The sequence below is a fragment of the Lactuca saligna genome, chromosome 8, assembly GCF_052625555.1.
Source record: "Lactuca saligna cultivar CGN05327 chromosome 8, ASM5262555v1, whole genome shotgun sequence".
In the NCBI taxonomy this organism is placed as follows: Eukaryota; Viridiplantae; Streptophyta; class Magnoliopsida; order Asterales; family Asteraceae; genus Lactuca; species Lactuca saligna.
In genome coordinates, this window is record NC_136424.1 from 212855719 (window position 1) to 212927807 (window position 72089).

General features: G+C 36.5%; 3 protein-coding genes, 1 long non-coding RNA gene and 1 pseudogene across 6 annotated transcripts in view; all 5 read right to left on the bottom strand.

Moving 5' to 3' along the window:
• Positions 1 to 21856: 21856 nt before the first annotated feature.
• Positions 21857 to 25357, bottom strand: LOC145011793 (uncharacterized). Its single transcript, XM_078970529.1, has one exon. The coding sequence runs from the start codon at positions 25308 to 25310 to the stop codon at positions 22011 to 22013; it is 3300 nt and encodes a 1099-aa protein (XP_078826655.1). The 5' UTR covers positions 25311 to 25357; the 3' UTR covers positions 21857 to 22010.
• Positions 25358 to 28019: 2662 nt separating this feature from the next.
• LOC145010475 (receptor-like protein EIX2) lies at positions 28020 to 36228 on the bottom strand (annotated as a pseudogene).
• A 10151-nt stretch (positions 36229 to 46379) lies between these two features.
• LOC145008735 (uncharacterized) lies at positions 46380 to 50293 on the bottom strand. The gene has a single exon (XM_078967339.1). It carries the CDS (start codon positions 50287 to 50289, stop codon positions 46489 to 46491), a length of 3801 nt encoding a protein of 1266 aa, XP_078823465.1. The 5' UTR covers positions 50290 to 50293; the 3' UTR covers positions 46380 to 46488.
• Positions 50294 to 51492: 1199 nt separating this feature from the next.
• LOC145008376 (uncharacterized) lies at positions 51493 to 54473 on the bottom strand. Of its 3 annotated transcripts, none has more exons than XR_013663384.1 (3): positions 54360 to 54473; positions 51941 to 52155; positions 51493 to 51860 (listed from the first exon to the last, which is right to left on the bottom strand). It is a non-coding gene; the product is annotated as an uncharacterized LOC145008376 (long non-coding RNA). The 3 variants fall into 3 exon arrangements; XR_013663383.1 differs by having other exon boundaries at positions 51941 to 52299; positions 54360 to 54426; XR_013663382.1 differs by lacking the exon at positions 54360 to 54473 and having other exon boundaries at positions 51941 to 52932.
• A 14983-nt stretch (positions 54474 to 69456) lies between these two features.
• The window catches only part of LOC145013252 (uncharacterized), a 3808-nt gene continuing 1175 nt past the window's right edge, over positions 69457 to 72089 (bottom strand). The window contains exon 1 of the mRNA XM_078972059.1: positions 69457 to 72089. This exon is cut by the window's right edge and continues 1175 nt beyond it. Within this exon, the coding sequence (XP_078828185.1) occupies positions 69685 to 72089 (2405 nt within the window). The 3' untranslated portion in view covers positions 69457 to 69684.

Consider the following 72089-nt stretch of genomic DNA (forward strand, 5'->3'; position numbering starts at 1 on the left):
GTACACATCCTCTTGTTATGATCTATCTTTTTTAGAAAACTATGATGTTGGAAATGTTTTGATAACTATTTTGTAAACAGTTGATGGTTTTGGATTATATTTGAAAAGTTTAAATTTATCATGATTTTTATGAGTGTTACAAGTTGGTATCAGAACCTTGGTTTGAGTGAATTAGAGGAACACTCGTGTGAATCCAGTCTCAAACTAAGGAATAAGATATATATATATATATATATATATATATATATATATATATATATATATATATATATATATATATATAATTTTCAAAATTGTTTTCAAAATAATGGAAGAGGATGTGATGTGTACGATCAGTTGGAGCTAGTAAATAAACCCGAAATTACCACATTGTTAATTGATCTTGTGATATGTTAAAACAACATGTTAGTGATAGGCTAGGGATCTCTAGGAATTTCATGATAGAATTGTCTGATTATATGATGTCTGATAACCTAGGTTTTTCCTTATGTGAAATTGACATCATTACTGTAGTTGCTTAGTGTATGAATCATAGTTGTACATAACTAATATTCTATAGCATGAGAATGTTTGGTCTAGCCGTATTTCCTATTCTTGTTTGATGAAGGGCTTAGGGTATAATCAGCTTAGGGTATAATCAAGTATTCGACTGTCTATATGTTCCAATGTTATGTATGATTAGCATACACAAGTGCTGCAAGGTTGGTGGAAGTTTCATGCATGCGTGTGCGGGGTTAGTCAGCTATCTTCGTAATGTTTAGCCTTCCTCTAGGAAGTGAGGATTGAGTGTATGTATGCATCTTAGTGTCTATTGTTATAGCTGATGTGATGATCCTGTGGGGCAAATACGGTTAGATGTGGAAGGTAGTATGGGCTCGTACTACTGGAAGCACAAGACCTGTACGCGTAGCAGGGAAGTCACAACCCCTAGGGATTTGTTGGGAGTTGGTTCCCCTGATATAATTTACGCGTTATCTTATATCTCCCTGGTTTATTTTCAATATGGTGATTACGCGACGTTTTGAGGAAGGATCCGGATTAGGGACAGGTGGCCAGAATAGGCCAGCTCTGTCCAAGGATAGGATTAAGGGGATCCTTCAGGAGGAGGTTGTTGCTCATTTTTGGGCACAGTTGATAGAGATGTTTGGGTTTATTAAGGCCACCATGATGGAGTACTTTGATGAGCGATACGCTTGTAACATCCCATGTATTAAATAAATAAATAAGATAAGGGTTAATGTGAATAATAATCCTAAAGTAAATAATATTTAGCGGGGTGTTGGTGTTCGGAACTAATTGATATAATTTTTGGATTTTTACGGTTAAAAGAGTAAGTTCTAGATTTAAATTGAGAAGGGTTTAAGAAGTCAGGGTGTATATGGTAAGTTTTGGACCTCAATTGAAAGGAATTTATAAAATCAGGGGCTAACGGGTAACTTTTGGATTTGCATTGAAAATAATCATGTGGACTAGAATACTTAGATGGGCTTTAGGGTAAGGCCCATATGAGGGTTTGGGCTCAATTTGGAAAATTGGGCCATAGTTGAGCCATTAGAGGACTTTTTGTGGACCCATTTGGTATTGGGCCTTGGTGGGCCCATTAGGCTTGGATTATTTATGGATCGGATTAGTGGACCATATTTAGACCTAATAATGTGAAGGTTGGTCTTAGATCCAAATAGGGCTATTTGTGGGTTTGGCTTAGTGATAAAAGACGGAGTGTAGCAGCAACATTTATAGGATCTTTTCGCCATTTGAGGTGAGTCTTCTCACAATACTTACCTGTGAGGTAATTTATGTGTGACCGGAGGGTCTTATTTACACTATTGACCGGAGGGTCTTAGTACATTCTTGACCGGAGAATCTTAGTACATTGTAGACCGGAGGGTCTTAGTACATTCTTGACCGGAGGGTCTTAGTACATTGTAGACCGGAGGGTCTTAGTACATTATTGACCAGAGGGTCTTATTTGTTTATATTGTGATATATCTTATTGTGCATACTGTCTTTGTGACTTATGTTGTTATAGTACTCTATGTATATGTTAATCTTATGTGCTTACTTGAGTTGTGCAATTGTATGTGTGATATATATATATATATATATATATATATATATATATATATATATATATATATATATATATGCTATATTATGTGATACTAAGACCGGACCGGAGGGTCCAATGAGCTGTGAGACCGGAGGGTCCTCACTAGGACCGGACCAGAGGGTCCAACGAGCTACCTGACTGGAGGGTCCCATTGAGACACATAGACTGATGGGTCTTACCAAGTTATAGCCTTGAGTGACTATTGTGCTGTATGTGGTATTTTGGGGAACTCACTAAGCTTCGTGCTTACCGTGTTATGTGTTATGTGTTATGTGTTTCAGGTATTTCTTAGGATCATGGGAAGGCGCCGACTTGATTGTACACATGAGATGGAGTTGTGTTTCGAGGATCCTGGATTTTATTCAAATAATTATGAACACGTGTTTTGATAATTGATATATTGAGATTTTGTGAAATGTGTTGATGTCATTTATGTTATTTTAAAAATGAAAATTTTGTGCGAAAATTTACGGTGTTACAATGCTGCCCTCTCTAAGACTACCATTGTTGCAGCCGCCATAGCAGTTGCTGCTGTTAGGGTTGGTGTTGGGAAGCTCTTCCAATATCGGTACTTAGAGAATACGAAGCCCACGACTTTCGATGGAGTTTAGGATTTGATCATAGCCATGAGGTGGATGTCTGATATTGACGAGTGTTTCTTCACTTGCTATTGCCCAGTTGACCAGAAGGTCAGGTGCGCTCTGAACCTTATGTGTTCTGGAGGGAAGGATTGGTGGAGACTTGTTACCAGCTTGTATTCTCCTGAGCAGAGGACTGCAGTGACTTGGGATCAGTTCTCGGAGATGTTTCGATCTAGATATGTTCTGCTAGTGGAACATCAGAGGTTGGATCAGGAGTACTTGGACTTGAGACAAGGGACAGAGTCGGGGACGGAGATCACAAAGATGTTCATGGAGAGAGCCATGTTTTGTCCTGAGTTTGTTTCTTCTGACCAACCTCAGATGACCCATTACTTGAACATGCTCAAGATGGACATCAGGAAGTTTATATCCACTTAACGATATGGTTCATTATTGGAGTTACAAGAGATCGCTTGGCGGCACGAGATTGAGATGGAGCTCCAGACGAGGGAGCAGAGACCAGCCCCGATGCAGTCGCATCTTGCACCGAAGCGGTTCAAGGTCACTGATGTTAGAACTGGGGGTTAGAAAGGTCGCACTTGTGGGAAGTGCAACAAAGTTCATGAGGGTTCTTTCCGATCATCTTCTGGGTGCCACAATTGTGGCCGATAGGGCCATATGGCGAGGAATTGGCACTAGCAGGCCCCAACACTAAGCTCTAGGATTTGTAACCACTGCAACCAGGTTGGCCATGTGAAGGCTAACTGTTCATCGCTTCCTACTAGGTCGGTGCAAGCCCCAACGTCGGCTACTGTGAGGATCATGGATGGGAGTCAGGGCAGGACGGAGCCCCCGAGGGCTCGAGGTTGTGCTTTCCAGCTCACGGTAGCGAAGGCCAGGTCGGTACCATACTTTGTGACTAATATGTTTCTATTTACTATTCTGTTGATTATGTTTTATGTTATTCTCATGTATATGCTCTTAATAAGTACGTTCTTAGTGAACTCTTTGCCTGCTCTTGTGTTATTTGACTCGGGCGCTATTCAGTCCTTTCTATCTCGATATTTCTTTAGGGATTTTGATATGCCTATTTGGGAGTTATACTGTCCGTTGCGAGTTTCCATCGCCAATGCGTCTATTGTATTTGTGGATCACATGAATCGGGTATGCAAGCCGATGCTAGACAAATTAGTTATTGTGTTTATTGATGATATTTTGGTGTATTCCAAGACCAGAGAACAACAAGAGGAGCACCTTTCAAAGCTTTAGGGGTTTTTAGGCGAGAATGACTTTATGCCAAGTTCTCGAAGTGCGAGTTTTGGTTACGAGAGGTCCAATTCTTTGGGCACCTCGTTAACCGGGATGGAGTTTTTGTCGATCCGGCCAAGATCGAGGCTGTGATGCACTGGGAGGTTCCAAAATCTCTCTTAGAGATCAGGAGTTTCTTGGTTTTGGCAAGGTACTATCGGAGATTTATTCAGGACTTCTCCAAGATTGCGGTACCCCTCACTCGTCTGACGAGGAAGGGGTGGATTCCGATGGGACCCTGAGCAGCAGTCGGCATTTGAGACCCTTTGGAAGAGGTTATGTGAGGCCTCGGTATTGACCCTCTCATAGGGAGTCGAGGATTTTGTGGTATTCTTTGATGCATCCATCACCGGTTTAGGGGTGGTCCTCATGCAGAGAGGACGAGTGATTGCTTATGCTTCACGGCAGCTGAAGCCACATGAGATGCGATATCCCACTCATGAACTGGAGTTGGGGGCAATGGTTTTTCCTTAAAATTTGGAGACATTAACTTTATGGGGTCCGTTGTATGGTTTACACGGATCATAAGAGTTTGAGGCATCTTATGGATCAGCCGAACCTGAACAAACGGTAGTGCAGGTGGCTAGATGTGGTTAAGGATTATGAATACGAGATGATTTGAGCCGCAAGTCGGTTGGGTCTTTAGTCGGGGAGATGTATATGAGGATATCCGTGGATTCCCTGCATTTGGGATTGATTAGAGAAGCTTAGGTAGAGGGAGTTTGACAAGAGAACTGGAAACATGAAATGATCAGTGGTGAGATTGATAGATTTGTCACGGATAGTCGAGGGTTGTTGACCTGGTGTGGTTAGGTCTGGGTTCCAGTTTCTTGTGGGGTCAGGAAGATTATGTTAGAGAAGCCTCATAAGCATCACTTCTCTATACACTGGGGAGCCACCATGATGTACCGGGATTTGAGATTGACTTATTGGTTGTCGTTTATAAAGAGGGAGATGGCCTGCTATGTTGAGAGATACTTGACCTGTAGGACGGTCAAGGCTGAGCATCAAAGGCCGCATGGCAAGCTACAACTTCTGGAGGTTCCCATGTGGAAGTGGGAGCAGATCACCATGGATTTCATCACCAAGTTGCCGAAGACGGCAAAGGTTTTTGATGCTATATGGGTCATCGTGGATCGCCTGACCAAGAGTGCTTACTTTTTGGCCATCCGATAGAGCTCTTCGACTGAAAAGTTGGTCGATGTTTATGTCTGGGAGATTGTTTCTCACCATGGGGTCCTAGTATCTATTGTTTCTGACCGAGATGTTCAGTTCACTTCCCGTTTCTGGCAGAAGTTCCACAAGGAACTGGTCACGAGGTTGCATTTCAGCACTGCTTGTCATCCGCAGACCGGTAGGCAAAGTAAGTTGACGATACAGACCCTTGAGAATATGTTGTAGGCATGTGTTACTGATTTTGGTGGGATTTAGGATTCCTACCTACCTCTTGCAGAGTTGTCCTACAACAATAGTTATCACTCCAGCATTGGTGCTCCGCCTTTTAAGCTCTTGTATAGTCGTAGATGTCGTACGTCGGTTTGTTGGGGGGAGGTTGGTCATAGGGTTATGGGAAGAACCGAAGTAGTCCTTTAGACCACAAAGCTTTTTAAAATGATCAGGCAGAGATTGCAGACCGCTCAGAGTCAGAAGAAAAGCTATGTCGACCAACGCCTTTCTGAGTTGGACTTTTAGGTCAGTGATATGGTATTACTGAAGGTCTCACCTTGGAAATGTATGATACGCTTCAGGAAGAGGGAGAAGTTAGGTCCCCAATATATTAGGCTTTTTTGAGTGATTGCTAGGGTTGGCAAGGTTGCTTACTAGTTGGATCTACCTGGAGGAGCTTAGTTAGATTCACATTACTTTCCATGTTTTACAGTTGTGAAAGTTTGTATTATATGATGAGGCAGTGGTCTCCTAGGACGATATTCAGGTCGATGAGTGCCTGAACTATGATGAGAGGCTGATAGCTATTTTGGAGAGAAAGATGAAGGTCTTGCGTAACAAGGAGATACCTTTGGTAAAGGTACAATAGCAGCATCAGACAGGCTCCAAGTGGACCTGGGAGCCGGAGGGTGAGATGCAGGAGCATTATCCCGAGTTATTCGCTGCAGAAGACTTCGACGACGAATTGTTGAGGTACTTCTAAATTAAACCCGTTAATTAATTTATGTTGCATTTTGGTCCCAAAGTTCATGAAATGTATGCAAAAGGGACTTAATGGCATTGTTATAGTTTTTGTCCTTCGGAGTACGCCATGCGTACGTGGTTTATGTTGAGCATACTAAGGCATGCCCTAGTACCCTGTGCATACTTTCCATATAAGGAAACCCTAATTTTTAGCGTTTGGCTGGTACTTAAGCACTCTTATGGCCTCATTTCCTTCACCTTATCAGCCTCCACCCTCTCATATGTGTTTGTAACCTTAATATCCTCTTGAGGAGCCATTTCTAAGCTTGTGTGTGTTTTGGTGCTTTTGAAGAAGAAGGAAGGAAGAGAAGACCACCTTGAAGGAATGAAGCTTTCAAGATTCAGGATAAGACCACCTTTTGGCACCATTTTGAGGTATCTAGTTTTGAACATGGTGTAGTTTCTTGTAGATCTTGTTTTGGGTTACTTTTAGGTTCTTTTTGTCCCAAATGTGGTGTTTCATGAACTAAGCATGTTCTTGACTCATTAAGCTTCCTTTCAGACCCTTGGGAGGGTCTTGAGTCATAAAAATGGGTTTTAAATGGTTAGTTTTGCTCCATGCATCTTGTAGAATGTCTTAATGGATTAAGAAGTTGAGATAAGTACTTAATGGTCATGTAAAGTCATAAAGTTGTGAACTTTATGACTCTAGAGAGTATTTTAGCCTTGGATCTAAAAGATGGACGTAAGTGCTTAAGCCATTAAGCACTTAATGAGTTTTGAAGTTGGTGAGTGTACGCCCCGTACTCAGAGTACGCCCTACGTACGAGGTTAACCACCCTGATGGTGGTTAATGTGCGAGGATGGAGTACACCCAGCGTAACTTCGGAGTATGCCTCGCGTACTCGAACTGGGTTATTTTGGTTGAGTTCACTCGGTTGGGTTGACTTGGCTGGGTTGACTCAGTTGACTTAGTCGATTTGACCTGTTGACTTAGACTTTGATAAAGTTGTTGGATTAGTGTCTAAGTCCATAACTATTTTGGTATGTACTTGACCCGATGGTGCATGGTCCTTTTGGGTTGCCTTCACCAAAGCAACTTGATTGGAGAAATAAATAAAGAGAGAGAGGTTATTATGATTTATTAATATGTTATAAGAATAATATATTAAAGGAGAAATCATATTTGCTTAATTAATATTGGTCAATAATTAATTAGGAATTAATTTTGTGATCAAGTGTAATTAATTAAACTAGAGGGGCTGAATTGTAATTATGTGATAGTTACAAAATATGGTAATGGTTATCCTAAATATGGGTTGAACGAATTCAAGGAGATAAGGATCCTTGAAATCATCCAAATGATAAAGGATAAGGGTTTTCAACGCTTATCTTATGGTTGCTTTGTGGATAAGCAACTAGATAAGGATAATGACTGAAACCCTATCTCTACACCTATATAAAGACCCTAAGGCCTTAGAATTCGTGTACTTGTTCCCAAGGAGTCCTAAGGACGAATTCTAACCTCTCTCCTCTCTCTTTATACCTTCTCCATTTGCTCTTGGTGTTTGTAAGCCATTAGAGGAGTGACACTTGTGACTCTAAGCATTCCAAAGTCAATTCAAGGTGGAATTAGGATTGTTATTGCTATATAACAATCAAGGTATGTTCTTGAACCCATTCATATGTTAATATCGATTTCATATACTAGAATTAGGGTTTATAGTCTTGGATTCAAAGCATGTACAATAGAGAACCTAGATCCAAGCATTAGGGTTTGTATGAGCACATAGGATGTCTTATGACCAAAACCCATCAGTGGTATCAGAGGACAGGATGGTTTCAATTGTATTGATGCATTGTATATCTAAGAAATTCATTTTTTTGGTGTTCTAAAGGCTGGACTCGCCGAGTCCATAGTTGAACTCGCCGAGTCCAGGCTTGACTCGACGAGTTAACTCGTCAGATAGTGCTTATCTCGGGATTTCTTGCTGTTTTTGCATATGGATAGTTACCTTATCATGTTAGATCAATATTAATCTGATTATATGATATATTTGACTATATTTTTGATCTAAATGAAGATATTTATCAATTAATAAGATAATTGTTTCCTTATAATATAATTGATTAATTATTTTGAGTAAATTGATAAATTGTTTTGCAAGAAATCATTAAATAAATAAAATATGGATAATTATGTGATTAAATGTTAATTTAAAATTATTTGTTATTTGATCCTTGTTGTTATGAAAAGTTTCATATTTTCCCCTTTAGGTTTTATAGTTTAAATTTGAACTCAAAAGTTTTGTTGTTTTGAAATTTAAATAGTTAAAACCCTAATGTTTTGAAAAGGGTTTCAAAACTTGCCCTCAAGTTTTGGAATTTAAATTTTGATTAAATAGTTTAATTTTGATGTATATTTAAATTCTAAACCCTAATGTTTTGAAATGTTTCAAAACTTGCCCTCAAGTTTTGGAATTTAAAAGTTGATTAAAAAGTTTAATTAGGAATGTTAAATTCTAAAACCCTAGTTTTGAAAAGTTCAAATACACCCTTATGGTTTTATTAATTAATTAAGGTGTATAGTTAAAAGAGATTTAATAAATCCTTAAAAGTTTAGGTTAACCAATTAATTGAATTAAAAGTGTAATTGTTAAAGTTAACCACATAGTATTTTAAAAGTTATAAAATACACCCTATACTATATATAACATTAAAAGTCTAACATTATATATGTATAACTAAAAGTCAGTCTTACCGTTAGTAGGCCTCATTCACGAAGCTGGTCTATAAGGGGTGTTTAAGGAAATTGCCTATAAAATGACGATTGAATGGGTATCCACTCTTACCCACCGCACTCTTGACTAGTGGAGAGTCGTTAGCCGAACGGGTAGGATAGGACGAAACCTTCCATTATAAGTATAATGAATTACTAAAGTAACTAAATGTTTTTCAAAATTCCCAATCTTAGTTACTTAGGAAAAGTGAATTGATGCAATTCCATGAAATTACACTTTGTGCCCTTGCGAAGACGTTAGTGGAGCATGTGTGGTTAACCGGCACACTAAATGGTTCTAAGCAAATGTAGCAAAGGGTGACTTAATGCTTGTCATAGTTCGGTGGAGCGTGTGTGGTTTACCGGCACATCGAATAGGTGACTGTAACATGTGAGGGCACCATGTAAGTTTGCATGGTTATTCACACCCGCTTTGTGATCCTCGGCATCCCAGTCACAAACAAGAGGGGCATATCGAGATTTAAATATGCCATTGAAAGTTCAATGAATCTCAAAGGATCTAGGAGTTTTCATAGATTTAAAACTTAAATTTCTTTTTCGTTTTTCGTGGTGGAAATTAGTGAATCGTCATTCACTTACCTTCAAATATTCTGCAATTAGGGTTACGACATCCCTCTCCCGAGTTGTAGAATATTGTGTTGGGTCCTAGCCTTAGTATCTCATATGGGTGATTTACTAAGGACTCAATCGATCAACTAACTTGAATTTGTTTCTCCCGTTTTGTAGATGTCAAAGTTCGACAACTATGGTCTTCTCAAATCCCGTGGAACACGCATTCCACATGAAGATGATATTCCATGATTCGATCGAGGAACAAGAAATCATGCTTCACTTCCTCCTCCTCCTCTAATTATTCTCCCTAACCCACAAGATTGTAAAATTGAAAGGTTCAATATCACTCAAGCCCTTTTGGCAAGTAAACATAAAGAAGGAAAGTCGGTGTGTGCACACGTCTTAGGGATGAAGTCACACATTGATAGGTTAAGAATGATGGGATCCGTTGTCGGTGAAGAGATGGCTTTTGATTGGGTTCTTAAGTCACTTCCTAACTCGTATAGTGAGTTCGTAAGAGAGTACTATATGATAAACTGCGACGTAACCCTTATAGATCTCACCTATATGCTTATTGCTGCTGAATCAGCAATGGTTTGGCGCAATAGAAAAGCAAAGTTGATTGGTGAATCTGCCTTCGAGACCTCTATGGATATAGACAATGGCAACGAAAGACATGCTATGATTGAAAAGATTGATCATAAGAGAAAGGCGATGTCTGAAGTAGTTCCATGTCCTATTCCAAAAAGAGTCAATTTGCTTTTATTGCCACGAGAAGGGGCATTGGAGACGAAGCTGCCCTATTTACCTAAGAGATCTAAGAGATGGGAGAGTCGAAACATATGGCTCTAATATAGGTAAAATCCATTAACTAACTCTTTTAAGCTTCTATTCTAGATTCTTAATACATAATGTGATAAGATTACAATTGATGTCTTGTAAGATCGAAGAAAAGAAAGGAAGCTTAAGGGAAGAAGTGAGCAGAATCTAACCGTGAAGGAATGGATTTCGATCGCGTTTCTCGAAGATTAGATTCTTGAGCTACTACTTAGAGTTAGAATTAGATTGCTAAGAAAGATGTATTAGCATAAGTTTTTCAATGAGTTGCATTGTAAGGACAATTTTTTCCGCAATAAAATAAATTTTGATTTTAAATTTGATTTATTTATCCTAACAATGGCGTGTATGAAAAAATTGATGTTAAAATTATTAGCAATAATGGATTTGTTTCTTATTGTGTTATGGAAAGTCGAGAATTTACCAAATAAGGAGAGTTTCTCATCGCCCCAGTTTCAATTGGACAGAAACTTGGAATCATGCAACTTGGTTGCACGATGAATGAGAAATTTCATATTTTGGAAATTAGACTAATTCATTGACAAAGTGTCAAGTGAAGGACTAGGAGATCAAGTACACAAATTTGCGTATTGATCAAAGTCCACCATAAGAGTAACAAAGACATTCGTCATGATTTACTAAAGGTTTAGTAAATATGATTAAGTGTAATTCTGAATTAATTGAAAATGATTTAAATCAATAGCCGAACGAATAAGAAGAGTCAAGTAGGCAGAAAGATAAAAGTTTCTCCATTCTAAGAAGAAGGGAGAGTACCTTTTATGCTTTATGATAGGTCTTAATGATTAAGAACCATATCTCAATTGATCCTCTAAGTAAGTCTTAGTACAATTGTATGTTTAAGAAGAGGAATCAAGAATTGAAGAAATGGTTAAATCAAAAGTCAATCATAATTCATTCCAATAACAAGTCTTAAAGTTAAGATTGTGACAATGAGTGAAAAGTATTAAAGGTTTATAACATTCATCAAATGTGGAAAGTTGTGATGTCTTGAATAAGACAAAGACCGACTAGGACCAATTTATGAAGTGTTTTGATAAAAGCTACACTAACTCTTGAATATTTGTTTGTCAAGAAATGGTTATATGACAAGAGAATCTTATATGTCAAGGAGTCAGTGGGAGTCTTAATGGTCTTGAAAGGTTTCAAGAACAAATCAAATAAACCTTGTCGATCATCACTAGCACACGAGTTGAGGTTTACAACCTATCGTGTTGACAATATTTTGATTATGTGCTATTCCAATTGAGTTAATTATGCATGTGAGTCCTATGAGTTCTCATCTTAAACGCATAAAAGGCAAGGCACCTTAATCAATGAAAGGTACATTGATAGGAAAAGGTGAGCTGCTTAACTACTTGGAAGACGTGGTGGGCAGCTGTGCTACCATAAGGCAAGAAATCAAGATTAAAAAAGGCTCGGTCCATATGAGTTTGAATTTGTCGTAAACTTTGGTTTTAACAAATTCACATGGATAGGAACAAATACACCATTTAAATCTAAGTGTCATAAGATTTCCTCCTTCATGAAAATGATTGTGAGGAAATGCTTTCACTAAGAAAGATTTTAAGAAGATAGTGATTGTAAAATTGCATTCTCGAATTCGATCATGGTTATGGTATCCCTTTCCATAATTTGAATTGTGAGGTTTGGCAATTAGTCTTAATTGTTAAGACACACATATGAACTATCTAAGGCAAAGGTGTATAAGTTCAAGAAGCCTTGATAAAAGATTATCAAAGCACTAAGTATTAGAAACATGGACTTCAGAAATTCAATAGGTATTGTCTTTCTGAAAGTTAAGATGTTTATGAATACATGTCGAAGCTAGTGGGAGCATAAGTGTTATGTTTTATAGTAATCATCATGATAGTGGGAGCATAAAAGTTATGATTGTATGATTATTATGGAAAGTATTGCAAGTTGGCAATATTAATTATAGAAAAACAAGTGTTATACCTTGCAAAGTCGTAAGGGTTGTAAAGTTGTTTTGCTATAATTAAGGGAGAGAATATTATGCTTCATTTCAAATCTAAAGGCTTAGGTTGAGAAATTTTAATAAATTTAGTCAAAGGTACATAGTGTGTTCTTAAAATTTCGATTATGATTACGAAATTCCTTTTCACAATTTGAATTTTGAGAACATAGAAAATCAAACGTTGTGCATCGTGTCCCATACGCTTCGGGTATAGGATCGATTGCAAATGTTTTAATGTTTGACCATTCTAAAATTTTCCAAATGTCTAGCGCATTTAGAGGGAAAAGGGACTAGAATTGGTTTTGACCAAAATAATTAAACAACTATCAAAGGACGATCCAAAGTTCGACGAGGATTGGTTGCTTGTGAGTAGTTGGAAGCATGGTATTGGATGGACCATATTGACATTATTATGAATAGATAAGATTCTATTAAGAATGAGTTGTCATATTGAAAATATGGAAGCGTGTCCATATTAGGAATTGAATATTGAAAATCTATGACTAGATTAGAAACTTTTATGCAAAAGGATGTTCAAAAGAATGTACTTTGAGTGAGAGACATCATATCTAAGGAATTGTCTTGTAACAATCTCTGTTAGAGGACTTTGTAATATCATTGGCAATAGTCTTTGTGACTTCGGTGCAGTGACATTACAAAAGGATCATTGCATAAAATGTTAGAATCTAGCATATTCTATAAGTAGCAAGAATTTGATATTCTTTCACTTATGGAAAAGGATTTGGAGTTGTGGAATTAGAATGATTGGAAATGTGTTCAATGTGATCTATTTCACAAAGTAAGAACCATAGGTAAACATTGTGTGCATGCTAGGAGCATGGGACAAGTGTAATAGTTAAAGTAAGAAGTTGATTACCCGAAACGACAAATAATGAGTAATCGATATGGTGATAAATAAAAGGTGTTTTATTTATGCTCAAAGGGTTGAGGCCATATGGGATTAGTATTATTCTTGTGTTTCACTTTGCATGTTTTGACTTCCAGAATAATTGAGTTTATTAAGAATAATCAAATTATTCAAACGAGCCACAGTCGTTCATATGTTGGAAGTAGATATGAATAAAGATTGTCGTGAATTGGTGTGTGGATTGTCTAAAAGAGTATTAGACATAAGAAAATGTTTGCTGCAACATTCATGAGTGCTTATGAATATGATTTGAGCATTGGATTAAACCCACGCTCACTTGGATCACTCCATGAATTGTATCACGAGTGATTGGTGAGACGATAACATCTTATATTCTTGAAGCCGAGATGTGTGAGTTGTATCTTTCAAATCGGTTGCACATTGATAATATGTAAACACACTAGTAACTTGGTGTTATAAAACATATTGTTGTGTGTGATTCGGTGAGTGAGTGCAAGCAAGCATTGTATCAAAGTTTATCCGTTCCTTTTATCCAAAGTAGGATAAAAGCGATATCTTTGGGCCCCTCGATGGTTTAGTGATGACAAACGTAAATGCTCGGACGGGATAGGGCTAATTTGATTTGTTCAATTAGTCTGTTGTCATAAATCAGAAATCGAGATATAGTACAAAGAGAATGATTTGAAATCATATCTCATACGATATCTAGAATGGAGGAATATATGATCCCTTATCTAAGGACACGCGTATCTGATAGGATCAGAGTTGACAGCGGCTATGGAAAGCTACGATTGTAGATCAGGATATGAAGTCATACGCAGAATAGTTATTAGACTTATCCAAGTGGGAGGCTGTTGGATTAGTATCTAAGTCCATAACTATTTTGGTATGTACTTGACCCGATGGTGCATGGTCCTTTTGGGTTGCCTTCACCAAAGCAACTTGATTGGAGATATAAATAAAGAGAGAGAGGTTATTATGATTTATTAATATTTTATAAGAATACTATATTAAAGGAGAAATCATATTTTCTTAATTAATATTAGTCAATAATTAATTAGGAATTAATTTTGTGATCAAGTGTAATTAATTAAACTAGAGGGGCTGAATTGTAATTATGTGATAGTTACAAAATATGGTAATGGTTATCCTAAATATGGGTTGAACGAATTCAAGGAGATAAGGATCCTTGAAATCGTCCAAAGGATAAAGGATAAGGGTTTTCAAGGCTTATCTTATGGTTGCTTTGTGGATAAGCAACTAGATAAGGATAATGACTGAAACCCTATCTCTACACCTATATAAAGACCCTAAGGCCTTAGAATTCGTGTACTTGTTCCTAAGGACAAATTCTAACCTCTCTCCTCTCTCTTTATACCTTCTCCATTTGCTCTTGGTGTTTGTAAGCCATTAAAGGAGTGACACTTGTGACTCTAAGCATTCCAAAGTTAATTCAAGGTGGAATTAGGATTGTTATTGCTATATAACAATCAAGGTATGTTCTTGAACCCATTCATATGTTAATATCGATTTCATATACTAGAATTAGGGTTTATAGTCTTGGATTCAAAGCATGTACAATAGAGAAACCTAGATCCAAGCATTAGGGTTTGTATGAGCACATAGGATGTCTTATGACCAAAACCCATCAAAAGTTTGACCAAGTTTGACGTTAAGGGTATTTTGGGTATTTGAGATTCTAATTGAGATTGGTCATTTGGCTAGATTAGGAAGCGGTTGAAGCTGAGACATGGAATTGAGATCTCATCAGTTTTTGTCCAGTTTACGAGGTGAGTTTTCCTCATTATATCTATGGGTCGAAGGTACCAAGGTCGGCCTATTGATTGGATATCCTAATATTCAGTGATATGCTGAGCATGGAATAGATATGCATGTTTATGCTAGTTCTTGATATGCTAGTCTGGTAGATCTGTAGGACTACTAGTGATTTTGTCTGCATGATTATCTATATATGATATTATCTGTTATATGTTGACATATTGTGTTGGGTTGAGGTTGTACTACTATGTGTGGTAGCTAACAAATCCTAGAGCATTCCAAATATGAGCTGAGGGATGGGTAGGGCATTCCAGACTCATATTGAGGGCTCAAGAGCATTCCAGATACGAGCTAAGGACCGGGCGGTATGCCAAACTCGTATTGAGGACTTGATTGTAATTCAGTCCGAGGAGTGATATGGTCAGGGAGCATGCTAGACATAAGTTGTGGTCCCCGAGGGCAAGCCATACTTATGTTGTGGTCCCAGGGGTAATCCAGTCATTTAGTTGTGGACCCATTGCATGTTGTTATTACATATATGTTATTTGGTTATGTGTTGGTATTTTGGGAGAACTCACTAAGCGTTGGCTTAAAGTTTCAGGTACCTCAAATGACCGCGAAAGGCGAAGGCGTGATCGTACACATCATCTTGTTATGATTTATGATTTTAGGAAAACTCTGATGTTGGAAATGTTTTGAAAACTGTTTTGTAAACACTTCATGGTTTTGGGTTATATTTAAAAAGTTTAAATTTATCATGAGTTTTGTGAGTGTTACAATAATAAATCATTCTAAAATGTAAAAGACTGTTGTGATACCGCTGAAGGGTTTGATACATAAAATAGAGTGTTTTTCACAAAAAAATGCAACGAAAGCATTTATTAAATAACTAGTTTATTTTAGAACACTTTAAATCAAAACCATCATGGATCAAATTACATAGGTTAGAATGATATTAAGACAACCAGGTGTTTTAGAATGACAACCTTTGGTGACTTTAATCCCACTCGAACTTGGGGAGTTAAAGTAGATGGCAAGAACAAAGAGCTAGATCTTCTGTACAAATATCCACAAGCAAGAGTAAAGCACTATGAAATGTTTGTTCCCTTTTTGTATTAGTGATTTCTTAAGCCTTTAAGTATTAAGCTCAAATAAGCACTAAAGGAGAAATAATTATGAGCACTAAATGCTTGCAACTAGCTTCAAAAGAGCAAGAGATGGAGAGTGAGACATGCTGTTGGTTTTGAGGGTCTTCCAAGGGAAGAAAAGAGTAGTGATTTTACAAGCACCATTCCCCCATTTATACTCACATCCAAAGTCTAATGCCCATACTTCTTTATAATATAAGTAATGTCTAGCTAGAGGCATACAGAGTGAAAGAGGTAGGTTGGAAAGAAACCTCGCATACCGTTGAGATCTACGACTCAAAGATAGAAAAGAGGATAGAGGTTTGACTCGTTTCTCTAACTAGATAAAGCAAACTGACTGTTTAAAGTTGAATGGAATCCAATGTGTCCAAAACTTTTTGTATGACATAATAAATCATACTATATGATATAGTAACTAGTTTGTTCCTCTATAATTATTATTTTCATAAAACAATAATTATTCTCTAATTAAATAAAGGAGTTAGATTTATTTATTAATAATTAAATACTCAATAAATATTCAATAAGTACCAACTCGATTAAGGTGTAACCCTATAAGATCATATATTATTAGCAATATCATTAAATAATGATTCTTGAGCACATAGATCCAACATGATCACCACTACTCGTATCCACACAGAGCTTACGCGGATGTTTCTAGACTTCAAAACACCAAAAATCAATCACTTCTTGTGTTATTCCTTTGTTGAAAAAACAACACAAAGGGAAGGAGGGGTTGGTTAGGGAGAAAGAACGGAGTTTAAATTCTGAAGTGTTACCATTAAATAGGATCAACCTTCTTTATATATCAACTCAAATTGGTGGGATTTTCTAAATTTTTCCAAGCCATTAAGTTAATATTTCCATATCTTTTAACTAGTTAGCTTAAATCATTAATTGGTTCCCAAGATAAGCACATCAAGAATGTGTTGGATAAATTTAGCATGACAAATGCTAAAGCCGTAAGTATGCCTTTAGGTAGTCAATTGATACTTAAAAAAAAGAATCACCACTAGTGGACAAAGATAAGGAACATATGACTAGGCTTTTGTATGCATCAATATTATGCACCTTGATGTATGATGGTATGTATGACGTCGGGCATAATAGTTGTTAGTAGGATTATGTCTAATATAGGGAAATAACATTGGGTAGTCATCAAGTGGATTCTATGCTACTTGAAAGACACATATCATGTTGATTTTTGTTTTAGAAGAAATTTTTTTATCTTTAAAGTATTCACAAAAGCAGACTTGGGTGGATATACAAATTTGTGGAAGAGCGGTACAAGTTATGTGTTCACTATTAAGGGTACAATTGTTAGGAGGATGCCGAGACTTCATAAAAGAGTGTTCCTCTTTCAACCATAAAAGTAGAATACATGGTTATTATAGAAACTAAAGGAGCTTATTTGGTTTAAAAAAACTTCCTACCAAAGTTGAGCATAAATAATGTAACAACCAAAAATACGACCCAAAAATTTCTTTTTGAAAATCATAATAAACCATAAATCATCCAAAATCATAAGGGAAAAACATGGATCATGTGTAACAAAACATTATACCAAATACTGTGACAAAACATATGATAAAATATCAGAGTCTCAACAATCCCAGGCTTAATATGGTGGTGTGTGTGCCATGTGATCACCCCAAGCTCTTCCCTTTGCTACCGGAAGTACCTGAAACCAAAACTTCAACTATAAGCACGAAGCTTAGTGAGCTCCCCCAAACTACCACATACCATATAACAATACATATAACACATACCGGGCCTTATCCAATGCATCGGACCGAAGTCTTGAATATACTGAACATAAAATAAACGTATAACATAATCACATTAACTACATCGGTCTTGCCCAGCATCAGACTGGAGTCCAGAACATATAACATATAGCACAAACACGCATGAATCACGAAGACATCAAGCATACATAACTACTTGTCAGAACCACCCCGGTATCGGACCACAGTCCGAAACTACTATCATCTAAAAGGTTTGGCATTGTGGTCGTAGACCCATTCCTACTGGAAGGAAACTCACCTCGTGTGACTGACTGCTGAAACACCGAGTGGGAAATATCTGACTGCTGCTCCGGCGACTCTCCGGCTATAATTTCCACAATGACACTTAGTCAAAAACTGATAACTATTCTTAGGGTAAAATGACCATTTTACCCGTGGCCAAAGTCAACATTCTAGTCAAAGTCAACCTCCAGTTGACTTGACTCGCCGAGTTGGTCCATCAACTCGTCGAGTCCCTAGTCTTTCAAATGATACAACCCCGACTCTACTCGCCGAGTCTAGCGTGAACTCGATGAGTTCTCCTTCAATGATAACATTGGGATTATCTTCAACTGACTCGCTGAGTTCTTCCTTGAACTCGCTGAGTCTGTCTTCATCATATAAATGTGTCCAGTCTATGACTCACCGAGTTATATGAACAACTCGTCGACTCCGTCTTCATGGGTTGGGAGATTTCCTTGGACTCGCTGAGTCTGTTCATACACTCACCGAGTCCCATGACTTCCAGGTCCATAATCGCGTTCATCTTGTTGAGTCCCCCTTCTAGACTCAACCAGATTCCTCAGGAACATAAAAGGTTGGGGAACTAATACCCAACTCGTCGAGTCCCAAGAACGACTCACTGATTCCCCCAAAGTCTATGTCCATAAACTTGGTTTCTATCGAGCTTATCTCATCCAAAGGGTAGATCTGACCTCCTAGGGTCGATATAACACGTAAAGTCACGAACTTTACATCCATGCATGGGTCTTTAAGCTCAAAAGACCCAATAATGAGGTCTACAAGATGCATGGGGCTACCATGGCCATAAAGTTTGCATCTTTATGCCATGTAACCCTCCCTAGAACCTAGATCTGAGATATGAACCACTTGGAAGGTCCCAACACCAAGGACCAAGGTTTTTGAGCCAAAACCCTCTTAATATGGGGAAAAATAGATCTAAGAGAAAGAAGACCAAGTTGGAAGCTTGATTACCAGAAAAGATGGCAAGTGGGGTGTAGTTCCTGGATCTACTCTTTCTCCCTTGAGTTTTCTATCTTCCAACTCTTCCACTAGCTTAAAATACACCAAATAACACTCAAAATAACCAAGAAAGCTCAAGTTCACTTATGGAGTATTAGGGTTTCGGGATTAATGCTCTGGAAATGATGGAGGCTGGACTAGAGCCCCATAATGTTGCTTAAATAGGGTGCAATTCCTAAATATTAGGTTTTCATCCAGCTCGGCCTACTCGCCGAGTCTGGGATTCGACTCCTCGAGTAGCCTCATTTAAACCCGCGCTTCGACTGGCCTCTATTCGACGAGTTAGGGCTACCAACTCGTCGAGTAGCTCTTATAAAATGAATATTTAATGAATTAAATACGTACCAGGAATGAGGCGTTACAAATAAGATGATTATATTATTCACTGTGACAATTAAAGTGCAATTCATCTCGTGAACAATGGAGTATATCGTGCACTAAGCACATCCAGATGAGATTCCACTTTATTAGAGAGCTTAATAGTGATGTTACACGATCCTTTAAAATATTTTGTACAAAGAATCAAAGAAATATGTTTACCAAGGTGCTAACAAGTGACAATAAAGGAGTTGAAGTTGTTCTTAGCTTCAATTAGCTTTCTAGAAGGTTGATGCGAAGACAACAAACTAGAGAGAATAGGAGGTTTACGAGAGTTATACACATTGGATGACAGTTGATTTGTTTATCAGCCTCCAAGTAGGCGATTGTTGAATTCTAGACTTGGTGTTAAGGTTGTCCACATTAAAAATGGTGGTAGAGGAGAATATACATACCAAACCAAGGGTGATACTATGTTATTGTCTAGACATAATCTCACTCTCTCTCTCTCTCTCACTCTCTCTCTCTCTCTCTCTATCTATCTATCTCTCTCTCTGTGTGTGTGTATATATATATATACACACACACACACACACACACACACAGAGAGAGAGAGAGAGACTCAATGTACTTGTAAACTTCACCGTCGAGATAAACAATAAATTTATCTAGCTTGTCCATCAAAATAATCATGTGAACCATGATATTCTCTAGTCTTCTTTATATTTGTTTCGCATCCTTTAATTGTGCGCTTGTTGGTTGAATATCTAACCACAAGATCCAGATCTAGTTGAGGTGGAAAAAGTCTAATTATAATGTCAAGTCTCCATAGTTAACTTCAATAAGCTCTTACTCGATCACTTAGACCATAAAATATGGAGATATTGGAGGGAATACCAACCGAGTTTTTGCTTTCCAACTATACATTGCATAGACTATAGTATGTAGAATCAACGATATATATGTTGCAACATGTTATTTCGTTGCATAAATGATATTAACCTTACTCTATATATTACATTAAGAACTTGTAACACAAATTAGAAAGTGACAATATAGAAGTATAGAAATTTGTAACAATGTTGATGTTTATGTTGCAACATTGTTAAGGTTACACTTATTGTACACAATATGGCTAGAAGAGATTGGAGAAGCTTTTGTTGCTTATTTTTAATGATGAGATTATGGAAATCATTCATGTCTTTTGCATAGAGATGAGATTAAAAGCATGCCCATGTCAAACTTTGTTCAACCTTTTTGAGTGGGACAAAAAAAATACATTTTTTTTCCAATTAACATCAATCGACTAGTCTGACTCGAATGCACAACACAATACAAGGTCATATACATTGTTCAATTCTGCCATATTCTGCCCTATTTAGCGAGAAAAACGGGAGCCTAAAGGAGTTGAATGGAAGCAATTCAAGATAGGAACATAGAAGTGTGCAAAAATGTTGAATAAATCATACAAACATTTTTTTTGGAACATTTCTACTCCATGCTACCATGCAAAAGTATTTTATCAAGGAAATGTCAAAGTGAAGATTATAATATCCAAATTCTTTTATTTTTGAAATTACAATAATGAGATAAAAGGATGTTTATTCATGTAAAATCAATTCTGACAAGAGTTTGAATATGCCTACAAGTTCAAGGGAAGCACTCAAGGTAAATTATCAACGATTTAAGAATGAATTCACAAAGAATAAGAATTTCAAAAACATCATAGCAGCTCACCCATGTATAACTGCAATCATTCTTGACATGAAAAAATACCAATCAAAAGAATTATTTGGGAAAAAATGTGCCTACTTGGTGGTTTGTAGTAATTTGATAGTTCAGAGGCTTAAAGTTTCAAATGTTTAAACGGGTTTGTCCAGGTTCCAAGCCCCTTGGGGTCAGTCTCCTCCATCTTGTAATCCTCATGTTTTGTTCCATTGCCAATTCACAGCTATATTTGTCAAATCAGCACTATTCAGCAGCTACCTCTTGACTTGTAAGAAACGTTTACTCGCAAATTCCCACCAGTATTCTATGTTAATCTTGCAAAAACCCTGAATTAAACAACAATACTGACAACAACCACGTACCTAGCTAGATTATTAATTTTCATCTTGTATAAATACCAAATCCAAATTAAAAAAAAGACCTTTCAACCAATCATTTTATCCTTTACATGAAAAGCTAGAAAAATGTATAAATGAAGAAATAGATAATGAACTGATTTACCTGATTCTTAATTGGACCAATGTAGATGAAAAGGAATGGATGCAGACGCAAGAGGTTGAGAGAAAGGGAGCTCAATAAACTATTTTATTTTTCATACAAATGTAATCTAATCTAACAATCCAAATTCACCAAAACTTTTGAAATTGACACCTTTAAACAACACCCACATTACAGTCGTCATCCATTTATAAAATCCAAATAGTAGTATCAAGAAAACAGTATTAGATAGCAAATGATAATTTATATTATGCACTCATAATCTACTTGCATTCCAGAGGATCTATATGGCTTCTCTTCCTCTCTTCATCTTGGCAACTCTAACCATAACTGCAACGTACATCTTGTCCATGGTTTCATCTGCAAACCTGAAAAGCTTCCATCTCCACTGCTTCTTGAACAACAAAAGTCCAATAACACCCCAAAACCCTGTTGCAAAACCACTCAATATGTCCACGTAAAACAACCATACCTTCTCCTGCCCATCAGGTGCTCCGTATTTCTTCTTGCCCATTGTTGACTGGTCTTCATGATTGTAGCAATTGTTTGGCAATGGTGGTCCACACAGATCTTTGTTCCCAGCATATATTGATGGATCAGTAAACGTCTGCAACTGACTTCCTGTTGGAATTCGTCCTGACAAGTTTTTGTGTGACAAATTCAAATGGCTCAAAAAGTTTAAAGCCGCCATGCTTGGAGGGATCATCCCGATTAACACGTTATTTGAGAAATCAAGAGATTCTAACTTTGACATGTTTCCAATGCTGTCTGGAATACTCCCACTGAGATGATTATTAGACAAATTGAGACCCACCAACATAGAAAGTGCAGTTAGCTCCTCAGGTATTTCTCCTACAAGTTTGTTGCTGGAAAGGTCCATGTTAAAAAGTATTTTCCAAGTATGTGTATAGTCACGATCGTAACCTTTCAAGACTTGGATCACATTCTCATCAATATTAAGCATTTGAGCGTGCAACGCTGCTCTGCTACCCTTAATCATGCCCTTGAGCTCTCCAAGACAACGAGGAATTGTTCCGATTAAGTTGTTATATGCAACATCCAAAATTTGAAGATTTGAAGCTTTGCACAATGACTGAGGAATGCTTCCGGAGAAGTTATTTTTGTGTAACCTTAAAACCATCAAAGATGCAATGTTTTCTCCAATCCAATCAGGTATATTTCCAGAAAACTTATTATCACCAAGATCTAAAACATTTAACTCCCTTAAATTCCCCAATTCTCGTGGAATTTCACCGATAAAGTTATTGTCATTTAGATCTAACCAATCTAACCTTGAATTAAGACCTATAGAGTTTGGAATAACACCAGACAACCGATTTGAACTAAATATCATGGTATGCAGCCCTTGCATATTCCCAAGACATTTCGGAATTTTCCCATTTAGCCTATTTCTGGACAGATCAATATAGTTTAAATCTTTCCTTCTACATAACGACCTTGGAATTGACTCATTGAAAAGGTTATTCTGCACATCTAATGCCGCCGTAACTCCATCTCCGGTCAAATCAAAATTTCCCCCATTAGGAAGGTTGGTCAAAGGTCCGTTGAGTTTGTTGTGAGAGAGATCTATGAGAGGAATGATGGGCATTTTCCGCATCCATGTGGGTAGAGGTCCTGAAATTGAAGCATTCGATAATACTAATGTCTTGAGTTTTCTTTGATTTCGAAGCCATTGTGGAAATCCATTTGCAATATTGCAAGAACTAAGGTGAAGACCTATCAATTTGAATGGAGGGATCCACTCGGGTGAAACATTGAATGTCAATTTAGTGTTGTAAGAAGTATCCAAGTACTTGAGCATCGAATGGTTAGCAAAATGGGCTTCAAAAACTACTCCTTCTAAAGAATTGTTGGAGACATCTAGAGAATGAAGTTTGGCAAGTTTCCCCAATGAAATTGGAATAGTCCCATTTAAAAAATTCCAAGTCAGAGAAACTGATTGTAAAGAAACAAGTCTACCTAGAGATGTTGGGATGGGCCCCGTTAACCGATTGTATCCGAGATACAGATTTGTTAAGGTTTCGATATTTCCAAGGGATTCTGAAATTGAACCATTCAATTGATTATAAGAAAGGTCAAGTTTGCAAAGTTTACCCTGGAATGTTGGAATTGGACCAGTTAACTCGTTATTGGATAGATCTAATACTTCTAAAAACCTTAATCTTCTTAGTGATTCAGGGATTGGACCAATCAATCCATTGCTTGATAGATCTATTTCTCTTAAATTGACTAATCTTCCAAATGCATCTGGAATTGTACCATTTAAACTTGAACTTAGATCCAACCCCTCCAAAGCATATTGAGAGCATTCTGAAGAGTTTTTTGGGGCGTGGCTCATTTCTTTATCAAAATTATTGAATGATGCACTCAATTTTTTCAAGCGACACAGTCTCCAAATTCCAATCTGCTCAATCTGCTTAAACTCATTAGAAGAAACATCAAGCTCTAGAAGATTAGGCATTAAAGGAACCGATGAATTCAATATGTTCCCTGAAAGGTCAAGGACACTTAGGGAACTCATGTTTGTTAAAACAGGTGGAACCATGCCTTCAAGAAAATTTCTGCTAAGATCCAGATGTTGGATATTAGAAAGTGTACTGAAATTAAGATGATGGGGTGATAGAAACGTCTTATCAAGCCCACAACTTGATAAACGCAGCTTTGATAAAGAAGGGATCATGTTTAGCAAGTTTGCAAAGTTCCATGCTAAACTAAAATTAAAGTGTGAAAGATCCAAGAATGCTAGGGATGTCATATTTTTTAAAAAGCCAGGGAGTGGACCACTGAAATGATTAAAGCCAAGATCCAGGTGTTCGATGTTAGGAAGCATTCTACTCGAATTAAGAAAAGGACCAAGATCAGCATTGGAAAGTCCACAATATGACAAACTTAACTTTTTTAACGAAGGAATCATGAAAAACACCATGTGCAAGTTGTGTACTCCACTAAGATACAATGAACTCAAGTCAAGATGCTCGAGTGAAGAAAGGCCATAAGTCCATGCCATATCATCTACCACCAGCCCCATGTTTGAACTGAGATCAAGAACCTTTAGATTAGAAAGATTTCCAAGGTGATGAGGAATAATACCTTCAAAACCAGCATGCGAGAGATTGAGGTATGCCAACTTTTTGAAGGATCCAATGAACTCAGGGATCCTGCTTCCACCAAAATAATTCCCACTGAGGTCCAAATATTTTAAATGCCTCAACTCTGCCAAAGAAGATTTCAGCTCATTACCATCTAAGAAGTCGCGTTCAGGATCTAAGTAGTACTGATTGGGAGGGAAAGAAGATGACATGCTTCTTAGAAGAAGACTATCAACATGCCCAGTGACACTGTCACAGTGGATTCTTTCCCACCAGCAACAGTCATTGCCTACCCATGATGACAACATATCAAGGTCATCTTTGACGCTCTGTTTGAACTTGAGAAGAGCAAGACGCTCTTTCTTAAAGCATCCCACACTGGTATTTTGAGCACCCAGACAAGTATATGTAGTGGCAACCAAGAAAATAGTAACGAAAGTGATATGGAGCCCTAAACCCCTCGGATTCCCCATTATCAGCCCCAGCTTGATCAGTTTAATTTAGAAAAGATTGAAGTGGAAAGATAGGTTGTTATGATGAGATCATGGGTTAATATGATCATGAAACTGGTTCCTTTATAGAGCCATAAATTAGGAACAAGTTATTGTCATGGTCCCATAGAAGACTTAAAGTCAGCAGACAATTTGAATCCACTCACCGGTTTTCTTTAGGTCATTTTCTTTTAACAAAATATGAATTGAACAAACCCAGTTTTTGACAGACAAACATTTACATTTTTGCGAAATCAAAATATAGTTGATATATTTTTTAGATAACAGTTATAAATAATAAACTCTATTTTGATGTTCAATAATTCACAAAACTAACAAGAAAATGAGTTTGATCATTCAATTGTTTGACTGAACGAGTTTGATGTGTTACCTAACATAAGATAATTTCTATTGGTTTAAATTCAAATTGTCATCTTATCTTTTATAAAATTGTAGTTTTGTCAAATGGACTATGATATAATTAGAAGTGACAATATTGTCACATTTAATTGGAAACTGGTAAAATCTAGAACCCTAGCTAAAAACCATAGTTTTGTCAAATAAATAAATTATTTTGTTCATTAGTCAATGTGTTCACATGAAATAATACATAAATCTATGCCATGATAGACCTGTCACCTGACTTTGAAGTCAAGAAAGTTGCCCCCAAAGTTAAAGTCTTTTGTTTTTTATTATTAGAGTAAGTTACAAGAAAGGTCCATTTGACATACCAAAATCTAGCACATTAAGTACAAATTTCAATTTTGTTGTAAATCTGTCCCTAACTTTGGTTTTTGTTTTGGCACTGGCCCCTTGTAGTAACAAACAAGACGTTAATGTATGACATATCTGCCCTCATTTTGTCTTTTTCTTATTCACATTATCACATTTACATATTCCTTCCCCTCGTCTTCCGTTAATTTCTTGAAAATTCTGTTTCTAGGGCTTTTCTACTATGGGTGTTTGTTGGTAGCAAGTTCTTGGGCTTTCTTGGATAGGTATTGATGGGGGGTGGTGATCATCGGATGAAGAAGGAGGGAGGGCCAGTGATATAGGGGCAAAAGGTTAAAACTGGAAATGGAGATTGAGGTCAAGCTTATTATTGTAACACAAGGGCATAAGATTTTTTTGGTTATTTATTCAATATGTCTTTTAATTCTTTTGTCTTGAAAAATATAAGTCTCAACCAAGAGGTGTGTTGGGAGTGGGGGTGTTAGTTATTAGTAGAAATAACAAAAGAAAAACAAAAAACAATATAAGAAAGACAAAAAAACGAAGGTTAAAAAGTCATTTTACAAGGGTTTAACAATCATTTACCAACGGAGGGACATATTACATAACAAAATCCAAACTTAAGGGAAATTAAGAATGCTACAAATTCAAAAGTTAGACAGTTAGACTTGGTTTTGGTATACCACATGGACAATTTATATAATTCACTCTTATTACTATTACTATTATTATTATTATTATTATTATTATTATTATTATTATTATTATTTAACATGATGGTACGGGACTTTAGGGTCCCTAAATTACATGCAACATTTAGCTTGTTTATTTGTTTTTTTTTTATTATTATAGTTAACTGTGGGTTTCTTAAATTACAAGGTCTTTTTTGGTTGGACAAAATGGAAGTGGAAGAGCTAATGGAATGGATCATTCTCATTCCATTGTTATGTTTGGTTGCTCTACTGGAATGGAATGAGTGAATAATCCATATTGTTTTGTAGGAGGAATTGATTAGTGAATGGAATGAGTGAATAATCCATATTGTTTTGTAGGAGGAATTGATTAGTGAATGGAATGAAATTAACTACCAATTACGAAGATATCCTTTAGAGATATATCAAAAGAAATGGTAATCAATAATCAAATTAAATTAACCCTCGAGTGTATGGTTGTAATCTTTTTAATAAAGCCTTCATGCATGTGAACACATTCTTTACCCTGTAAGCCACCCCATGGTCCATGTGTTCTGCATTCTTCCTATAACCCATCAAAATCACTGTATCTTCATAAAGCATTAATGTACTATTTTTTTTCATAAGATAAGAATAGAACAAAAAAACTGAGCATGTCAAAAGTATCCCTTTTACTTCACAAATTATGGAACAAGTCCAAAGAGGATCTTTAATCAAGAACAACATTAGATTCAATCATTTCATCGAACACTTTATATGCATAAATTTTTCAACAAAAACTAATTTGTGCAAGTTAATTCAAATGGAGTATTGGAAACCAAATGACCAAAAACTGATTAAACAAATCAACACATGCCTTTAAAGTGACATCTGTTTAACACTTCAACTTCAGTTTCAATGAACGACCTGCTACAAATATTGATGAGCAGTAAAATGATTATAATAATGATCAAAAATTTTGGAAAAAAGAGATTTAGGAGATTGTTGTACACCTCATTCGTTACATGAAAACGAGAAAATGTACAAATGAGAAAATTTCAGATGAGAACTGCTGAAGGCAGGTCAATAGTGGGAGTGAGAGCAACAGGCACAGTATTTCATATTTAAATCCTACCACTCATGGATTTTGGGTATTCAATTCAATAGCAGTCCAATCTAAATGTCATGTAAATATAGTTGTACAATAACAATTTGAAAAAGAAAAATAATCATTGATTTGTACAATAACAGTTTTAGAAATTCAAGAATAACTTGGAATCCAAAGGATCTATGGAGCTTCTCTTCCTCTCTTCATCATGGCAACTCTAACCACAACTCCAATGTATATCTTGTCTATGGTCTCCTCAGCAAACATAAAAAGCTTCCTTCTCCATTGCTTCTTGAACAACAAAACTCCAATAATACCCCAAAACCCTGTCACAAAACCACTCATTATGTCCACGTAAAACCAAACCTTTTTCGGCTCTTCACCTTCTTCATAGCTCTTCTTGCTTGTTGTATAGTCTTCATAATATGAGCAATTGTTTGGCAATGGAGGTCCACATAGATCTTTGTTCCCAACATATATTGATGGATCTGCAAGGGGCTGCAATTGATGTCCGGTTGGAATTCGTCCTGACAAATGATTGTGTGACAAATTCAAATGGCTCAAAAATGTCAAAGCTTCCATGCTTGAAGGTATCATCCCTGTCAACTCGTTTCTTGAGAAATCGACAGATTCTAACTTGGTCATGTTTCCAATGTTGTTTGGAATACCCCCACTGAGAAGATTATTAGACAAATTGAGACCCATCAACATAGAAAGCCGAGTTAGCTCAACCGGAATTTCTCCAACAAGTTTATTGCTTGAAAGGTCCATGTTAAGAACAAGATCCCAAGTCCTTGTATACTCAACATCTACACCTTTCATGACCTGAATCACATTCTCATCAGAATCCGGTGAGATGAGACGCCAATTTGGGTTACGGTTAGCCATGCCACTCAACTGTCCAAGACAAGGAGGGATTGTTCCTGTTAAGCTGTTGTGTGCAACATCCAAAATTTGAAGATTTGAAAGTCTGCAAAAAGATCGAGGAATTCTTCCGCTGAAGTTATTTCTGTGTAACCTCAAAACCATCGGATTAAGTTTTTCTCCGATCCATTCTGGTATATTTCCATCAAAATTATTGTCACCCAAATCTAAGACAGCTAAACTTTGAAAATTCATGATCTCTCGAGGAAGTTCCCCAGTAAAGTTATTGCCATTCAAATGTAACCGATATAATGATATAAAACTTGGAATGACACTAGACAACCGATTTGAGCTAAGTATCAAGGCGTTTAACTTTTGCAGATTCTCAAGACACCTAGGAATTTTCCCAATCAACCTATTTCTAGAGAGATCAAGATATTCCAAATATGTCCTGCACATGGAGCTTGGAATCTTCTCGTCGAAAAGATTATTTTGGAGAAATAATGCCTGGCCAAATCCATGTCCAGATACATTGAATTCCCCCCCACTAGGAAGGTTTGTCAAAGGTCCTTTGAGTTTGTTGCGTGAGAGATCTAAGAAAGGAATGATGGGCATCTTCCGCAACCATGTGGGCAGAGGTCCAGAAATCGTAGCATTGGACAAAACTAACACCCCAAGTTTCCTTTGATTTTGAAGCCACTTCGGAAATCCATTTCCAACATTGCAAGAACCGAGTCGAAGAATTAGCAATTGGAATGGAGGTATCCAGTCACGTGAAAAATTGAATGTCAGCTTAGTGTTGGAAGACGCACCCAAGCGCTTCAACATCGAAAGGTTAGCGAAATGAGCTTCAAACACTACACCTTTTAAAGAATTGTCAGAAATATCCAAATAGTGGAGATTGGTATGCTGCCCAATTGAAACTGGAAGAGTCCCATTTAACAAATTAGAAGAAAGGTCAAGTTTGGAGAGTTTTCCAAGGAATGTAGGAATGGGACCAGTTAAATGGTTAAGAGAGAGATCTAATACTTCTAAAAATCTTAATCTTCCAAGAGATTTCGGGATTACACCCGTCAATTTGCTTTCAGATATGAGTAAGCCTCTTTAATTGGTCACTCTTACAAGTGCTTCTGGAATTTTACCATTTGAACTCCAACGTAAATCCAACATCTCCAAAGAATATTGGGAGCATTCTGATATGTTTTTTTGGTGAGTCAATCAATTCTATATCACAATCATTGCCTGCAGCAATCAATTGTTTCAGGTAACACTGTCTCCAGATTCCAAGAGGCTCTATATGCTTAAACTCGTTAAAAGAAAGATAAAGCTCTAGAAGGTTAGGCATAATAGGAACCGATGAATTCAACATGTTTTCCGAAAGGTCAAGGACTCTTAGAGAGCTCATGTTTGTTAAAATAGATGGAAATATGCCAGAAATTGAATTATCTCTAAGATCCAGGTGTTGGATGTTAGACAATGTACTTAAATTAAGATGAGGAGAAGATAGATGTGTATTATCGAGCCTACAAAATGACAAATGCAGCACTGATAAAGAAGGGATCATGCTTAGCAAGTTTGCAAAGTTCCATGCCAAACTAATATTATAGCCTGAAAGATCTAGGAATGCTAAGGATGTCATGTTTAGAAAAAAATCAGGGAATGGACCTTTGAGAGAATTGAAGCTAAGATCCAAGTGTTTGATGTTGGGAAGTATTCTACTAAAATTATGAGAAGGACCAAGATCAGAATTGGAAAGTCCACAATATGACAAACTTAACACTTTTAAAGAAGGAATCATGTAAAGCACCATGTCAAAGTTATGTGTTCCACTAAGATTCACCTTACAAAAGTCGAGATGCTCCGGTGATGAAAGGCCCACAGTCCATACCATATTGTCAGCCATCATATTTCGGTTTGAACTGATATCAAGAACCTTTAAATTAGAAAGATTTCCAATGTGATGAGATATAATACCTTCAAAACCAGCATGAGAGAGATTGAGGTAGCTCAGCTGTTTGAAGGATCCAATGAACTCAGGGATTTGGCTTCCTTCAAAATCATTCCCACACAAGTCTAAGTATTTGAGATGCCTCAACTCCGCCAAAGAAGAGTTCGCCTCATTACTAGCTAAGTAGCTGATATGAACAGGGTTGTTAAGAATAGAGGTAGGCTAGCTTTTTATTAGAAATGGACCGATTCGAGAGGGGCAAGGTCTCCAATTACAGGAAAAGATAAATATGAGTAATATGTGATACTCAACTAATAAGCAAACCTATTATTTATAATACCCTATTCTTAATATTAAATATGGTAGCTGCTAAGGTTACGTATGGTAATTCCTCCCACTTTCTTTGATAACCACCCCTTGATTTGGGTAACTCCAGCCAATTGCCATTTAATTGATTTGGCCTAGTGGATTTAGCCGATTCCCAAAAATAGAATTCAATTGCCCCATATTGGCAGCTGTCATACGATTCTTTTTCCTGGAATATACCTTTAGTGGGTTTTTATCATTACTTCCCTCCCGGTAAAATGCCTTGTCCTTAAGGCGGAAAGTAGGGAATTGCTCCTTTATCAAATCATAAGTTTCCTATGTGGACTCTTCGATGGGGCGGTTACACCAAGAAACCAACAGTTCTAAGTTTGGGTGGCCAGCTTCACGAACCCAGCGATGAGTGATGACAGAACTTGGTTGCCAGTCAATTTCCCAGTCTTTTGTGATGGGTAAAGGTGCAGTTGGGACTGAAGAAAAGGAGCCATGAGCCGGTTTAAGCATCGAAACGTGAAAGACTGGGTGAACTCTAGCTTCGGGTGGAAGTTCCAGTTCATAAGCAACTGGGCTTACTGTTTGTTTAATACGATATGGGCCAAAAAACCTTGGAGAAAGCTTCTCGTATCGGCGCTTGGCCAAACATTTTTGACGGTAGGGCTGAATCTTCAATCTTCAAGAAAGCATAATCACCAACCTGAAACGTGAGTTCCCGTCACTTCAAATTTGCTTCGTTTTTCATCCGGTCTTGAGCCTTTTGGAGGTTTTGTCGTAGGAGCTTCAACATATCATCCCTATCAAGTAATTGATGTTCCAGTTCTGCATTTTTGGTTTCCCCTGTAACATAAGGAAACAAAGAAGGAGGTTCCCTGCCATAAACAACAGTAAATGGTGTTGTACCAATGGAGGTATGGTAACCAATGTTATAAGAATATTCAGCCCATGGTATGAAAGTACTCCATTTGGTTGGTTGTTCACTAGCAAAGCAACGTAGATAAGCTTCTAAACAACGATTCAAGACTTCCGTTTGACCGTCCGTTTGAGGATGATAACTTGTGCTCAATTTCAGTTTGGTTTGACTTAATCGAAACAATTCTTGCCAAAAGTTACTAAGAAAAACCACGTCTCGGTCAGAGACGATAGAGCGAGGAAAACCATGTAATCAGATAATCTCTTTGCAAAATATTGCTGCTACCCCTTTAGCCGTGAATGGGTGAGATAAACAGAGAAAGTAAGCATATTTGCTTAGGCGATCCACCACGACTAAGATAGTATCGAAACGGCTTGATTGGGGTAAACCTACGATAAAATCAATAGAAATATCCTCCCAAACTTGGCTTGGAATGGGCAAGGGCTGAAGCAAACCGGCGGGGGACAGAGTTTGGTATTTCTGTTGTTGACATATGACACATTGCTGCACAAAAACCCTTACATCCTGTTTCATCTTTAGCCAATAATAACGAGAGCACAATCGTTTATAGGTTTTTAAAAAACTTCCATGGCCACCAAGTGGAGTATCATGTGCTTCCTGTAACAGTTTTAGCCTGAGGGAAGATACTTCAGGTATTACCAAACGCCCTTAATAAAACAAAAGCTGATTTGCAAGAGAAAAATCACTAACTGATGAAGGATCTTCATGTAGTTTGCTAATTAAGTCTCTTGTAAATGGATCGGTTTGATACCCTGCTTTGATTTCAGCTACCTCAACACAATAAGGCACAATTAATGTCAACAATTCTCCTGAATGAGGTCGTTGAGATAGAGCATCAGCTCCCTTGTTCTCTTTTCCTGCTTTGTGAATAATCGAGAAATCATAAGGCATCAATTTAAGTAGCAACCTTTGCTGCTCAATAGTGGTAATTTGTTGTTCTAACAAAAATTTCAGGGTATAATGATCTGTACGGATTAAAAAAATGACGACCAAGCAGGTAATGACTCCATTTTTGTACCGCCAATACCAATGCCAATAACTCTCTATCATAAGCCGATTTAAATCGGTTAGATGGAGAGAACCCCTTGCTGAAATAGGCCACAGGATGGTCTTGCTGTGATAATATTGCTCCCACACCATCCGATGAAGCTTCACATTCTATGACAAAAGGTTTTGAAAAATCGGGTAGCCGAAGGACTGGAGTGGATAACAAAGCCTTTTTTAAGTCATTAAATGCTTTAAGGGCCTCTTCTGACCAGAGAAATCCATCTTTCTTGGTTAATGCAGTGAGGGGACGGGCTATGACACCATAATTACGAACAAAGCGTCTGTAGTATCCCTAATAACCCAAAAAAACCTCACTTCCTTGACTGTCGATGGTACGGGCCATGATTTAACTGCTGATATCTTTTCTTCTTCCACACTAACTCCTTTCGAGCTGATCACATGCCCAAGGAACACCACCTGTTCTTGCCCAAAGCAACATTTTCATAGTTTGGCAAAAAATTGGTTGTCATGAAGTAATTTTAAGGCCCGTTCCAAATGGAATTTGTGTTGTTCCATACTTGGACTATAAACTAAAATATCATCAAAGAACACAAGTATGAAACGTCGCAAGTATGGACGGAATAAATCATTCATGATAGCCTGAAATGTGGAAGGAGCATTAGTTAGGCCAAAAGGCATGACCTTGAATTCGTAATGACCCGAGTGAGTGCGAAAGGCCGTTTTTTCGATATCCGGGGCTGCCACTCTAATTTGATAATAACCCGATCGCCAATCGAGTTTTGAGAACACTGTGGCACCATGCAGCTCATCGAGTAATTCGTCAATATTGGGGATCGGATATTTATTGGCAATAGTTATCTTGTTGAGGGCTCGGTAATCGATGCACATGCGCCAAGAATTATCTTTCTTCTTCACTAGTAGTACAGGGCTTGAAAAAGGGCTGGTGCTTGGTTGAATAAAACCAGCGGCTATCAACTGTTCCACTTTTTTTTCTATCTCATTTTTTTGGGAATAAGGATAACGGTAAGGACGGATGTTAGGTGGAGTGGAGTTTGGCATAAGTGGGATTGAATGGTTTTGTGATCGAATCGGGGGTAGATGTTGAGGCTCTTCAAAGATGGTGGTGTATTGGTTGACAACAGGTTGCAATGGGAGGGTTATACAAGGGGTAGTTTCTGGTTCAATGGCTAGGTGTTGGAAACTGGATGACTTTTGAGGACCGGATGAAATGCCTTGTAGCTTATATCGCTTTCCATCTATTGAAAAAATCATAAATAATTCCTTCCAGTTAGCTTGAACCGTATTTAACGTAGATAACCATTGAACACCCAAAACTAGATCTGCTCCACCAAGAGAGAAGGGATGAAAATCCTGAGTGATCTTGAGGTCATTAATATGTACAGAAAGATTTTTGCAGATTTGACCACATCGAATTAGGTCTCCGTTACCGATTTGAACACCAAAAGACGTTACCGGTTGAGTTTCCAACTTAAGTTCATTCACCAAGACATCTGAGATAAAATTGTGTGTAGATCCGCCATCTATTAAAATTAAAACTTTTGTAGAATGAAGCATACCATGGATTTTCATTGTGGTAGGTTGCGATTTTCCCAGAATAGCATGTAAGCTAATTTCAGCAGTCTCCTGTTGGTCAGAATCAAGATCAGTTAGACCCATTGTAGGAGATTCTTCAACGGCTTCATCAGCTTCTATAACCTTGAGTGTACCGGTTTTGCAACGATGACCTGGTCCGTATTTTTCGCCACATCTAAAGCATTCCCCTTTTAGAAATCGATTTTGCTTCTCATTTTTGGAAATTCTTGAAACATTTCTTGATTGGTTTGATGTTTGGGCTGGGATAAAAGAGGTCGGTTTAGGATCTGCTTGTGAGAGTTTCGAATTTGGGGTTCCCGAGATATTTTTCCCAGATCGATGACAAGTGAGTTTAGATTTGAATTCCAAAGCTAAACTCATGGCACTATATACCGTACGGGGTTTATGAATTCGTACATCTGATTTTAGTTCATCTTTTAGGCCATTTAGGAATACTCCTAAAAGACAGTGATCTAGCCAATTTGAAACCCGAGAGGTTCTCTTAGCGAACTCCTGCCGATACTCTTGTACTGTACCAGTTTGTTTAATGCTGCATAGGAACTCATCAGGGTTCTGAAACTCAGCAGGGCCAAAATTTCTTGTAAATACCTGGACCAATTCTTCCAAGAAGGTGATCGGATGATCATCAGATAACCATGAATAGAGGTCCAAAGCATCTCCTTCTAAATGCATTGAAGCTATCTCCACCTTTTCTTCATCCGGGATCTGATAGTACCTGAAGTATTTTTCGGCTTTCAGCAACCATCCACGTGGGTCTCCACTACTAAAAGTTGGGAAATCAATTTTGTTGTAGGGTTTATGTGGCATTCGACCCCTCCAACTGCTTTCCCCCTCGTCGTTCTTGCTCCCGCTGGACCGTTCCGCTTTTTCAGGGCTGCTATATCTTCCTTCATTGTTTCAATTGATTCCAGCTTTGCTGGTATGGCAGCCAATTGAGTGGCAATGGGATCGGGTGGGTTGTTGTCGCTATTCCGAGTTTGCACCATGTTATTTCCCGGCAATGGAACCAAATGATATGAACAGGGTTGTTAAGAATAGAGGTAGGCTAGCTTTTTATTAGAAATGGCCCGATTCGAGAGGGGCAAGGTCTCCAATTACAGGAAAGGATAAATATGAGTAATATGTGATACTCAACTAATAAGCAAACCTATTATTTATAATACCCTATTCTTAATATTAAATATGGTAGCTGCTAAGGTTACGTATGGTAATTCCTCCCACTTTCTTTGATAATCACCCCTTGATTTGGGTAACTCCAGCCAATTGCCATTTAATTGATTTGGCCTAGTGGATTCAGCCAATTCCCAAAAATAGAATTCAATTGCCCCATATTGGCAGCTGTCATACGATTCTTTTTCCTGGAATATACCTTTAGTGGGTTTTTATCCGTAGCCTTCACCAACAAATTCAGAGTAGCGTTCATCAAAAGTGTAAGAAAAAGATGCTCTGAGATTTAGGCCCTCCACATTTCCAGCGACATTGTCACAGTGGATTCTTTCCCACATGCAACAGTCATTGCCAACCCATGATGATAACATTTCATACTCATCTCTGACACTTTGTTTGAACTTGAGAAGAGCAAGGCTCTCTTGCATAGAGCAAACACCACTCCTATTTCTAAAACACAAACAAGTACAAGAGGTTGCAACCAAAAGGACACATATGAAAATGAGATGGAGCCCCAAACCACTCTGATTCCCCATTATCGACGCTAACTCGGTTTAATTTTGAAAATAAATTGATTGGAAAGAAGGGTTCTTACGAAGAGTTGATTTGTTTTTAGGATCAAGAGACTACTTCATTTATAGACCCATAATTAGTTATTGCCCGGGAAAGACATGGAAGTAAATCGACAAGTTTTTCCCTCTTGATTAAAATAAGTTGTTTTTTGGCTTTCCTTGGCCACTGGTTTGTAACAACTAACAAAATATGAATAAATTAAAACAGATAATTTTAAAAACAAGCACCAACACATTTTGAGAAATCAAAGACATTTTATAAATAATGCAATTAATAGTTATAGTTATATTCAAGTCAAAATAAGAATATTTGTTTAAGATTTCTATTCAACCTGTTCACATGTACTGATACATAAGTCTATGTCATGGTAGACCTCACAACTGACTTTGGAGTGGACAAAGAAGCCCCCCCCCTAAAACGGAAGAATTTTATTATTATTATCATATTATTATTTGACAATTGACACAGTAGTATGAGACCTCAGGTTGCCTAAATTACATGCAACATTCAGATTGTTTAATTGCCTTTAATAATTATTAACTTGTGGGTTTCTTAAATTAGAAAGTTCAAATAAAAGGTCTTATTCGCTTGAATTACACGGAATTAGGCAAAAATATACAAAAGATTTCTCACGTTTTGGGGATTAAAACATCACAAAATATAATTAAGAACAAGAACCTAAAAAATGAGAATGTTTTTGATGGCTAAAGTCGTGTACTAACAATAGTCAAGTAAGTATGTAACAAATGACGAATTTTAACCGACTAATTAATAAGCATATTTAGAACATTATAACTACATGTATCCTGCAACTTATCCAAGAAATTACTTTTCCAATTAATATGGATTTTTTTTCTCAAAGTTGGCACCATGGATCTTCTGTTTTTGGGTACTAGCTTTTTGCAATGTTAATTAATAAGTGCATAACCAAAGAGCTAATGAATATAGAAAAGCTTTTTAATATTTTGTGGGTTGAAACAGTATAAATCTGTTAATATCCTGCAGTCAATTAAGCATTTAACAAAATGAATAATTTTTCAAAGCCCAATAACGAGTAGATTTAAAACATAATAACTATAATATATCCTGCAGCTTATCCAAGAAATTACCTTTCCAATTATAATGGATTTTGCTTCTTAAAGCTAGCACAAAGTCTTTCATAATCGGGAACAAGCTTTTTACAAGAAATTACTCCCTATGGGCTATGGTAGACCTAAATGTGTTTGCTTGTAAGTCATTTAACAAAAGTTGAATGGAACAAAATACATTTTTTGACAAACAAGCATTTGCATTTTCAAAATTCAAAGACAGTTCACAATGCTTTGTAAATGATTGTTATAAATAATAAACTTCGTGTTGATGTTTAATGATTTACAAAACTAACTAGAAGAAAATAAGTTTTTCTTATTTATTATTTGACTTAACAAAGTTGATATATCAAGCCTGATAAAAGATAGTTTCTATAGTCTCAAAATTAAAAACCACATATAGTTTTTCTTATATCACCCCAGGTGCTCTATTTTCTATTCATCAATCATTTATTACCTTGTTTGATAAAGGATGTATGAGACCTTGGGTTCCGTAAATTACATGCAATGTTAGTTTGTTTATATATTTTAGTTTCTTAATTTTTAAATGCAGAATACCAAACATTGTGTTTCTTACTTTCTTAAATTACAAGGTTCAGGTGGAGCGTCTTATCCGGTTGAATCATAGTATGCAACAAGACTGACCTATAAAATGGTTTCAAGGATAAGATGCGCGAACAGAGTGAGCCTTGTTGGCCGACATTGAAAATGTATGTGTCTAATACATCTTCGGTTGATGCACAGATCAAAATGACCTAAAGAAACAATATAAATAAATTAGAGCAAGGTTACTCATGAAACAATCTCTAAGAAAAAAAAACTGACAACATAATTCCAATAGAGCTTTTTGACAAGTCTTAGGGTTAAACTTGACATTGACATTTGATGGTTTAGGAACTCACTTGCAAGTAAACAAGTTTCTGATTCTAGAACATTATATCTCACCAGAGGCAATGTACTTTTTAGGGACAATATTAGCATATCAGCTTCTGTTTATTTATTGTTTTACGAGTTCCGTTTGTTAATCATGATATCAGTAGTTAATTCATTCAATATTTAGAATAATCCCCAATGTCATAATCAGGACATTCGGTTAAATTATAACTCTCATTCCTTATGTAAGCATCCCATGTTTTAGTTAACTCATTCATTATTGATAATGAAAGTAAGGGGGTGTTTGGATAGGGAAAAAATAGGTTGCTTATTGCTTATTGCTTAATCCCACTGCAACAAGCAAAATTTAAATGTTTGGATATGAGTCTTTAAAAATCAGCTTAATAAGCAATGAGGGGGGAATGCTTATTGCTTATTGCTTATTGCTTATTGGTCATTTTACTCATATAAACTGTTTTATTTTGCCAAACACTTAAATGTTTATTACTTATTGTTTATTCCTACCGCAATAAGCTAATCCAAACACATTTTAAAAAAATGCTTATTCTCACCACAATAAGCAAATAAGCAATAAGCTAATAAGCTAAAAACTATTTTTCCAAACACTCCCTAAGTATATATAGTTTACATGTCACTATCCTTTCATCATAATGATATAGAACACATCTAGAAATCATGCTACACATGCAACCAGTCAAGAACTATACCCGGTGGATTAATGTTAAAGACCATCACCAGCCTAATAGAATAAAAGTATTGTTGTTTCTTATATAAAAAGTCGTGTTCTACAATTAATTCCATTCTACATTAACATGTAAGAAATCCCAAGCACTATACACCTCCCCATGCCTCACCTTCTACAATAAAAAATGCATCATCAGTATGTAATAACATAATATACAATATTCTCAACTTCATTAATTAACATTATCTACTTTACTTAAATAACCATTGCCTAATTTAACCATAAATTCCCAGAATTGTCAAAATTAGGTCACCACACACAATCTCAACTCAACTTTCTTTTAAATTAGTTATATGCCTTCATTTCGCTTACATTCCAACAGATCATCAACTTAAGGACACAAATTTAACACAACTCAACAAATTTTATATATATAATCAACATACCTTGACTAATGCGGCTCAACGTTCAACTCAGACAGGTTACCGCTTCTATATTAGAAATCCGACACATTTATGATCTTCAATTCACGGATTTCCTTCATGAGTTATCCTTCGTTCTTCCTCTTCTTTTCTTTCAGCCTTCAAATTAGAGGAAAAATTGCGGTCGTTTGCGTTGCTATATGCGGAACCGCTATATGGCACCGCAATAAATTTTTAAACTGCGAACGGCTATACATTGCTATACCACCGCAACATCGCCGCTACAGCACCACTGTTCACTGCCTATATATAGCTCCTCCTTTCGCTTTATTTTCACAGTTTCACCTTACATCTGATATGTGTGACCGGAAATTAATAAGCACATTTTTTTTCTTTATTTATAAGACTAAATTACATAAATGGTCATTGTACTTTACTAAATGGAAAAAAATGAAATAAAAGCACTTAAGTTTTTACAAAAATGTTGGTTTTATTTTTAGACGTGTTTTAGGTCCAGTAAAGCCGGATATTTTGTTTAATTTGTTCATTTATATCATTTCAGCGGTTTTCAAGTAACATACCGATTACCAAATGCTAGTAAAACCCTTGAGTTTTCAAAAATATTTAGATTTACTTTTAAGTTATCAAAATATTTATATTTATCCTTACTTTGATTGTTATTTTGATTATTTTGATTATTATTATTATTATTATTATTATTATTATTATTATTATTATTATTATTATTATTATTATTATTATTAAATTTTTAAATGTATAAAAATATTTTATACATACATTTTTAATAATATAAATGTATTTTTAATTATATATACATATATATATATATATATATATATATATATATATATATATATATATATATATATATATATATATAAGTACGTTCAAATAAAAACAGTAAATACTATGTTTATGTTATTATTCTGTATTGAATGTTGTATATGTGTATTGTTGATGTAATTCTAATATGAAAATTAACATTTTATAACTTATATATTCATTAGAATGTAATTATTCTATTATAAATTTATGTATATGCATTTTTATAGTAACTTTTAATTTTAGTTTTAACCTATGACTATTCATTTATTCATTGATGAATAATGACATAAAATTGTTGATACAAAACTCATTGTAGAATAATGACATAAAAATAGTGTTTTTATGTTCTCACACTATTTGCTATTTTTATTATATATATATATATATATATATATATATATGTGTGTGTGTGTGTGTGTGTGTATGTATATATATATATATAGAGAGAGAGAGAGAGTCAAGATCAAATAAGAATGAAATTTTTGGTAGGAGGTAAGAAGTTTTTTTTTCTATATATTTTTTTCACGAACAAACAAAATGAATCATTAGATGATTCATTTGTAAGATGATTCACAAGAAAAAATTATCAAAAAAACATCTTGATGATTCATTTATATAATGATTTTGTTGTTATTCACTAAAATTGTCATAAAAGTGAATTTTTTCTTAGTTTACTTAAAAATGAATCATATAAATGTTTTTTTGACAATTTTTTCTTGTAAATCATCTTACAAATGAATCATCTACTGATTCATTTTTTTTGTTCGTCAAAAAAATATGTAGAAAAAAAAAACTTCTTACCTTTCTACCAAAAAAAATTTCTTACTAGATCTATATATATATATATATATATATATATATATATATATATATATATATATATATATATATATATATATATATATTAGTATTTATATACATTTGAAAACCTATGTATTCCTAAAAACACGTAATTATATATTAAGATTGTATTTATTTGTATTCATTAGGTATATATATATATATATATATATATATATATATATATATATATATATATATATATATATATATATATTCATATAAAAATATATTGTATATATATAAATATAAAAATACAAATCTATAAAGTTTATATTGTATAAAAGATACAATTATATGTATTTGTACATATTACTAAGTATAAATATATATATATATTTATTTCATATTTGTATGCATACGATAGTTTTCATACAAAATAAATACATATTTATATCTATTAAATAAAAGTAAAAATATTTTTAAATCTATAAATATGTTTTTATTTGTATTTAATAGATATATTTATTTTTATTAAATTGTATTTAATATATACAAATATTTATTTATTTTGTATAAAAACTATCATATACATATAAATGTTTAAAAAAAATACATATTAATACTTAGTAAGCAAGCACACAAAAAAAATTTATTTTGGTTGATAAGTCACCCAAAGAATTAAAAAATCCTTCGTTTATATGTATATTACCATATAAATATGTATGTATGTGTGCAGAAATATATATATATATATATATATATATATATATATATATATATATATATATATATATATATATATATATATATATATATATATATAGTAGTATCTGCAAGTACATATAATTATATCTTTTATGCAATATAAAACTTATAAATAGATATTTTTATATTTATATATATACAATATTTTTTTATTCAAAATACATATTAATACCTACTAATGCAAATAACTATATTTTAATATATAAATACGTTTTTAAAGGGATATATTAGCTTTCATATGTATATAAATACTAAATAGAAGTAAATATTTTAAATAGTAAATACAAGTAAATATATATTTAAATCTATACAAATATTGTTATACATTTAAAAATGTATTTAAAAATATACGTATAAAATATTTATATACATTTAAATTTGTATTAAACATATAATATTAATAATAGTAACAATAATAATAATAATAATAATAATAATAATAATAATAATAATAATAATAATAATAATAATAATAATAATAATAATAATAATAACAATAGTAATCAAATTAATCAAAATAATTAAAATAATCAAAATCAAAAGTAAGGGTAAATCCGAAAATTTGTAAAAACTTAAGAGTAAATCCAAACATTTTTGAAAACTCAAGGGCTTTATTAGCATTAAGTAACCGGCAGGTTACCTGAAAACCGACTATAATGATATAAATGTATAAATTAAACAAAACATCTGGTTTGACTGGATCTAAAACATGTCCAAGAGTAACACCGACATTTTTGTAAAAACTTAAAGGCTTTTATATGATTTTCCCTTACTAAAAGTCAAGGTTCGCTTCTTAATTTTATTTCTTGACAAAAATGATCATTTTAGTTTCATTTTTTTTATAATTTTATTAATTGGTACTTATCCCATATAAAATGTGTATTTTACAATTTTTAAAATATTTTAAAATTTTCTTATATATTTCTAATTTATATAGATAATAAATCAAAGGGTCCCACCAAAGACGCGATTGACCTTAATAGGGAAGACAAAGATGAGATTGAACAAAGATTGCAGCATTCGTCTCTAATTTTGATAAACCGGACCAACGAATATAAATAATTGGAAAATAGATTTATTGAAAGTTATACCGACGAGAAGTCGTCGGCATAGGTTTTCAGCATACCGCGTATTTTTGGTTGTTCCCGCCAGAGGATTCGAGACGACATGTCGTCAGCACAAGTATCCAGGTCAAACGATTTTGGTCAAAGTTGGCAAAACATGTGGCGATGACTAATCGTCGGCATAGGGGGAGTTGTAGCGATGACTTTTGTCATCGGAATAGGTGTCGTCACCATAGCCATGTATTCCTGTAGTGATTGAGGGGCGAAAGACATACTACATGTATGTATTCATCCGTATTTCCTTTCGATTTCGATTTCAATTTCTAATTTTGATTTTATGACCGAATTTGACCTATTTTTCATCATGTTGCCATAGAACTGCAATAATTGTTTGCTCCTCAATCCTTGATACACCTTAGCGATTTTTGGTGCATACCCCCCATCGACTTTGTTGCCTATTGCTTCATTCATTTTTTTCATTTGCCTTTGTAAAGTCATCATCAACTAATGACAAAGTCAATGCAGGTTTGTGGGTTCTTTTATCGGTAAAGAATGTTACCATACAATTTTGTAATAGAACATTTAAATTGGTTCAGCTAATACACAACAATTACAACGGGATCAGTTTCGTCCCGATGCTTCTGGTTCAGTTCAAACACAACAGTGACACAACTTCACTACTACCCACAATAATTTACAGGTATCAGTTTTGTTGTTATGCACAGTAACTATTTGATGAAATGCATGACATATGTTTTCTGTAATGGGATTTTTTGAAGTTCTAGAAAACCTTACACCTGAAGAGATCAAATGGTAATTGCACATTTATACTGCATGTTATTTGTTAAAGTAATATCTTTTGCTTATGGGATGATTGTTTAAATCTATTTTCGACAGCGTATATAGCCGACAAGATGTTTGTTGAAATAGCTCTACACAAGGTAAACCTGCTTCCATGTTATCTCTTTCATACCTAATTTAATTATTTGATTAAAATTTAAACATATTTATTGCTTAAATGTGAATGAAATTTTGTTCTTATATAAGATGTGTTCATTGGGTTGATTAATTTGATCATGGAAACAATCATCTATAACCAATTCCTTTCCATTTAGCAATACTATTTGGTTGTTCAAATCTCATTTTTTTTTTCTGTTAGATGATACTCTTCTCTTGTAACCTCATCAGCTTAAGTATTTCATCTCATTTTAGGAAAGTTTGATCTTTTTGTTCGCTTTGGTTCCTTTTTTGTGTGAGTATTTTAGTAATGTTTAAAAAAGAAATCCTGACATTTGTTGTGCTAAAACCATCTAAGTTGATCAATAGCAACGTGATCCCTGTCTATAAAAATTAAGAATTTTTTAAGTTAGTGAAGAAAAGAAGAGGTAATTTTTGATTTTTTTTAAAAAAAATTTGTTTTAGTGTATTACTTGGAATTTCATTTTTTCACGAGTCAAATTATTTCCAGGCGTTGATTCTGGATTACTTTTGACATTTCCTAACTCAAGTTCATAGTTGTGATTTAGGAATTCTTCCATTTGATAGGAAATTTGAAGTGCATGATGTCAGATAGCATATGTGGGATCTATTAAACACCTGATTTCCATGATTTTCCCTGCTTGGTTCTTTATGTATCGAGTAAGAGATAAACACCCATAATCCCATATATAGCTTACTAGATTAAGTCTTTGTCCACCTTAATCGCTTTAAGTTAAAAATAAAAGTTAATTGCTAAAATAGCAATGTACTTTCCTCTGTTTTACAAATATGAGCAACATACTTTAGTTTTAAGTTCTATCCTATAATACCATCATACCTTTAATTTTCTAACCACTTTAATCAATACATGCTTTTTTATTCCTTACCGAGAATGTTGACGTTGCATTTCTTATGTTGACAGGACTGCCACATAATCTTACACATAATGGCAATGCCTTATGCACAGGAAGTTAAGATACAACTATTAAGGTTAGAATTAGATCAAACAAACTCTGGAATCTTCGATTCCTTTCTTTTTTTGTAACATAGTTAGGAGATAGATCCTATAAACTTTGAAAAGTGACTCAGGATAATTCTAACGTTTATTATTTATTTTAAGGAAATTTGGAAGAAATAATATAATGGCTTTTTGGTGGCTGACTTAACACGTGAGCCCGGGCCAATGCAACATGATTATAGTTATGATCAAACACTTTGAAATATTATAGTTAATAGGGTAGTTTTTTCAAAGTATAACATCCTATTTTAAAAAATGAAATGACAGAATTCCCCTAATATGAATTACTCTTACTTTTTTATTTACATATCTATGTTTTTGCATTTCTTGGATTTACATCTTACATTTAGTTTTCTTACCAAAAAGTTTATACAAAGAAATATTCAACCTCTGTACTCTACATGCTGGAATATTGATGTAACATTGGATCTTCAAGAAAATTATTTTTTAAAAAGTCATTTCTTACTTTCATTTATATTTCTTCTTTTTTGTTCTTTTTAAATTACTTTAATGTCCGAGAGGCCGAAGATCTCATACAAGCAGCTCTGACGAAGCTACAAAAAGGATACATCATGAATGACCAGTCTTACACCATCATCTCCACAGCACCAGCACAAGAAGAGTACAAAACCCTAAAGAACATCCTTGAAGAGGCAAAATCGGATGATCTGTCCATGAAAGACAATATCATATTCATGATCGGATCAATCCATAAGAGGATCTCAATTTACAAACATCTGATGAAAAACAAATCCGCTAGTTAGATGAAGTTTCCCTTCCAATAAATAAATGAATAAACTATATCGCTTAATCTAAATCCGACCCTGCAATAACGGGGGCACTTTTCTAGTTTTCAAACAAAATTAAAGAAAAGGAACTTTTTTCCCACTATGATCCCACACTCATTAACTCAACAATCAAAAATTCATACCCAGCTTAGATACAACCACCCAACTACATTTGAAATAGCAAGGGCCCATCAGTAAATCAACACCCATGACCCACCCAAAAGCAATTAACGAATGTGAGGACCAATTTCATGAAAACCCTTATAGAAAACAATAACTAAATCAAGAAAACAGAAATTTGCAGCCCCTTCTTGACTTAACTAAGATGATGGTAGTGAAGATGAAAATGGTGATCGGTTTGCGATGATGGACAAATTTAGAAAATTAGGATTGGTTTGTGATGATGAACAAATTCGAAAATTGGGATTTTAAGTCAACTAAGTAAGCTCCTGACAAAAGGTGGCGCCGTGATTGATGCACCAATCATCTTGTATAAATACCAAATCCAACAAATATTTGATTTTTCACCCAACCATTTTGGTCTTGTACATGAAAAACTAGAAGATGTACAAATGAAGATGTAGATAATAAGCCTTACATGATTCTTACTTGGACCAATGTACATGAAAAGCGACACCTTTAAACATATGAAAAGCAGCAGGTAGAGAGCAAGAGAGCATAATAGCATATTTTATACTGTGATATACTAACGATTTGATCTTTATATAAACACCAAATCCAACAAAAGTTTCAAAATTGACACCTATAAACATACAAATGCCATTCAAATATAAAATCCAAATAGTAGTATAAATAAAACAGTATTACATACCAAACAATCATTGAAAATACATACTCAAGAACAACTTGCATTCTGGAGGATCTATGCAGCTTATCTTCCTCTCTTCATCTTGGCAACTCTTATCATGACGGCAACGTTTATCTTGTCCATGGTTTCCTCAGCAAACCTGAAAAGCTTCCATCTCCACTCCTTCTTGAACAACAAAACTCCAATAACACCCCAAAACCCTGTCACAAAACCACTCATTATGTCCACGTAAAACAACCATTCTTTCTCCAGCTCATCAACTGTTTCGTGTTTCTTTTGGCGCGTTGTTGTTGGGTCTTCATGAACGGAGCAATTATTTGGCAATGGAGCTCCACATAGATCTTTGTTTCCTGTATATATTGATGGATCATCCAGGGTCTGCAACTGATTTCCTGTTGGAATGGGTCCCGACAAGTTGTTGTGTGACAAATTCAAATGGCTCAAAAAAGTCAAAGCTGCCATGCTTGCAGGGATCATCCCGGTCAACTTGTTTCCAGATAAATCGAGAGAAAACAACTTCTTCATGTTTCCAATGTTATATGGAATACTCCCACTGAGATGATTATTAGACAGGTTGAGACCCATCAACATGACAAGTGCTGTTAGCTTGATCGGTATTTCTCCTGAAAGTTTATTGCTTGAAAGGTCCATGTTAAAAAGTAGATCCCATGTTTTTGTATATTCACGATCAACACCATTCAGGACTTGAATCACATTATCTGCAGAACGCCGATAGTCTAGGCCAGTATTACCAGATAGCATGGCATATAACTCTCCTAGACAATCAGGTATGCTTCCCATCAAGTTGTTGTATGCAACATCCAAAATCTGAAGATTTGAAGATTTGCACAAAGATTGTGGAATTCGACCAGTGAAGTTATTTTTGTGTAACCTTAAAACCATTAAATTTGTAAGGCTTTCACCATTCCATTCAGGTATACTTCCACAAAATATATTATCACCCAAATCCAAGACTTCTAGATTTCGTAAATTCCACAATTCCGAAGGAGGTTCACCAGTAAAGTTATTGCCATTCAATTTTAACCGGTATAATGATGAACAAAGACCTAAGGAACTCGGAATGATACCAGAAAGCCGATTTGAACTAAATATCATGGTATGCAACTCTTGAAGATTCCCAAGGCATTTGGGAATTTTCCCGGTTAACCTATTTCTGGAAAGATCAAGATATTCCAAATGCGTCCTTCTACATAATGACTTTGGAATCGACCCAATAAAAAGGTTGTTTTCCAGGAACAGTGACCTTCGAATTGATGCAGTGAAAATGTCATTTTTCATGACTTGTGACCTTGGAATTGACTCGGTGAAAAGGTAATTTTCCAGGAACATTGACATGTAATCATATCTATTTACATTAACATTTCCACCGTTGGGAAGGTTTGTCAATAGTCCTTTGAGTTTGTTGTGAGAAAGATCCAAGAAAGGAATGATGGGCATCTTCTGCAACCATGTAGGTAGAGGTCCCGAAATTGTAGTATTAGACAATGCTAATCTTGCAAGTTTCCTTTGGTATCGAAGCCACTGTGGAAATTCATTTCCGATATTGCAAGAACTAAGTTGAAGAGAAACCAACTGAAATGAAGGTATCCACTCACGTGAAACATTGAACGCCAACCTAATGTTGGAAGAAATATCCAATTGCTTCAACATTGAAAGGTTGGCAAAGTGGTCTTCAAAAACTACTCCTTCTAAAGAATTGCTAGACAAATCTAGGTATTGGAGTTTAGCAAGTTGCCCAATTGAAACAGGAATAGTCCCATTTAACATATTTGAAGACAGCCAAATTGCTTGTACTGTTACAAGTCCACCCAAAGATGCTGGGATGGGACCTGTTAACCGATTGGACCTCAAATTCAAATATATTAAAGCTGGTAGTTTTCCAAAGGATTCTGGAATTGAACCACTCAGTTCATTAAAGGAAAGGATGATTTCTTGTAATGAAACAAGTCTTCCTAGAGATGCTGGGATGGGACCTGTTAACCGATTGAAATGTAGATCCAAATATGTTAGAGCTGATAGATTTCCAAAGGATTCTGGAATTGAACCATTTAACATATTTGAAAACAACATAACTTGTTGTAATGAAACAAGCCTTCCTAATGATGTTGGGATGGGGCCTGTTAACCGATTGAAACGTAGATCCAAATATGTTAGAGCTGATAGATTTCCAAAGGATTCTGGAATTGAACCATTCAGTTGATTAAAAGAAAGTTGGAGTGTGGTAAGATTCCCAATGAATGTTGGAATGGAACCGGTTAGCGCGTTATAAGATAGATCTAGTACTTCTAAAAATATTAATTTTCTTAAAGATTTGGGGATTGGACCTGTCAATCCGTTGAACGATAGATCTATCTCTCTTAAATTCGCTAGTCTTCCAAGTGCTTCTGGAATTCTACCATGCAAACTCATCACTATTTCCAACCTCTCCAAAGCATATTCGGAGCATTCCGATCCATTTTTTGATGTGTCACTAATTTCTATAGCAAAATAATTGTTTGACACACTCAATTTTTTTAGGTGACACTGTCTCCAGATTCCAACATGCTTAAACTGCTTAAACTTGTTAGAAGAAAGATCAAGCTCCAGAAGGTTAGGCATATTAGAATCCAATGAAGTCAGCGAGTTTTCTGAAAGGTCAAGGACTCTTAGGGAACTCATGTTTTTTAAATAAGATGGAAATACGCCTCCAATTGAATTGGAGCTAAGATCTAGGTGTCGGATGTTAGAAAGGGTACTGGAATTAAGATAAGGGGGAGATAGAAGCGTGTTATGGAGCCCACAACGTGACAAATGCAACTCTGATAACGAGGGGATCGTGTTTAGCAAGCTTGCAAAGTTCCATGTCAAACTAAGATCAAAGCCTGAAAGATCCAGGAATGCAAGGGATTTCAAATTTTGAAAAAAGCCAGGGAGTGGACCTTCGAAAAAATTCAAGCCAAGATCGAGGAATATTAGCGATGTCGTGTTTAGAAAAAAGCCAGGGAGTGGACCTTTGAAATAATTTCTGCTAAGATCGAGGTACTTGATGTTGGAAAGTATCCTACTTGAATTTAGAAAAGGAGCAAAATCAGCATTGGAGAGTCCACATCCTGACAAACTTAACTCTTTTAACAATGGTATCATGGAAAGCGACATGCCCCTGTTTTTTGCTCCACCAAGATCCACGTAACTCAAGTCAAGATGCTCGAGTGATGAAAGGCGAAAAGTCCATGACATATCATCTACCTTCAACCCATCATTTGAGCTGAGATCAAGAACCTTTAGATTAGAAAGATTTCCAATGTGATGAGAAATAATACCTTGAAAACCAGCATGAGAGAGATTGAGGTAGGTCAAGTGTTTGAAGGATCCAATGAACTTAGGGATCCGGCTTCCTCCAAAATCATTCCCACTCAAGTCCAGGTAACTGAGATGACTCAGCTCGGCCAAAGAAAAGCTCATTCCATCACCAACTAAGTAGTACATAACTCCCACGATGTCTCCTCGCATGTCTCCTTTGAGATGAAGGCTTTTAATGTTTCCGGTGACATTGTCACAGTGGACTCTTTCCCACATGCAACAATCATTGCCAACCCATGATAACAACATTCCATAATAATCTATGACACTCTCTTTGAACTTGAGAAGAGCAAGTCGCTCTTGCTCAATGCAAACAATGCTAGTATTTTCAACACCCAAACAAGAGCAAGTGTTTGCAACCAAGAAAATACTCACAAAAATGAGATAGAGCCCCAAACCCCTACGATTCCCCATTATCAACCCAAACTCGCTTTTATTTAGAAAATAAAAAATTGAAGTGGAAAGATAAGTTGTTATTAAGAACTCATGTGTTTTTATGATCATGAAACAAGTTCGTTTATACAGCCATAAATAAAGAACAACTTGTTATCGCGAAAGACTTGGAAGTCAATGGAGAATTTATATCCACAACTTTAGATTCTTGTGGTCCTTTTGGCTATTTTTCTTTTTCTTTTGATCAAAGCAAGTGGTTTATCCCCCGTGACAGATGCAGTTGTATTTCGCCACAATTCCTTAACAAAATATGAATTGAATAAAACACAGTAATTGACAAACAGGCATTCACATTGTGAAAAATTCACGATAATTTATAGAACTTTATTATAAATTATAAACTTGGTTTTGATGTTTGATAATTTACAAAACCAACTACAAGAATATAAGGTTTTATTATTATTATTATTTGTGTAAAAGATAGTTATAAATTTCAATTCATTTACCTGGAAACGACTCAAATTTCATTTCCAAGGTAAAATCTAAAAGCTTGGCTAAATATGAATTGCTAGATAGTTTGAACAAACTGTCAACCTACCTAAGGTTTAAAGTTCATGTATTATTTTTATTATTACTTTTTGACATTACTGGTATGAGAGCTTGGATTCCCTACATTGGAGTCCAGTGTCTTCATAAGTAACCCATGTGATCAAGCAACTCATTTCCATTGAAGACTTGGAAGTCGATGGACAATTTGTATCCACAAACATGTAAATCAAAATTATAAATTATTAAATTAATTTTGCTGTTTAATAGTTTACAAAACTAGCTACGATACAATAATTTTTTGTTGTTGTTTGACTTAGCAGGTTTGATGTGTTGAGCCTAGTAGAAGAAAATTCCTATAATTTTGAATTCGATAATTCATCATATCTTTAATAAAAATAAACACGTACACTCTTACAAAATGCATTAGTTTTATTAAGGGAAAATGACCTAAAAGCCCAATAAAGTTTTCAAATGGTTCAAAAAACCCCAATATTGTTTTGGTTGTTCAAGAAAAGCAAAGGATGTAAACATTTTTCTAAAAAATCCAAACTAACTTAGGCTTCTCATTAAGGGTAACCGGCATCGGTGGGTTAAAACTCTTTGTTTACCTGCTAATGGAAGTGAACCACAAGAAAAGATGACATGGCTAATTATCGTTTATTACTTGGAAATAAAAATCCCACTATCACAAAGACTTACCTTTCAGTGAAATCGGAACATATGCGATCTAGGGTTCTTACTGGGTGAAATCGTTGTGGCTGTGGCTTAAGGAAGGAGGTGAATGCGAAATTAAAATCGTTTTTACAGAAGGTGAAATCGTTTTCTACATATGGTGAAGGTGAAATTGTTTTTACAGAAGGTGAAACAAAGCTCAAAGAGTGTACAACAACCATGTCAAGAGATGGTGACTCCCTTACCATTGATGTCTACCACAAAGGTGTTTGTTCTTCCTAGTCAATTCATCGGATTTCTTTCTAAAAAGCATAACATCCTCAGCTGTCTTCAAATTGTAAAAATTCAAATCTTCACTTCCATTGAGCTTGCTTCTGGAACTTCTTCATTTATCCTAGTCTTGTTTTTTGGTTCATCAGCATCAACCCATTTCCAGAAATTACAACTTTCGTATTTCGATCCTTCATGTTCAGAAAAAATTAACTTACATAACCAATAAATTATTACGAAATGGATATAAACAGCTTTCAGATAGACTTACCAAAGAACAGGGACAAGTCATAAGCTTTTTTCCAAGATTAGCTTTGGTGGTTGATGTCCAAATTCGAGCACTGTACCCACAATCGCAATGCTTCCCATCATCAAGTGTCCTCTTTGATTTTGAAATGTTGGTGCTTGACTTGGTGATCACAGATTTAGAGGAAGAAGAAGAAGTCATGGGAGAAGGACAGAGCCATTAAGGAGGAGATGTGTGCCCTAATTTGTTTTAGTAAAGATGGGTTAGATCGATGAACATATCCTACATGTCATGTTTTAAGCCAACAAAGCAATCCACATGTCAAAAAAACTGCCAAGTCATCTATTCAATTATTCCTCCGGTTGCCCTCAGGTTACCACACACTTAGATAAGAAAAAAAAGTGAAGTTAGATGCTATTTTTTGAACGAAATCTTACTTTGTTGGGTTCTCTTAAACAACCAAAACAATATTGGGGCTTTTTAAAAGATTTGAAAACTTCATTGGGCTTTTAGGTCATTTTCCCTTTTATTAATTGTTGGAAGTGACGTTTCCAAAATAATAACTTGGAAATAGATTAGATTTTATATCAAGTCTAACAGGTAAGACTTGCCCAAAGTGTTAAGCTAATGCTTACAATCTCTTAAATCCCATCATTTAAAAAAAAAAAAAAAAAACTATATTATCATTTTAATATATGCAAGTTGAATAAAAAAACACCTTCAACTTCAAGATTACTAGTGAATTTGTTCAGTGGCAAATGATACATAAGAGATATTTTTCCACATGGTAGACCTCACATATGACTTTGAAGTCAACACAGTAGCCCCAAAACTTATTATCATGGAAGACTTGGAGGTGTATACACAATTTATTTCCACAAAATTGTATTATTTTGGTCCTGAGATATTTTTCCTTTTTCTCTTGATCAATATATACCAAACATAATTAGTTGACCACAAGTTTTCAACAAAATATGAATTAATAAATCAAACTATGTGACAAACAATCATTTACATTTTTAAGAAATCAAAGATGATTTATAAATTTTTGTAGATGATAGTTATGAATTATAACCTTGATTTTGATATGTAATTATAAATGTGCAATAATACATAACAAGAGGTCTATTTGCTTTCATGGTAGACCTCACAGATGACTTTGAAGTCACCAAAGTAGACCCCAAAGTTGAAGTATCTGTTTTATCTTTATTTTGACTCTTGGGTTCCATAAATTACATGCAATATTCGGTTTATCTTTTTTTTTTCTTTTATAAATTTTTTAAACTGTGGTATATACAAGACATCATGTTTCTTAAATCACAACTAAGGTTCGCACAAAGAGATGGCTATTTGCATTGTAAACATAAATATAATTATAAACAAAAACCTACAAAAATGAGAATGTTCCGGTTACCTAAAAACTTGTGTATTACATTAAGAGGTGGCTATTTGCATTGTTTTCACTTGATATGACAGACACAAATTAAATTTGTTGCTACAGCTAAAATTTGTGGAAACATTTTTATCAATAAGAATGTTTAAAGGCATTCCAATATAAAATCTACTTTATTTTCAGAAACACACTTAATAGAGGTACTGATTTCAGGTTCTTTACCACATCTATAGTTATTAAATGTGAGCAAAAGCTCGCTGCATCCTGGAAGGCTGTAACTCACGTATTTTTTATTTTTTTTTTAATGCATTTTAGTTGAAACTAACGCGTAACTCATATATTTAATTTTGTTAATTCATTTTAGTTGAAACTAAGGGGAAATCTAATGCATACAAGATGCAACATCTGTGTTGACATTTGCAGAAAGTTGATTACATGATATTAAACTTTTCATCTTTTTCTTTCAAAAATGACACTTCATTTCATGGAACCTTTTGGGCTTCAAAACACAGCTATAATGGTGTTTACTAATCGAAAATTATTTTAAAGGTAATGCTTAGTCAAAATGACAAAATCATCAACCAACAAATTTATGTAATGGATCATAGGAGAAGAATGCATACTATATATATATATATATATATATATATATATATATATATATATATATATATATATATATATATATATATATATATATATATATATATATATATATATATATATATATATATATATATTCTGAGTGTCGTTATATGCCACTAGAACTCTATATTTATATTAATCAATCATTAACTCCCCAGGAATTTATACATGGCCAAAGGTGGATTAATCAATATGTTATGATGTGATATAAAATATTCTCACTGTCATTGATTAACATTATAAATTCCCAAAATTGACGAAATTAGGTCACCAAATACAATTTCAACTCAACTTTCTCTTAATTTACTTGTACACCTGAATTCAGCCAACATTCCATCAAATAATCATCTTACAACCATCAATTTAATAAAACTTAAACAAATTTTAAAAATATAATGAACATACCTTGACTAATGCGGCTCCAAGGCAATCCAGACTGACATACTATGTGTTTGAACTTTGCTCTACAAAATTACAATGTGGGACTTATTCCACATTTGTGGATGAGAAACCTTTTCCCACATTTCCACTCATTTAATAAAATAGATCAAGTAATGGGTTAAGCATATTGGGTTTGATTGTGGTGTTGGACTAGTCAATTTGGGCTATTAGTAGGCTTGGATTACTAAATATTAATGGTCAAAGATAGGGCCAAGCCTTTGGGCTCTTCTTGCCTAAATAATATTTTTTTTTTATATATAATCCGAAATGAATTAGTCATTAATTAATTTTTTATTTATTCAGTGCAAAACAAATTTTGTTAAATAAAGGATTAACTGCAGACAATTTTTGGCAGTTAATTTCGGTTGGTGGTTTACAACCACCATTAAAAGCCTATAAATGAAGGAATTCAGATAGAATTTAAAGGCTAATGATACACACACTTTCTCTCAAAAATCGTTTATTTTTTCCAAGGGATCATGGTGAATTTCGACAGATTCAAGATCTGTTCTTGAATTGGATTGTTGTATCCTCAAGACAGACCCATTCCAGGGAAATTTCTGTCTTAGGACACTGCAAAGCATGTCTCAATTTCTACAATTTCGATATAGTATTTTCTGTGTAATTATTATACAAGTATGTTTTATGTAAATTGATTCTTGTATACTATATATATATATATATATATATATATATATATATATATATATATATATATATATATATATTTGAATTTAGTTTATTTTATTTCAATTACTTTTGTTGATTGTATACTTCTACAATAATACTGTGTTCTTCAGTTCACTGATTTCCTACACGAGTTCTCTCTTTTTTTCGCTTCTTCTTGTATCGCTTTACCTTTACCACTTTCATCTCATTCGGGTGTAGGGATTAGGAAAACAGTAGGATTTAATCCATTGCGCACCATAACCCTCTATTTTGTTTCTAGTTTAAATTTGTCCTTAACACTTTTAGATTTTATTTTTTTATCCCATTATCTTTTACTTAATTATACCAAATACTCCTATTTTATATGTTATTATCTTTTACTTAATTATACCAAATACTCCTATTTTATATGTTATTTTGAAAGTTCTGCATTTTCTCAAACATACACCAATAAAACAAATATAAATAAGACAAAACTGCAAATTTGGTCCTTGTGGTTTGGAAAAATCTTTGGATGTAGTCCAAAAAGTTTTCGACTTGCGCCAAATGTCCAAAATCAAAGATTTTCTGGGTTTTTGTTCCAAAAAAATTTGAAATTACCGATTTACCCTTTTCATTTCAATTTTGTATTTCCTTTCTTATTTACTTTAATACGTTGTGAAATAATATATATATATATATCAACCCCACTCCACCCCTACCGTTACCCCCCTTCTTCTTCTTCTTCTTCTTCTTCTTCTTCTCTCTCTCTCTCTCTCTCTCTATCTCTCTCTCTCTCTCTCTCTCTCTCCACCGTATACCCACATTATTTTTCTTTTCACCCGAGAACACTTCATCTTCTTCATCTTTTTTTTCTTAATCAAAATTCCATATCCACACATCTATTCCAGACACATGACACATACAAGCACTCATGAACATACCTATCAAAATACACCGACACACATCATTGAAATTCAACTCTACATGTTCAATCCATGGGAGCTTCCATGTGACTAGAAATGTAACAGCATCGAAAGAGAATTTAAACAAAAGATCAAACACTTGGTAGGCATCAACCATACTTTAGGTTCATGGGTTGCAACTTTACTAAGTAATATGTCATGTCCATTTCTTCTGACATCATTCAATTTCCTATTCTTTCAAATTTGAAGCTAAATCATTTGATTCTTGTTTTGAATAGATCTTCATTCGATCGACTAACTGCAATGAAATTGGATCTCTATGTTTGAATCAAAAGTCGTTTAAATTGGATCTCCATGTTTGAATCAGAAAGGGGTTTGTTGATTGTCAACTTCTTTATCCACCACATGAACGTCATATTGCACCGATTTATCTTGTTTCTCCACCACTTTTGGTACACTCTGGTAATGGATATTAGTAGTTGCTCTTTCTTCACTCTTTTCATCAACCAGCCGTAGAATAAGGATAAACAGTTGGAAGATAAGAACCCTCTAGTTATTTGTATTGATCGATGTAAATCAAATTTTTGTACCGATGTTGATGCAGGGGAGGTGAGGTAATAGTTGGAGTCGGAATTCCAAATGAATATCCTTTCTTTTGATCGAGAAGGTTGAGCACTGGAGATGAAAGTTCATCACCCTGCAGCGGTGTACTACCGATCAAAAAATGGTGAAGTGAAACACGTGCAAATTTTAAGGAATGAAAGTAAATGGGCTTCAACGAGAGCAAAATGAATTTATGGATTTGACGAGTGATATAAAGATACTTTGATAGTCCGGAGTATATCATCTGTATGGAGAGAGAGGGAGAGAGAGAGAGAGAGGGCATTGCTTTATCTTTTATTTTTCTTTTATTTTTAAATTAACAAGACATTAAAACAAAAATAAAAAAAAGAAAAGAAATTAAAAGGGTAAAAATGTAATTTCAAGTTTACTATGGACTAAACCACAGAAAAACTTTGATTTTGGACGTTCTATGCAAGTAGAAAAGTTTTTGGATCCCATCCAAAGTTTTTTGAATACCCCAGGGGTCAATCTTACAGTTTTGTCTATAAATAATTCATTGGAGCTTATTTGTTGACGTACGAAATCTCATAAAAAACGTTCAAAAATTAAATCTTGCACGTTAAACCTTATGGTAATCCCCTTTTCCATCTTATAAACTCCTAAACCGATATTTTTGTGTTATCCCTATTGAAAGTCTTTGGCTTCTAATATAAAAAATGTTTAGCTGCACAATGTGAAACACCTCAAATTTCAAGACAATTTTTTATTTTTAATTCTCAAAATATTACTCATAAATTCAAGTCATCACATAAATTGTAAGTTATTATCAAAACAATATCAGAGTATCTCAAAATCCTCAAATCTTCATAAGTCGGCGGATATATACAATCATGCCTCCGCCTTCCCAAAATCTACACAAGTACTTGAAACACATTTAAATTGACACGGTAAACATGAAGCTTAGTAAATCCCTCAAAATATCATATACACAAATAATAAGCTTCTCATGGAAATATCTCGATAGGGACCATCTGGTAATCTGTCTCAGTGAATACCCTCCAGTCCCACGTCTCGGTATAGACCCTCCAGTCATAGCTCAACATATATATATATATATATATATATATATACACACACAATATAACAACATAAGTCACAAAAATAGATTGCATAATAACACATAAAGCAGATAAGACCCTCCAGTTAGCAATACAAAGAAGACCCTCCGGTCAATAATATAATTAAGACCCTTCAGTCGACATCACAAATAAGACCCTTTCATCAATAACACAAATAAGACCGTTCGGTCACTCATGCATTACCACACAAGTAAGTATAGTGAGAAGACTCACCTCAACCGCTACGCGAGTAATCCTACACTGTCGCTGCTACCGCGAACTAGTTCCAGAACTAAGCCAAACAACCCAACACCATAATCAATAACTAAGCAAGGCTAAACCCCAACACTAAGCCCAAAGATGGCCCAACTAACCAGGCCCACCACTGACCCAACTTATTGAGTACACCAAGGCCCAAGACCAAAAAGGTCCACAAAGGTCCACTACTGGCCTAAATTTCCAAATTGGGCCCAAACCTTTACTTGGGCCTTACCTTAAAGCCCACGATTAACCCTAATCCAAAACACACTTTATCAAATGGCCCAACAAAGCACCAAGTAACTAGGCCCAAGCAGATAGCCCAAATCAAAGCCCAATTACGCAAACCCACTCAGACGTAATACGCAGGGCGTACAAGCATATATGTGCAGCGTACGTTGTGTGTACCTGCTTATACGCTCAGTGTACTGACCTTATCCAGCCCAAACCTTAATACCACTTTATCTATTAAGAAAAAACTTCCCCCATCTCAGCCTCCATCGTCCTTTATACTTCTAGAAAACATTATCTTGAAACCCTAGCCTTGTATGAGTGTTCTAAGGCCATTTTGTGCATTTTGGTGGATTCTGAAGCTTGAAAAGAGGAAAGCAGCTTGCGAGTTCAAGTTGGAGCTTGGAGATCCAGAGATTGTGTTCCATTTTCAGCTCCTTTAAGGTAAAAAGCTCATGTGTTGATCTTCCAAGTAATTAATCATCTTTAGGGCTTGGATCTTGGTATATTTGGGGCTTTCTAAGCCATTTTCGGGTTGTGAAGTGCATTATGGAGTTATAACTTCATATCTGGGGCCATTGGGGGTCTTTATGGCATAAAGATGCCAATTTTGTTTCCATAAACACCCCATCCACTTTGTAGACCATCTTTTATGGCTTTTTGAGCCAAAGAACCCATGCATGTGCTTCAAGCTTGAGGCTTTACGTGTAAAATGGACATTAGGAGGCCAGATCTATGGTTTTGATGTGTTAAGACCCATTTAAATCGACTATATAGTAATGGTCAAGGATCGACTTGGTGATTCAGGGTGTAATGACCGCCAAGTCCCTTTTGTCGAAGAACCAGATGATACTATGGAAGGTGCCTCAGTTCTTTACGCTCTTAAGGGACCTGGGAATCATGGGACTCGACGAGTGTTAGAACAAACTCGGCGAGTCCAAGGAAATCTCCCAATCTTTGAAGATGGACTCGACAAGTTGTTCTTACAACTCGGCAAGTCATAGACTGGACACATTCATATGCTAAAGATGAACTCGAGGAGTTCAAGGAAGAACTCGGCGAGTCGGATGAAGATTGACTGAAGTGTTGTTGAAGGTGAACTCGTCGTGCTCTTGCTAAACTCGATGAGTGGGGACATGTTTGTAGTATTCTATGGACGAAGGGACTCAATGAGTTGGCGTACCAACTCGGCGAGTCTGGTCGACCAAAAGATGACTTGACCAAGGTTTTACTTTGACTTTGCCTTTGACCTAGATTCAAGTTAAACCTTGTAGGGGTTGTGAGTACAAGTTGATAACTTAGAGGGGTTGTTGTGTAGAGATTGAGGAGTCGAGGAGAGCCTACTTTCACACCGAGGACAATGCCGACACTACACGACTTGGAGGTGAGTTTCGTTCTAGTAGGGGTGGGTCCACGGCCACAATGCCGACCCACCAGCAAGGGCGTAGTATAGATGGTTGTCTTTGTGATAATCATCTAGGATTGATGTGTGATATGATTATTATGCTTGATATGATCATTGTATTTGATATGCTTGTTGTGATTGATATGTATTAGTAATAGCAGGGGTGGAATAGTCCCCAGATCCCGGTTGAAAGATACCGGAGGGGAGGGTAGCTCCCGGTTACCGTTTGAAAGATATCGAAGGGGAGTGTAGTTCCAAGTTACTGGTTGAAAGATACCGAAGGGGAGGGTAGCTCCCAGTTACCGGTTGAAAGATAACGAAGGGGAGGTTAGTTCCCAGTTACCGGTTTAAAGATACCGAAGATTATGCATTATTTGGTATGGGTATGATGGGGGAACTCACTTAGCTTTGTGCTTACAATTTTAGTTTTGGTTTCAGGTACCTCTTCGTCTAAGGAGAAGGAGTCGGTGGTGTAGCAGCGCATCATACACACACACACTCATATGGATTCTGCGTGGAGATTTCTAGGATTGTACTCTGATTTTTATTACTTTAGATGATATGGTTTTCAGACACGATGTTATAATTTCTATAAATTGATATGACATTGGCAATGCTTGGTAAACGATGTTATGAATCTCGTAATTATAAAAAAAAATTGAAATTTTTGGCCTTGAAAATTGGGATGTTACAAGTTGGTATCTGAGCCTTGGTTTGAGGGATTCGGACACACCCTCGGGAGTGTCTGGACTCAAATCGAGGGCTGTAAGGATTTTTACAAGAAAATAGTTTTCTAAAATCAGAGTTAAAGAATTTTGAGAAAGGACAAGGTGTGTGATGCGTGCAACCGGCCAAGGTCAAGTAAGTTTTCCCCAAGATACCCATACTTGTTATGTTATATGATATGATTATGAAAATTGCATTCTAGATTAGGGCTAAGTATCTAGGAGGATACCTTGTATGCCTGTTATGGGTTTCTAAGAACTACATGCTAAAATAGGGCTAAGGATCTAGTAAGGATGCCTCGTATTCCTGCTATAGGAGCTCATTGGGCCGTATGTTAAAGTTGTTAGTTAGTAGTGAGATAGCCTGATTAGGTTATGCTTGATTTGGTTACTCAATGCACGATTGCTGCTTGATTTGTGCTATAGGGTTTCTGGCTAACTTTAACTAACTAGTAAGTGAATAAGTAACGGTAATCGCAAGCTAGTTAGGGAAGGATGGTAGGGACCCCTAGTGCAGCTGATAACAGAGAGTAGTTCGGAGGGTGCCCTAGGAAAGCCTAGGGTGAGATCAAGTGGAAAGGGATAATGGTAATGGACTTGGTGAAATTGAGGAAATCCTTGAGGAAAGTACAGATAGATGTGGAAGGTAGTATGGGCCCGTACTACTGAAAGCATAAGATCCGTACTCAAGTCAAGGAGGGCCAAGATGGAACCAGGAAACTTGGGGAGTGTGTGAGATATCTCGAAAGTATGCATGATCATGACGTTTATGTGTTTTATTTTCAGTATGGTGGTCACACGACATAGAGCAGGAGGTTGAGGAAATCCTTGAGGAAAGTACAGATAGATGTGGAAGGTAGTATGGGCCCGTACTACTGAAAGCATAAGATCCGTACTCAAGTCAAGGAGGGCCAAGATAGAACCAGGAAACTTGGGGAGTGTGTGAGATATCTCGAAAGTATGCATGATCATGACGTTTATGTGTTTTATTTTCATTATGGTGGTCACACGACATAGAGCAGGAGGTTCAAGATCTGGATCAGGATCAGGATCGATCTCAAGGGTAGGGTCCGAGCAGGTCGATGATGGGCTACGTGAGTTCATCGCGTCTGAGATCACAAGAGGTATCCTTGAGGCGACCTTGGTCATTTTCGGGTCGATCAAGGAGGGATTATTGAGCTGATGGAGGATCGCCTCCGGACATTCAGGAGTGAGTGGGCGTCTGGCCAGACGGGTACGCACACACTGTCCTTCAAGGAGTTCAGGGGGAGTGGTGCGCCGGACATTCACGGGGTGAAGGACCCTATTGCTTCCAGGAGATGGATTGCAGACATTGAGTTTGCGCAGTTGACGAGTTTCTGCCCAGAGGGATCGAAGGTCCGCTTTGGTGCGGGATGCTTGAGGGATAGAGATAGAGATTGGTGGGAGTCAGTTGGTGACTCGCTGGGAGTGCCAGTCATCAAGGCTATCACTTGGTCAGATTTTGTGACCCGGTTCATGGCAGAGTTTGCGCCAGCTGTGGAGCTTCAACAGCTGGCCAGGGAGTTTCTAGATATGAGACAGACAACCGAGACTATGGCGGAGATCACTGCCAAGTTTTGGGAGACGGCCTTATTGGTACCTCAGTACGTAGGGGATGAGGATATGCGGAAGACTCGCTATCATGATATGTTGAGGGCTAACATTCGAGAGCATGTTAGCTATTCTGCTTGCCCGAATCCGGATTCCATGATTGCCAGAGCGAGGGAGATATATATATATATATATATATATATATATATATATATATATATATATATATATATTGATTTAGAGCGCCTCTGGAAGAGGAAAGCGGAGACAGTGCATGTTGTTGGGGTTTCAGGGAAGAAACCTAAGGGATTCGCCGCTAGGACGAAGGGCCAGCAAGGTCGGGACTGCTGTGGGAAATGCGGTAGGTTACATGAGGGAGTATGCCGCACTGGGTCAGGTTCATGCTGTTATAGGTGCATCAAGACTAGGCATTTTGGCAGGGATTGTACTACCCCTGCCTCTACTATTCAAATGTCAGACTTGATTTGCTTCCATTGCAATCAGAGGGGCTATAAAAAGGCCAACTACCCCAGGTTGACAGCATCAGCAGCGCCAGCTGTGGCACCAACTCCAGCGGCAACACGAGTTACAGATGGCCGGAAGGTCAAGACAGAGGATCTAGTGGTGAGGAGCCGAGCTTTCCATTTGACAGCCAAGGAGGCACGCGCTGCACCCGATGTGGTGACGGGTATGATTTCTTCTCTTTAACCTCTTATGTTATGTCGCTATGATTTTGATATGTTATATGTGTGCTCTGCTTAGGATCGTTCCATGTGAACGGTATCCCAGTTCAGGTGTTGTTTGATTCGGGTGCTACCCGATTGTTTATCTCTCTTGCGCTTAGCAAGAGGTTTCCTGAGTCCTCGGGCACGTTAGATTTCCCTCTAGAGGTTGAGATTGCAGACGACCGGTCTGTGGGAGCATCAGAAGTTTTCAGGGACCGTGTCCTGAGGTTGTACGAGGAGCTCTACTTGGTGGATTTGGTTCCCATACCTTTGCAGGCGAACAAGGTTATTATATGTATGGATTGGCTAAGCTCCAATGGGGATGGTAATCGACTGCACATAGCATTTGGTGTGGATCAGAACCCTAAGTGGGGGAGAGGTGGTGATTCAGGGTGAGAGGCCACAACGACAACCAGTCGTATGCTCAGCAACAAGGGCTAGGTGCTAACTCCAGCAGGGGTGCGCATGATATGTCGCCTATGTTATGGATACCCAGGAGGCGGGTGAGACGATGGTGGGTGATGTGCCAGTGGTACGAGAGTTTGCAGATGTATTCCTCGAGGAGTTGCCTGGGATACCTCCGGAGAGGCAGGTAGAGTTAAGGATCAACCTAGTCCCTGGTGCAGCTCTGATAGCCAAGGCCCCGTATCGGTTAGCTCCTTTTGAGATGCAGGAGTTTTCTACACAGCTGCAGGAGCTGTTAGACAAGGGATTCATTAGACCGAGTAGTTCACCCTGGGGAGCCCTGATTTTATTTGTAAAAAAGAAGGATGGGTCGCATCGGATGTGTATAGATTATCGGGAGCTGAATAAGGTAACGGTGAAGAACCGTTACCCACTCCCGATGATTGATGACCTCTTTGACTAGCTACAGGGAGCACCTTGGTTCTCCAAGATTGATTTGTGTTCAGGTTATCATCATATGAGGGTTAGAGAGAAGGATGTGCAGAAGACTGCTTTTCGGATGTGTTATGGTCACTATAAGTTCTTGGTGATGCCTTTCGATCTCACCAATGCTCCTGCTGCATTCATGGATCTCATGAACCACGTGTGCAGACCGATGTTGGATCGGTCTGTGATAGTTTTCATTGATGATATATTGGTTTATTCCAAGATGCGAGAGCAACATGAGGAGCACTTGCGGGAGGTTCTGGGTACCCTGAGGAGGGAAAGCTTATACGCTAAGTTATCCTCGTGCGAGTTCTGGTTGTGTGAGGTGCAGTTTGTTGGGCACCTTGTTAACCAAGATGGGATTTCGGTTGACCCAGCCAAGGTGGAGGCCATGATGAGATGGGAGGTTCTGAGGTCTCCATCTTAGATTCGGAGCTTTCTGGGATTGGCAGGCTATTATCATAGGTTCATTCAGGACTTCTCCAACATAGTCGTGCCCCTGATCCGGTTGACGAGGAAAGTCGTGGTCTCTCGTTGGGGGCTAAGCAGCAGACCGAATTCGAGACATTGAGGAAGAGATTGTGCGAGGCACCAATCTTAGCCCTGCCAGAGAGCATGGAGGATTTTGTAGTATATTGCGATGCGTCCATCTCGGGTTTGGGCATGGTATTGATGCAGAGAGGACATGTGATCGGTTACACTTTGAGGCAGCTGAAGCCTCATGAGGCGAGCTATCCGACGCATGATTTGGAGTTGGGGGTTGTTATTTTCGCCCTCAAGATTTGACGTCATTACCTCTATGGGGTTCGTTGTACCATCTACACGGACTACAAGAGCCTAAGGTATCTCATGAACCAGCCAAATCTGAACATGAGGCAGTGTCGGTGGCTTGATGTGGTAAAGGATTATGATTGTGAATCCTCTACCACCAGGTAAGACCAACATCGTGGCCGCCGTGCTTATCCGCAAGGCAGCGCCGATCAGGGATGTCTATCTAAGGATGACAGTTGTGACTCCGCTGTTGGAGCAAATTCGGGAGGCCCAATATGAGGCCATAAAGGAGGAACATCAGAAGAGCGAGCAAATTGTGGGTCAGTTTTCCTCCTTCAACTATGATAGCTGGGGATTGTTGACTCTTCACCATAGGGTGTGGGTCCCATATCATGGAGGTGTACTCCATGTATTGATGGAGGAGGTGCAGAAATCCAAGTTTTCTATCCATCCCGGTGCGACGGAGATGTACATGGATCTTCGTCTGGATTATTGGTGGCCCTGTATAAAGAGGGACGTAGCTTGGTTTGTGGAGAGGTGCGTGACTTGCAGGAAGGTCAAGACTGAGCACCAGAGACCTCACGACAAGTTGCAACCGTTAGATGTCCCACTATGGAAATGGGAGGAAACAACTATGGATTTTATCACGAAGCTTCCCAGGACCGTGCGGGGAGTGGATTCGATTTGGGTCATCCTTGCACGGTTGACCAAGAGTGCACATTTTATTCCTATTCAGGAGAGCATTTCGATCGAATAGTTGGCCAAAATCTATATCAGGGAGGTAGTGGCACGGCACGGGGTGTCATTTTTAGTGATTTCCGACAGGGATGTACGGTTCACTTCCAGGTTCTAGAAGAGGTTTCATGACGAGTTGGGTACTTGTCTGCACTTTAGCACCGCCTTTCACCCACAGACAGATGGTCAGAGTGAGCGGACCATCTAGACTTTAGAGGATATGTTGTCGGCGTGTGTTTTGGACTTCGGAGGTAGTTGGGATACTTACCTTCCACTGACAGAGTTCTCTTATAATAACATCTATCATGTGAGTATCGACCGTCCTCATTTCGAGATGTTTTATGTTGGGGTGAGGTGGGTCAGAGGGTCATGGGAGTACCGAAGTGGTACTCAAGACTATGGAGAGGATCCACCAGGTTCGAAGCAGGCTTCAGACTGCCCAAAGTCGGCAGAAGAGCTATGCCGACAAGCTTCGGGGATATGGTGCTCCTAAAGGTGTCACCTTGGAAGGGAATCATTCGATTCAGGAAGTAGGGCAAGCTGGGCCCCCGGTATAATGGACCCTTCATGGTTGTAGCCTGGGTCGGCAAGGTGGCAGATAGGTTGGATCTATCGGCCGAACTCAGTTAGATTCATAGCACTTTTCACGTTTCCCAGTTACGGAAGTGTCTGGTGGACGACTCGGCAATGGTGTCATTGGAGGATATTTAGGTTGATGATAGCCTAAATTACATCGAGCGGCCAGTGGCGATCCTTGACAGGAAAACAAAGAATATGAGAAACAAGAGAGTGGAACTGTTAAAGGTGTAGTGGCAGCACTGCAAAGGCTCGGAATGGACCTAGGAGCCGGAGGACGAGATGAGGGAGCATTACCCTAAGCTTTTTCAGGACCCAACAGCAGACTTCGAGGATGAAGTCTAAAATAAGTGGGGGAGATTTGTAACACCTGATTCCTGGTACGTAGTTAATTCTAGAAATATTTATATTTTCATTAGGGCTCGACGAGTTGGTGGCCTAACTCGTCGAGTAAAGTCGTGATCCGCAGGAAGTTTAAGTGACCTACTTGATGAGTCGGGAGACTAACTCGGCAAGTAAGTGTCGTTTGAGTGAAACCCTAAATTTGAGGGTTTGCACCCTATTTAAACAACTTATATCACCCCCATCTTAGCCTACATCGTCTCTTATACTTCCAGAAAGCATTATCTTGAAACCTTAGCCTTTTTTGAGTGTTCTAAGGCTATTTTGTGCATTTTGGTGTGGATTGTGAAGCTTGAAAATAGGAAATGAGCTTGGGAGTTCACGTTGGATCTTGGAGATCCATAGATTGTGTTCCATTTCCAGGTCATTTAAGGTAAAAATCTCCTATCTTGATCTTCCATGTAATTAATCATCTTTAGGGCATGGATCTTCATATATTTGGGGCTTTCTAAGCCATTTTCGGGTTGTGAAGTGCATTATGGAGTTATGACTTCATATCTGGGGCCATTGTGGGTCTTTATGGCATAAAGATGCCAACTTTGTTGGCATAAACACCCCATGCACCTTGTAGACCATCTTTTATAGCTTTTTGAGCTAAAGAACCCATGCATGTGCATCAAACTTGAGGCTTTACATGTGAAATGGACATTAGGAGGCCAAATCTATGGTTTTTATGTGTTAAGAACCATTTAAATAGACTATATAGTAATGGTCAAGGATGGACTCGACGAGTCGTTCTTCGGATTCGGCGAGTCGGGGTGTAATGACCGCTAAGTCCCTTCTGTCGAAGGACCAGATGATACTATGGAAGGTCTCTCAGTTGTTTAGGTTCTTAGGGGACTTGGGAATCATGGGACTCGACGAGTGTTAGAACAAAATCGACGATTCCAAGGCAATCTCCCAATCTTTGAAGATGGACTCGACAAGTTGTTCTTACAACTGGGCGAGTCATAGACTGGACACATTCATATGCTAAAGATGAACTCGACGAGTTCAAGGAAGAACTCGGCGAGTCGGATGAAGATTGACTGAAGTGTTGTTGAAGGTGAACTCGTCGTGCTCTTGCTAAACTCGATGAGTGGGGACATGTTTGTAGTATTCTGTGGACGAAGGGACTCGATGAGTTGGCGTACCAACTCGGCGAGTCTGGTCGACCAAAAGATGACTTGACCAGGGTTTTACTTTGACTTTGCCTTTGACCTAGATTCAATTTGAACCTTATAGGGGTTGTGAGTACAAGTTGATAACTTAGAGGGGTTGTTGTGTAGAGATTGAGGAGTCGAGGAGAGCCGACTTTCACACCGAGGATAGTGCCGACACTACACTACTTGGAGGTGAGTTTCCTTCTAGTAAGGGTGGGTCTACGGCCACAATGCCGACCCACCAGCAAGGGCGTAGTGTAGATGGTTGTCTTTGTGATAATCATCTAGGATTGATGTGTGATATGATTACTATGCTTGATATGATCATTGTATTTGATATGCTTTTTGTGATTGATATGTATTAGTAATAGCAGGGGTTGAATAGTCCCCAGATACCGATTGAAAGATACCGAAGGGGAGGGTAGCTCCCGGTTACCGTTTGAAAGATACAAAAGGGGAGGGTAGTTCGCAGTTATCGGTTGAAAGATACCGAATAGGAGGGTAGTTCCCATTGAAAGATACCGACGATTATGTATTATTTGGTATGGGTATGATGGGGGAACTCACTAAGCTTTGTGCTTACACTTTCAGTTTTGGTTTCAGATACCTCTTCGTCTAAGGGGAAGGAGTCAGCGGTGTAGCAGCACATCACACACACTCATATGGATTCCGCGTGGAGATTTCTGGCATTGTACTCTGATTTTTATTACTTTTGATGATATGGTTTTCAGACACGTTTTTATGATTTTTATAAATTGATATGACATTGGCAATGTTTGGTAAACTATGTTATGAATCTCGTAATTAAAAAAAAATGAAATTTATGGCCTTGAAAATTGGGATGTTACAGTAGAAGGCATAAAATTATTTATGTAGCTTTCTAGAGATCATAAGTTTAATTTCGCATATTGTTTCTATTTTTAGGTCATCATTAAGAAGTCGGTGTTGGAAGAAGAAATGGGAATTCTAGCATGAATAAATTATCGAATGGGTTTTTGAATACTTTTGAACAATTGTACTTTATATGAATGTTTTTATTTTTCAATTTTATTTGGATGTTAATGACTTTATGACTCTGTTAAAAAGCTTTTTTGGATGTTAATGACTTTAATCACTTTATGACTTTCTGTTGAAAAAAACTTTATTTTTTTTAAAATGTGTTGCTTATTTATTAATTGGGTTATACATGTTAGGTTCGACTCATTGACCTGTGAACCCACGAAATCATATACTTAAACAAGTTACCGGCCAACCCATATATTATATGGGTTGGGTTGAGTTAATGTTTTCTAACCCGCCAACCCGAATCAGATTGCTAGGCCTAAACTCGATAACCTCAAATCCGTCGGTAACGGCCATCTCCGACGGAATACTGACAGATTTGTCCATCAGAAGTTATCCCTTTTTCTAGTTGTGCGCCATACGAGGAAATTGGTGGTCAGAATCCTAGGTTTATTTGTGTTATTTACTCAACCGAAACCAAAGTGAGTTCATGTATCTTAGCATTGAGTAGATTTCAATAATTTATATTCAGTACATGTGGAAAGACCATGATGTTGCGCAGCTTTTTTTGTTCCAAGTGGATATACAAAAACAAGACATGCTAGAAGAGAATGTAATGAAAAACAATAAAGCAAAGGCTAGTTATGAACCGGTTATGAAAGATTCTTTGCTTTGTTGTGAAATCAGCCTAAAATTAATGTACTCTGAAGCAGCTTCTGATTCAATACCCAACACATTTTTCTTTTTCCATTCAAGGCAGGATCTCCGAATCAAAACCAAGTCACAAACTGCAAGAAAATTTGTAATGTGATACTGATGTTTAACGAACTACCAAGTTGTTCTTTGAGAAGTAATGTAAAGCTTCAGCTCTTACTTTTTTCATATAGAATATACATATGTCGGTTTTGAAACACCAGCCTAGCACAAAATCATATGCTTTCTGTCTATGCTAGGGTGCTTTCATTTTTTATATATTGATTGATTTCAAATACTGATGTATCTCACGATGCTGGTGTTCTAACTGGATAACTTCTTGTATTATATATGTCTTCTCTTTACCGAATCATTGTTTTACAGCTTCAGCTGAATCAACCCATTCCCTACTGAGACAAATTGGACTTATGCATTTAGATGTTCTTCAAAAGCTACTTCTTCCCTCCGAAAAGTCATCCATTTCCAAACTCCCACCTGTTAGTATCAGTCTCTGATATTTCACAAATCAAACTACATGCACCACTAAAAAAGAATGTGCAAGCAATTATTCATTCAACATATTGTCATTATTCATTCAACATCAATCTTACACGGACATACACAAACCAAACTGAGCTAACCAAAATATGCATTGATACATTGCCAAAGAGCATACACCCAATTGAAATCAAGGAAACCAGTACAATGATACAAGTAAATAAGCGGATTACGATAAAGATAGAACATCTGGATTGAAAATTGGAAGACAAATAAGAAAAATAGAAACATACAAAAAAACAAAAGATGAGATTTTACATTTAAACAACATTTATATTACAAATGTCATACAATGATACAAATATAACATTCAAATACTAGTTGATAATTACTTGCATCCAAAGGATCTATGCAGCTTCTCTTCTTCTCTTTATCTTGGAAACTCTTACCACAACTGCAACATATATCTTCTCTATGGTCTCCTCAGCAAACATAAAAAGCTTCCTTCTCCACTGCTTCTTGAACAACAAAACTCCAATAATACCCCAGAATCCTGTCACAAAACCACTCATTATGTCCGCATAAAACCACACCTTCATCCGCTCATCACCTTCTTCATATATCTTCTTGATTGTTGTCATCGAATCTTCATGATTAGAGCAATTGTTTGGCAATGGAGCTCCACATAGGTCTTTGTTCCCAGCATATACTGATGGATCCGTAAAGGTCTGCAACTGATTTCCTGTTGGAATTGGTCCCGACAAGTTGTTGTGTGACAAATTCAAATGGCTCAAAAAGTTCAAAGCTGCCATGCTTGGAGGGATCGTTCCAATCAACTTGTTGTTTGAGAAATCGAGGGATTCTAATTTCCTCATGTTTCCAATGCTGTCTGGAATACGCCCACTGAGATGATTATTAGACAAATTGAGACCCATCAACATAGAAAGTGCAGTTAGCTCCAATGGTATTTCTCCAACAAGTTTATTGCTTGAGAGGTCCATGTTAAAAACTATAGTCCAACTCCTTCCATATTCAAGGTCAACACCTTTCATGACCTGAATCACCTTCTCATCATAACGGAGTTCATTATCAGGTGGTTGCATACTGCTAACCATTGCATTCAACTGTCTAAAACAATGAGGGATGGTTCCCATTAAGTTGTTTTGTGCAACGTCCAAAATTTGAAGATTTGAATTTCTACACAAAGAACTAGAAATTCTTCCTGTAAAATTATTGTTGTGTAGCCTAAGGACCATCAAAAACCTAAGTTCTCCAATACATTCAGGTATGTATCCAGAAAGCTTATTATCACCCAAATCTAAGACCCTTAATTCTCGTAATTTCCCCAATTCTCGAGGAAGTTCACCAATAAAGTTATTGTCGTTCAAACCTAACCACATTAATGATGAAGAAATGAGAGCTATAGAACCTGGGATGACGCCAGACAACTCATTTGAACTAAATCTCATGAAATACAAGTTTTTCAGATTCCCGAGACACTTGGGAATTTTTCCTGTTAATCTATTCCCTAAAAGATCAAGAAGTTGTAAATATGTCCATCTGCACAATGACCTTGGAATTGACTCGTTGAAAAGGTTATATTCCATATATAATGCTTTCAAAGGTCCATCATACCCTAACTCATTAAAATCTCCCCCATTAGGAAGGTTTGTCAAAGGTCCGTTGAGTTTGTTGTGAGAGAGATCCAAGAAAGAAATGATGGGCATCCTCCGCAACCATGTGGGTAGAGGTCCCGAAATTGTAGCATTAGAGAGCACTAACCAGTTGAGATTCCTTTGATTTCGAAGCCACTGTGGAAATCCATTTGCAATATTGCAAGAACTAAGATTAAGATATATTAATCCGAATGGAGGTATCCACTCATGTGAAACATTGAATATCAACTTAGTGTTAGAAGAAGTATCCAGGTGCTTCAACATCGAAAGATTCGAAAAATGGGCTTCAAAAACTACTCCTTCTAAACAGTTGTTGGAGATATCTAGAAAATTGAGTTTGGCAAGTTGTCCAACAGAAACTGGAATGGTTCCATTTAGCAAATTTGAAGACAATGAAATAAATTGTAATGATAGAAGCCTTCCTATAGATGTTGGGATGGGACCTGTTAACCGATTGAATTTCATATTCAAATCTGTTAAAGCTATTAATTTTCCAAGTGACTCTGGAATCGAACCATTCAATTGATTAAAAGAAATGTCAATTTTGGAAAGTTTCACAGGGAATGTAGGAATGGGGCCCGTTAACTGATTGAATGCTAGATTCATTTGTGTTAAAAATGTTAATTTTCCAAAAGAATCTGGAATTGAACCATTCAATTTATTGAAAGAAAGGGCAAGTTTTACAAGTTTCCCACAGAATCTTGGAATGGAGCCTGTTAACTGATTGGATTCTAGATTTAAATCTGTTAACGCAGTTAATTTTTCAAAGGATTCTGGAATCGAATCATTCAATTGGTTAAAAGAAAGGTCAAGTTTGGAAAGTTTACCAAGGAATATCGGAATGGAGCCGGTTAAATGGTTATCAGATAGATCTAACACTTCTAAAAATCTTAATCCTCCAAGAGATTCAGGGATTGAACCTGTTAATTCACTGACTGAAAGATCTATGTCTCTTAAATTGGCAAATCTTCCAAGTGGTTCTGGAATTGTACCATTTAAACTCCCATGTAAATCCAACCTCTCCAAAGCATATTGGGCACATTCTGATATGTTCATTAGTGATTCGATCATTTCTATTTCAAAATGATTGAATGATGCACTCAATTGTTTCAGGTGACACCATCTCCAGATTCCAA

Excerpts from the sequence above, each read along its gene's own strand:
- LOC145011793 (XM_078970529.1), bottom strand. The coding sequence starts at position 25,310 with ATGGGGAATCCGAGGGGTTTAGGGCTCCATATCACTTTCGTTACTATT.
- LOC145008735 (XM_078967339.1), bottom strand. The coding sequence starts at position 50,289 with ATGATCATAAAAACACATGAGTTCTTAATAACAACTTATCTTTCCACT.